We start from the raw sequence: 72,089 nt of genomic DNA on the forward strand, positions 1-72,089 counted from the left end.
CTGCAAAGCGGTCACCCAGTCTGCGTTTGGTCTCTCCAATGTAGAGGAAACCGCATTGGGAGCAGTGAATGCAGTAGGCTAAATTGAGGGAAGTGCAAGTGAAATGCTGCTTCACTTGAAAGGAGTGTTTGGGCCCTTGGATGGTGAGGAGAGGGGAAGTAAAGGGGCAGGTGTTGCACCTTCTGCGGTTGCATGGGAAGGTGCCGTGGGAAGGAGTTGAGGTGTTGGGGGTGATGGAGGAGTGGACCAGGGTGTCCCAGAGAGAACGGTCCCTACGAAATGCTGACGGGGGGGGGGGGAGTGGGGGGAGGTGTGATGGGAAGATGTGATCACTGAAGGGATCACTGACTTCAAAATACTGGGATGAAATTTCCTATCTGCTTGCTGGTGGGCTTGGGGGCTTAATGGGGGCAGGGGGTGCAAGGAGGGGAAGGGATGTGGGGAAAATAGATGGGAACCATGTCTGGATGGCTCCCTGAACCATCCCCGCTACTGGGGAAGTTTCCAATGGGCAGGTGGGAACTGGATCGCCAGATGGGCTGTCCACTCCATGGAGGCAGACAGCCAATTAAGCTGATTACAGACCCAGTTTTTCTTCTTAGGCAGTTCCTCAGGTTCGAGAGCGACTTGCTTCCATTCTGATTCAACGAGCTCTGAAATGCTGTTAAGTCCAATGTGCGATCTGCAGACTCTGCCACATGAGGGGCAGGTGATGCTTGAAGGGTTGGATAAATGGGCTGTTTGGAGATTTGTTCGCTCCCTTCACCTCTAAATGCTCCTGATGAAATCTCTCAATGTGCTCAGTGCCCTCCCAAATGGGCCTTCTCCATTTTGGTCAGTCACAAGCCAGGGGCTCCCATGAGTCAGTGGGGATTTTTGACCTCTGCAGGAATGCTTTGAGGACATCCCTAAAGTGTTTCCACTGTCCTCCTGGGAGTCTCCTGTCGTGGCCAAGCTCCGAGTAGAGCAATTGTTTCGGGAGTCTGGTGTCAGGCAGACGAACAATATTTCCTGCCTAGCAGAACTGGTTTTGCATGATTAGCACCTCTATACTGAGCATGTTGGCTTGGGATAGGATGTTGTTGTTGGACCACCTTCCTTGCCACTGTACTTGGAGGATCTTGTGAAAGCTGGTGGTATTTCTTCAGTACTTTGAGGTGTCTGCTGGAGGTTGTCCGAGTCTCTCAAGCATATAGAAGCAGAGGGATCACTGCTGCCTGGCAAACCATGACCTTAACCTACAGATTGAGATCCTGGTTTCTCAGTCAGCCAAAGTCTGAGCTGGCACATTGGAGGCGATGATGAATTTCATCATTTATGTCTGCCTTCGTCAAGAGGAGGCTCAGAAGATGTGGAAAATGGTCCACGTTTTCCAGGATCTCACCGTTGATCTTAAACAACAGGGGAAGGTGTTTTGCTGTGGGAACTGGTTGGAAGAGGACCTTAGTTTTCCAGGTGTTTAGTGAAAGGCCAATTTCCTCATGCACTTCAGAGAAGGAGTCAACAATGAGTTCGAGTTTCTGAGTATCTGCGTGAGTGCATACACAAGCGTCATCCGCACACTGAGGCTCTATGACTGAGGTTGAAGTGGTTTTGGGGCAGGTTGAACAGTTTCTCGTTTTCTGTAGATTATCCGTAAATTATGGACCCAATGAAGTGCAATTTTGCAGGCCCGCCAGCATTTTGCAACTGGTGGAATGATCCCTTTACTCCCCCAACGCCCACTGCGTGCTGAGATCATCATGTCCAAGAAGCCAATGGAGCTGCAGGTTCTATGCCCAGAAGAAGCAGCCACCAGCAGGAAAGGCTACACCTGGAAAGCTCTCCCATTTACTTTGAAGGACCTAACGGCTTTACCTCTAATAATTTTAACTTTAAATACATGCATCCAAGGGTGCCTCCATGTTAAAGCGACCTCTTGATCTCCGACCTGCCTCAGCAGCACCTACCTCTCTTGGTGGGGCTGCCAAGGCTCCAGAGCTGCCGGCCATCAGATTGGGCTGGAAGCAGGAAGCTTGCTAGGTATCCTTAATACGACAGTGAGCCTGGAGGCAGCCAATTAGAAAGTTGTCTAAAAGGAAGATTGCACCATTGGGCATGCTGCTGGTAAGTGTGGGCTCAGGATCCCCATTTCATACCGACATCAGGGTCCTGAAGCCTATGAGAAAATCCAGCCCAATGTGTAAGTTATATTGTGTTATGGATTCTTTAATGTATTAGTTGCATTTCATTTATTTGCTTTTTAAAATGTGACAATGCAAGATGACATCTTGTGTGCAATCAAACCCATTTGAATATGTTACTAATAGTGAAACAATTATTTGGGTTGAAATATGTGAGACTTCTAGGTCAAATATTCAGGGCCAAGCATTCCTGGTGGCATAATTGGTCAGTAAAAAACTGACGGGAGGGGTGGGTGATTGCACAAACCAAGGAGCCAGGATCAGTCGCTGGGTTGTGCTGAGTTAGCTGGCCTCAGCCAGAACCATAGTTTACTTGAGGGAAGAATACAGTGGGTATCAATTAAAGTATCAACACAAAACATACACTTTAACTTAAAAACAAAATAAAATGAAATGTGTTTCATGACAAAAGTCAATGAAATTTCAGATTATAATTCACACCCTGGTATCATTATCATCATCATCTAGCCATCGTCCCAAAGGACCATAGGCATCTCTTTCCATTACCGAGAGGCACTTTGACTACTTGTAGTGTGAGGGGTACCACTCCATAAGCTCAAGGCAAGGCGAGGAGGCAGGGCCTCCATGAGTTACCATAGTCGGTATGGGGATTGAACCCTATATATATATATATATGCCTATATGAATATATCACATATCTGCATACCAGTACTGTCAATACACTAATACATTCTCTCATCACCTTGAGGCTTGGCTTCTTCAACCGTCTCCTTGAGTAGTCATGACCTGGCTTAGTGGCAGCACTCTTGCCTCCAAGTCAGAAAGTTATGGGTTCAAGCCCTGCTCCAGAGGTTTGAGCATAAAATCTAGGTTGATACTCCACTGCAGTACTGAGCGATGCTGTCTTTCAGATGAGATGTTAAATCAAGGCCCTGTCTACCCTCTCAGGTAGATGTAAAGAATCCCTATTTTGAAGAAGAGCTCAGGAGATCACCTCAGCATCCTGGCTAATGTTTATCACTCAACCAACTTCAACGAAAACAGATGATCTGATCGTTAGCACATTGCTCTTTGTGGAACCTTGCTGCATTCAAACTCGCTGCTGTATGTGCTTCCTCCAGTACAACAGTGACTACGGCTGGGATTTCCTGACCCTGCTGTGTCGGGAGCCACCGTGGGAGATTCAGTGGCCCAGCCAAAAGTCCATTGACTTACGGTGGGACAGGATGATCCCGGCGGCGGGTGGGACCAGAAAATCGCACGCTACATTTCTAAAACACTTCACTGGCTGTAAAATGCTTGGGGATGTTCTGAGGGCATGAAAGGCACTATAAAAATGCAAGTTCTTTCTTCTTTGCAGGCCTCACGGGCTATATCCTTCACAAACATATAGTAGCATATGGAATCTTTGGCTTTATTAAGAGAGGAATAGGTTCTAAAGCAAGGAACTTAAGCCAAATCTTTATATGACACTGCATAGGCCTCAGCTGGAATATGGTGTTCAATTCTGGGCATGACATTTTAGGAAAGATGTCAAGGCTTTGGAGAGGATGCAGAAAGAAATTTACTAGAATGGTACCAGAGATGAGAAACTTCAGTCATGTGGGGAAATTGGAGAAGCTGGGGTTGTTCTCCTTAGAGCAGAAAAGATTAAGAGGAGGTTTAATAGACGTGTTCAAAATCATGAAGGCAGTGATGGAAGAATGATGAAGTAAATAAGGAGAAGCTGTGTGCAGTCATTGCGGGGTTGATAACCAGAGGACATAGATTAAAGGGGATTGGCAAAAGAACCAGAGGCGACATGAGGAAACACTTTTATTAACACAGCAAGCTGTCTGGAACACACTGCCCGAAAGAATGATGAAAGCAGATTCTACCGTAACTTTCAAAAGAGAATTGTATAAATTCTTGAAGGGGAAAAAATACAGGGCTATGGAGAAAGGGCAGTGAAGTGGCATTAATTGGATAGCTCTATCTTCTGTATTGTCTCATTCTATGATACTACAACCTATACCGAATGGTGCAAAGTAGCCATCCTTTCCATAATGCACTCACATCTATCCTTGCCAAGCTCCATTAGAGGGTCTTCATCCTGAACTTCTGATCCTGCTGATGTCAACCACAATATCATTCCAAGTCTCCAGGATGTTACCATCCCCGTAGAGACCAATAGCTTTTAAAAAGAGATTTGAATTCTCAGTGACCAACTCAAAGGATCACACAAGATTTCACATTTTAAGGCATTTACTGCAACTAACAAACTAAAACCAACAGAGACTAAACATTAATTATTATGCAACTGATACACTGAATACAGAAAAGATATCCTTCCTTTACTTCCTAAACATGGCCAAAAATCCCATGTGTGTTTATACATTACACTGCACTCTCTACAGAAATATAGATTTATAGGAACCATTCCAAAGTTACTGGCAGTTTCCAACAGGCTCGCTTCTCCCTATATTGCTGAGTTATTACATCGAGCGTCTGTCAGAAGTCATTTCCCCCAGTCTTCCGAGAATCCCAAACTGACTTCCAACAGCATGACCCCACTCCAATGACTCTTTCCCCCTGCCATGCCAGGGTGAATCTTCTAGTGCCGTTAAATCTCCACAGGTCCTATTTCTTTGACCAGAGAACGTGCTCCCACCAGCATCCTGCCTAGTGGCTGACAGGAAACATCATTTTCCCATGTTCTTTTCCTGTTTCTCCACCCCTGTTCTCCTTCCCTGTTCAGGGTCTCTGAATCAGTAAGTCTGGCAGCAGTAAGGCCAGCTGCTTTTTCCTTTGTTTCCAAGTGTTAAAAATTGGCACCTCACTTTCAATACAGCTTGACCTGCACCCCCTGACCGTATGGCAAACAGGTCACATGGGCTTATTGCCAGCAGAACTAGTAGGAGGTGACATGATCCTCTCCACTACCCCATTTTAACTTGAATTAAAGGAGACAGATTAAAACATGGCCAAATTTTAAAATCTGGCATTTGTAACAAGGAGAATGGGGGGGGAATGTAAAAAAATACTCAAAACTTTGCTGTCAAAGATTAATTGTTTCAATGCCAAAACTGCAATTTTTATTTTCAACGATACAAGTGAATTATTGCCAACTGAATTTCAGCAACAATTTTAGATTTTTTCCATTGAGTTTTTCGATCCAAATTCATCAATTGTATCATTTATCTTATAAGTACATATTGAGAATTGTTAAAGATGGGAGAGATTTGGAATTGAGTGTCTCTTTTGAAAAAAATTGTTTTAAATTTAACTTTTAGCATGTAAATGGAACTAAAAAAAACAAATCCTTCCAGTCCCCTGAAAAGAATATATTATGGTAGATTGATACTCCTCACTCATATATATTTGATTTTATTCTGAGGTAAAATGAGTTGAGAGGATGATATTACAGTGAAACATTAATGTATAGTCCGATGGCAGTGAGAGTTTCAGGTTAACTTGCCTCAACACGACCAGCAGCCACTTTATATTACAGCATTACTGCCACCTGCAGACTGACTTTAGCAGTTCTACAATCTAAGTGAGAAGCTACTGCTGTCACCTCACGTGCAAAGAGATATTACAGAAGTAACTAACCACTGGCAGCAAGTATAAATAGGATTTTCCTTACCCTGTAGACATTGACTTTCTGGTCTCCCCTCCCTCACTTCTATGATTGGCAGAGTTTCAATCAGCACACCACAGCATCCTGGATCAACATTCACAAAGGCCTCAGCCTCCTGAAAACCTACCTCTTTAACTAGGTCATCTCCCCTCAAACCCCCTCTATCTATAGAGTATGGTCCTTTTATTTTGAAAAGAGCTTTGTATATTTCTGGAGCGAAAAATCCCAAGTATCAAATTATTGTTATTGGCCCAACTGCAACATTCATATAACTGCACATTAGCAGCTTCTATACTGCTGCCAGTGTTGATGGAATCTGCCCTGCAATATAAATGGAGTGGCTTCTATTAAGAATGTTATTGCCCTGCACTCATCCAGGCAAGTAGAGAGTATTCCATTACACTTCTGACTTGTGGCTTGTAGATGGTGGACAGACTTTGGGAAGTCAGGAAAAAAGTTACTCACCACCGAATTCCCAGCTCTGACCTGCCCTTGTAGCCTCCTCCTCCGGCTAGTTTTTTAAAATGTCCACGACTTGATTTGACTTCATTTGGCAGAACCTTTACCTGATCTTTAGATTGCAGGAACTATCAAGTACAATCAAGTAGCACTTACTCAGCAATAACCTGCACCCCAATACTCAGTTTGGGTCCTCCAGGATCACTTGGCTTCAGACCTCATTACAGCCTTGATCCAAACATGGACAAAAGAGCTGAACTCAAGAGGTGAGGTGAGAGTGCCCTTGACATCAAGGCAGCATCTGACTGAGTGTGGCATCAAGGAGCCCTAGCAAAATTGAAGTCAGTGGGAATCAGGGAAAATTCTCTATTGGTTAGAGTCATACCTAGCACAAAGGCTGGTCCAGTTATATTTTTTGTGAATGGTGATCCCCAGGATGTTGATAGTAGGAAATTCAGTGATGGTAATGCCATTGATTGTCAAGGGGAAGTGGTTAGACTCTTTCTTGTTGGAGATGGTCATTGCCTGGTACTTGTGTGCTGTGAATGTTACTTGCCACTTATCAGCTCAAGCTCATATTGAGCTTACCCTCCATTGTGTTGTGTGGCACTGCCACCATGCTAAATGGGATAGATTTCAAACAGATCTAGCAACTAAAAACTGAGTATCCATGAGGCACCGTGGGACATCAGCAGCAGCAGAATTGTATTCAACCACAATCTGTAACCTTATAGCTCGGTATATCCCCCATTCTACCATTACCATCAAGCCGGGGATCACCCTGGTTTAATGAAGAGTGCAGGAGGGCATGCCAAGGGGACCGCCAGGACTAACTAAAAATGAGGTGTCAACCTGGTGAAGCTACAGCACAGGAGGACTTGCATGCCAAACAGCATAAGAAAAAAGTGATAGACGGAGCTAAGCGATCCCACAACAAAGGATCAGGTCTATGCTCTGCAGTCCTGCCATATCCAGTTGTGAATGGTGGTGGACAATTAAATAACTCACTGGAGGAGGAGGCTTCACAAATATCCCCATCCTCAATGATCCCAGCACATCAGTAGAAAAGATAAGGCTGAAGCATTTGCAACTATCTTCAGCCAGAAGTGCCGAGTGGATGATCCACCTTGGCTTCCTCTTGAGGGCCCCAACATCACAGATGCCAGTCTTCAGCTAATTCAATTCACTCCATGTGATAGTAAGAAACAGCTGAAGGTACTGGATACTACAAAGGCTACGGGCCCCGATAAGTTCAGAAGTGGGGATGTTAGTTGATGATTACACAATGTTCAGCACCATTTGTGACTCCTTAGATACTGAAGCAGCCTGTGTCCACATGCAGCAGGACCTGGACAACATTCAAACTTGGGCTGATAAGTGGCAAGTAACAATCACACCACACAAGCATCAAGTAATGACCATCTCCAACAAGAGAGAATCTAACCATCTCCCCTTGACGTTCAATGGCATTACCATCGCTGAATCCCCCACTATCAACATCCCAGGGGTTACCATTGACCAAAAACTGAACGGTCCACCAGTTACAAGGTACATGTCAGGAGTGATGGAATACTCTCCACTTTTCTGGGTGGGTCCAGCTCCAACAACAGTTAAGAAGCTTGACACCATCCAGGAAAAGGGGGCCCACTTGATTGGCACCCCATCCACCACTTTAAGCATTCACTCCTTCCAACACTAACACACAGTGGCAGCAGTGTGTACTATATAAGTTGCACTGCAGCAGCTCACCAAGGCTCCTTCAACAGTGCCTTCCAAACCTACAAACTCTACCACCTAGAAGGACAAGAGCAGCAGATGCATGGGAACACTACCAATTGCAAGTTCGCCTCCAAGCCACACACCATCCTGACTTGGAGGTGTTTCAGTTTTCCTTCATTATCGCTGGGTCAAAATCCTGGAACTCCCTTCCTAACAGGAAGAAATCTCTCTACTGGTTGCAGTTATACTGAGCACGAAGGAAGATGGTTGTGGTTGCGACAAGCCAATTAGCCCCAAGACATTGTTGCAGAAGTCCCTCAGTGTCCTAAGCCAAACCATCTTCAGCTGTTTCATCCATTACCTTCCCTCCATCATAAGGTCAGAAGTGGGCAAGCTCATTGATTGCACAGCGTTCAGTTCAATTCGCAATTCCTCAGATAATCAGTCCGTGTCCATATACAGCAAGGCCTGGGCAAATTCAGGCTTGGGCTGATAACTGGCAAGTAATATCTGTGCCACACAAGTGCCAGGCAATGACCATTTCCAACAAGAGAGAATCTAACCATCTCTCCTTGACATTCAATGGCATTAACATTGCTGAATTCCCCACCATCAACATCCTGAGCCTCACCATTGACCAGAAACATAACTAGACCAGCTACATATATACTGTGCAGGTGCTACATGAGCAGGTCACAGGCTGGGAATTCTGCAGTGGGTAACTCACCTCCTGACTCACTAAAGCCTTTCCACCATGTACAAGGCATTAATCAGTGTTGTAATGGACTACAACAACACTCAAGAAACTCGACAACATTCAGGACGAGGCAATATGCTTGATTGCACCGCATCCAACACCTTAAATATTCACTCCCCACACCAATGGTGTACTGGGGTTGTACTATATATCATCTACAAGATGCACTGCAGCAACTCTCCAAAACTTCTTTGACAGCACCTTCCAACCCTATGTCCTCTACCACCCAGAAGGATAAGGGCAGCAGGCCATGGGAAAACCACTACCTCCAAGTTCCCCTCCAAGTCACACACCATCCTGACTTGGAAGTATATAGCCATTTCTTCATGGTCACTGGGTCAAAGTCCTGGTTTTCCATACCTAACAGCACTGTAGGAGTACTTTCACCACAAAACTGCAGTAATTCAAGAAGGTGGTCATCACTAACCTCAAGGCCAATTAGGGGTGGGCAATAAATGCTGGCCTTGCTAGCATCACCCACATCCCAAGAACTAATAAATAATGGATATGGCATCTGAAGATGCATTCACTGACCTTGACCTCCCATGTGAGGTAATTGAACTCCTTGCAGAACTACATTCAGGGCTTTAATGCTTGACTCCCAGCATTGACCTTCATGGCTATCTGCTCCCACTGTCTTCTGGCTGTGTGTCTGGAGGTCCTCCTGGCCCCCTATGATACAGCACATCTCTCCACCTTTCCACATCCTCCACCAAAACCTCCAGTACAGTGTCTAAAGACCTTGGATCCCACTCTCTCCCAAGTTGTGCCATTCTTTACAGTTTTCCAGGTCTGATTCACTTTCTGCACAACTGTCAGCACCTACTCATGCCGCAATGCACCTCCCTTTTAAGAGCTGCAGACTAGTTTTAAACAGTGCAGGCTAGCTTTAAGTGGTGCTAGCCCACATAAGATATTGGTCCCTTGCTGATAGGTGCAGCCAATCAACAACACAGTTAGTGCTGGCTGGATGCTGAAATCACTGAAATGAGCAGCCAGCAAGAGGTTGGCACGCTGCCTACATCACAAATATACAGGCTTTGTTTTCAGTCGCTATTGAATTTAGCCCTCCATATAATTTCAACATTGTTTAAAAATTAAAAGTACACATTATCCAAATTTTATTTTAGAAATTTACTAGAAGTGATAAAAATAGTTTTCAATATACAAACGAGCTCTAGCTTGCCTCTAGTTGTGGGTCACTCTGGACATTCTGGTTTAGATTGCCCAGACACTCCATAATAGCTCCAGACACAGTCTTTGTCACTGTACACAGCTGAGTAGAATCATAGGGCTGAATTTTCCCCCCCTTGGAGGTGAAGTTGAAGGGCGGGCGCACACAGCCACGCTTCCAATTGGCGCCCACGATCAGGGGCGCAGTGCCATTTTACATGGGCGGGCCAATTAAGGCCCACCCAGCATGACGCCTGCACAGAAGCTCTATGCACTTCCTGTGCAGGCGGGGGGAATCCCAAAATCAAGAGTGCGCTCTTTCGTGCATGCGTACAAAAGAGCACACTCATCTCCCTGAGGCTAAGTGCAGCCTCAGGGAGATTGGCTCAAAATGTAAGAAACCTAAAAATAGAAAAGTAAAATTTCCAACATGTCCCCTCATGTGACAATGTCACCTGAGTTGGGAAATGTCCATAATTTTCACAAAAACTTTATTAAAATTTTTAAAAACCTACATGAAACCTCATCCCACCCACGGATGAGGTTTCATGCTTTTTATAATTTGCGCCGGGGCTCCTGGCCTGCCCACCAACCTTAAGGTTGGACGGGCAGGTCCTTTAATTACTTAATTGACTTTGTCAATGGCCTCAATTGGCCATTGACAGGTCGGCGGACGTGCAGCTGATTTCGCTGCGTCCCGGCCTACCTGAAAATTTAAAGGGGACGCGGTGATGTTGGGAGTTTCCCCTGACGTCACTGCGTGTCATTTTACACGTTGACGAGTGGGCCCTGCCCCCACTCGCCGATGCGTAAAATCCTGCCCATAGACTATTACAGCACAGGAGGTAATTCAGCCCATCAAATCTGTGTCAGCTCTTTCAAAGAGCAATCCACTTAGTCCCACTCCCTCGCTCTTTGTCCATTTTCCTGCAGTTTTTTCTCCTTTAAGCATCTATCCAATTCCCTTCTGAAGGCTATTATTGAATCTGTATCCACCACTCTGTCAGGTAGTACATTCCAAATCGTAACTACATGTCGCATAAAAAGGATTATCCTCATGCCACCTCTGGCTCTTTTGCCAAATCACATTCAGCCAACATTCTTCAATGCTGACCCTTGTCTAAATCCTTCACGATTCTCAACTCCTTACACCAGAGAAGGCTAAAAGAGTTTTACTAGTTTAAAGTCCTAATCACAGCCCTATTTATCCTTTCCATTAGAACACAGGCCCCACTTAAATTCAGATAGATAATAAAAGCAAAATACTGTAGATGCTGGAGATCTGAAATAAAATTCAGATTCAAATTCAAATTCAGATACAGCCCATCGCAGCAGTACAACTCCTACTTGGCCTAGTACTGTTGCTAATGTCCCATGATGTGAAACCCCTCTTTCCCACAGAACACTTTCAGCCATAAGGTCATATTCCTGTTGGCCTATCCCTCTGTCAATTAGCACGTATCTGGGTTAAGTAATCTCGAGATTACCACCCATAAGGTCCTTTTTTTAAAATTTAATTCCTAACTTTTGATATACCTTTAGTAGGGTTTCCTTATTTTTTGGATCACAAGGACTGGATCTTTCCCCTTTCTTTCAAAGTTCCTTTACAGTTACTCAGAAATACCATTTATTCTTTGCGCCAGGGAGGGGGAAAACACCCTTCTGGCACTCAAACACAACTGCAGAGGATGATATCTATCCTCCTAATTAGTGAATTCCTTATGACCTCAACCTTTCAATTCTGTTCCTCCTGAGCTTTGGATAGCCCTCTCCTCCAAGATGTCATGGTTTGCATTCTAGCTGTTCAGCCTGCAGCCTGCATCCTTATCCTCACAGGCACCAAGTACATTTACCTGTTGGATATGACCAGTGTTTGCAGGACCTCCTTCTCTGCTTCCCCTCAGTTGCCCCTACCCTGCTGACTAAAAGTCACACTCCCCATTTCTTGCAAAGAATCATAAAATGGTTACAGCACAGAAGGCCATTCAGCCCATCATGTCTGTGTTGGCCCTCTGAAGGAACAATTCACCTAGAGACACTCACCACCTTCTCCCCGTAACCCCATAATGCTTCTTTTTCAGATAGTAATCTAAATCCCTCTTGAAGGCCTCAATTGAATCTGCCTCCACCACACACTCAGGCAGTGCATTCCAGATTCTAACCACTCACTGTGTGAAAAAGTTTTTCCTCATGTCTCTATTGCTTCTTTTGACAATTACCCTGAATCTTGCCTTCTGGTCCTCGATCCTTCCACCAATGGGAACAGTTTCGCCCTATCTACTCTGCCCAGATCCCTCATGATTTTGAATACTTCTATCAAATCTCCCCTCAACCTTCTTTTCTCCAAGAAAAACAGGAAAACTCCACTTTCCTGTTTGTCCCCCATAACCCTTGACTCCCTTGTCAATCAAAAATCTGTTTAACTCAGCCTTGAATATATTCAATGACCCAGCTCCAATATTGAATAATTCAATTACCATTGCTCGCTGTGGAAGAGAATTTCAATGACTAACAACCTCCTGAAAGAAGAAATTCCTCCTTATCTCCATTTAAAATGGGTGACTCCTTATTTCGAAACTGTGTCTTCTGGTTCTAGATTCCCCCACAATAAGAAAGATCCTCTCCTGTCAAGACCCCTCAGAATCTTATATGTTTCAATAAGATCACCTCTCATTCTTCTAAACTCCAATAAGTACAGGCTCAACCTGCTCAACCTGTCCTCATAAGACAACCCCTTCATCCCAGGAATAAGCCTAGTGAACTTTCTCTGAACTGAACTGCTTCCAGTATAAATATATCCTTCCTTAAGTGAGGAGATCAAAAATGCACACAGTACTCTAGGTGTGGTCTCACCAATGCCCACACAGTTATAGCAAGACTTTTATACTCCATACCCTTGTAATAAAGGCCAACATTCCACTTGCCTTCCTAATTATTTGCTGTACCTGCATGCTGACTTTTGTAATTCATGAACGAGGACACCAGATCCCTCAGTACAACAGCATTCTGCAGTCTCTCTCCATTTAAATAATATTCTGCTTTTCTATTCTTCCTGCCAAAGTGGACAACCTCATATTTTCCCACATTATACTCCAATATATTCCAATTTTTTGCCCACAGATATAACCTATCTCTATCCCTTTACAGACTCTTTTATACTCCTTACAACTTGCTTTCCTACCTATCTTTGTACCATCAGGAACTTTGGTTACAATATAGTCTGTCCCTTCATCCAAGTCATTAATACAGATTGTAAATAGTTGAGGCGCCAGCACTAATCCCTGTGGCACTCCACACATTACAGTTTGCCAACATGAAAATGACCCATTTATCCCAACTCTGTTTCTTGTTAGTTAGCCAACCCTCTATCCATGCTAATATCCAACACCATGAGCTCTTATGTTGTGCAGTAACCTTTATGTGGCACCTTATTTGCTTTTTGGAAATCCAAATACACTACATCTACTGGTTCCCCTTTACCGATCCTGCTTGTTACATCCTCAAAGAACTCTAATAAATTTGTCAAACACGAATTTTCTCTTTCGAAAAACCATGTTGACTCTGCCTGATTGTATTATGATTTTTCAAATGTTCTGCTACTACTTTCTTAATAATGGATTCTAGCATTTTCACAATGACAGATATTAGACTAGTTGGCCAAAAGTTTCCTGCTTTCATTTTTGAGTAATGGTGTTACATTTGTGGCTTTCCAACCTGCTGGGACCTTTCCAGAATTTTGGGGATTTTGGAAGTTTATAACCAATGTATCCACTATCTCTGCAGTCACTTCCTTTAAGACCCTAGGATGCAGGCCATCAGGTCCAGGGAACCTGTCAGTCTTTAGTCCCATTTGTTTTCCTAGTACTTTTGCTCCAGTGATCGTGATTGTTTTAAGTTCCTCTCTCTCTCTTGCCCCCTGCTTTCCTACTATTCTTGGGATGCTTTTTGTGTCTTCTACTGTGAAGAGAGATACAAGATACATGCTCAAAGTCTCTGACATTCCTTTGTTTCTCATTATTAATTCCATAGTCTCAGTAGCATTGGACTTATCAGCCATCTCAGAACCCATCGAGCAGGAATGGAAACAAATTATCCTCAATCCCAAGGGACTGCCCAAGAAGAAAAACATGCTCCAGTCACCAAGGAGCGTGTTGCATACAGGGAAGCACCGAGACTGAAGGGTGGCTAGCAGATTTAGCTAATCACCAGACTGAACCTTCTTTCTCCAGTAACCAGGGCCACAACAGCACATGGGCCTGCGTGGCCCATGCCAATAAATCCCAGCCAAATATGGGGTCTGTACTTGAGGTACAGTGTACACTGCTCACCATAAACAAAACAATAATTCCTGCAGACTGCAGTCAATGAATGAGGAGGAGGTTACTTTTCAGACTGCAGGCGGCCTGCTTGTGGCTCCAGTGGCGGAAAACATGGTCGAGCAAACCTGTGAGCAGAGTGCGAAGAGAGTCTCATAGCAGGACAAGATGATGTGGTGGCAGAACTTATAGAAGCCTCTGCAGCTCTTCTCAAAGTTGGATATAATTAATATTCGGGAATTAGATAACATGTCTGTGTCTTAATGGATGAGGATTTGTGCAGAGGATGTTGGAATGTTCTTGGTGGCTGGGGCACTGTGAATTTTTAATTCGAGCACCTTCCGGTTTCAAACACAAACTACAGATCTCAGTCTGCAGTGTAAACAAGAATTGCTGTAGTTTGGGTCCCATGGGGTAAAGTGTAGTTGTAAGCAACAAGAAAAATATATACCAAGCACTTATCTCTCATGGGAACAAAATAACAAATAATTTTAAAGCAAAGAAAGTTCAACAAACTGTTTGATGTACTATCTCATTATGTTCCAACATCATTACTGAGCAATTCAACACAACAAAGTCAGGTTTCAGAGGTGTCAGTGGGAGCAGAGCCACCCACACAAGCTCCATTGATGAAGTATGAAAGTTAAGGATCTGCCCAGCTCTAAGAAAGCCTCACCCCATTGTTCTCTGGAATCAGGTTGGGCTCCGACTTTGATTTCAGACTGCTTTTACATTGTTAAAAGTTTTAAGCCGTTCACTTTGTCCTGTTGTGTCTCTTCTACTATCCACCACAAAATCGCTCCCTAATTGTCAATGCGCCATAAAAGATCTTGGAGATTCATTCATCAGACATTCACGCTAAGCGGTCTGACAATCGTAGCCGTGCCCTCTTGATGAAGGCATCCACACTTGACGAGGCAACTTTTTAAAGAACTTTGGTGTCAGGGATCTCGTCCTATCCCAACTTCAACAGGCAGCTTAGGGGAAAGTGATACAGTTTTTAAATGTGGTGTGAGTATGCTGTGAAGATTATAATGGCAGCTCTGTAGGCCTTGAGCTTGATGTATAGGTGATGCCTCTCTTGCCCCATGGAGTTTGCCAAAAGCCATTAGTTTGGCAATGCTGCAGAATGCTTCTGTATAAGTATAGACTTCCCTAGACAGATTGCTACCTGGGCAGATGAATCTGTCCACGGCTTGAAGCATGGAATCATGGATAGGGAGGGTTGGTGGAGGTTGATGGGGTGTAACCTTACATGGACCTAGTAGGAAGAGTATCACCATCTTCCAAAGGCAGTCATGCCATATTGCAGGCAAACGATTGCAGGGTGGTTTATGTTAGGCTGTAAGTGCAGCTGAAAACATATTTATATAGGTTACCCATGTGTCATTCCTAATTCTTCCAGCTATTCAGCTCCCTCAAATACTCCATACCTGAAATCCCAATTTTTCATAATGTGTTGAGCTAGGCGGGGATCTCCTGCGAGTTAAGGTTTGTACTTTGGTTCCTGTGTGTTTAAGGAATATATCAATCCTGGGACGATCTGGGGAAAGTTATAAATAACATAAAATGTCTCCAATTTGTAACTTTTGCTCTGCCGGCAGGTGCAAGCCCTTGTGTGTTTCCGTCTCCAGCAGCTCGGCGGCTGTTTCCAACCCCGAACCCCGCAAGGATGCCCGGGGCCACGAAAGGCGAGAGGGCGGCCGGGGCGGCGGCGGCCAAGTCTCCCCGGACCCCCAAGTGCTCCCGCTGCAGGAACCACGGCTTCGACGTCCGGCTGAAGGGGCACGGGGCGTGTAGCTGGCGGCGCTGCCAGTGCCCCAAGTGCTACCTGATCGCCGAGCGCCAGCGCATCATGGCAGCGCAGAAGGCGCTCCGCAAACAGCAGCAGCGGGAGGAGGAGGAGATGGGGCTGGCCGGCCCCTCGCTGGGGGCAGACGGCAGGAGCACCGGCGCCAGCCCGACCCCTGCCGCCGAGCAGGCAGCCGCCCCAGCCCCTGCCCCGGCCCCGGTCCCGGTCCCGGTCCCCAAGCCGGTCCCGGAGGGAGACGGCTCTCTCTCGGACAGGCGTGGCCCCTCACTGGGGGTGGAGGGCAGACAGAGCAGCGAGGAGAGGAAGGACAGCCCATCAGCCTACATGGTTCACAGCTCTACCTCCTTCGGTAAGAAACCTGGGACCAGTCAGTCCAGGATATTGTTCAGCAGTTACTTAGGCTGCAATGACTAACACCAGTTTTGGGAACGAAATAAATCGTTTATTTTAATTTGCACCACAAGGGAACTTTTTTAAAAAACTTTTAAGATAATCCTAATTATAAAAAACAACCATCAGAATCTGACAGTACGTGTATCTGACAGTACGTGTAGAAATGGGTCATACAATGATCTAAAAAGCCCCCTGGGATTTTCATGTTTCATGTTGAATAATTTAGTTGCATTTTGAGTGAAACACGTTTTTAAATGTCTGTCTTTAAAGAAGATTGATTTTAGTACTTCCAATTTCCCTCCCTGTTATTGGAGAGGCTTCGACCTCCTGTACCTGCTGGATTGATATTGAGGTCTTGCCTTTGAAACACTAGCTGATATCAACCAGAAGCGTTTCATTCTCCACATTTCCTCAGCGCCTTACTGTAACAGCTGCATTTTGCTGTTTTCATCTCCCAAGTATTAAGAGTTATTTGTCATTGTTGCTAATTACGGTCAGTTTTTCCCTGGTTATTTCGACCGCAGTAAATGTCCTGTTTTAATTAGACTGTTGGCTGGGAGTTTCAGGTTGATTAGTTTTAAGTTCTGGGTCGGTTGCCTCTGCACAATTTGTTCCAGACCGGGTGACGCTATCTTGTAGCAAAGGTTTCATCAACTCTCATCTGCAATAAAAAGGTGGCACTTAAATAGAGGGGAAAGACTGGAGCTTTAGAAAAAAAGTTCTGAAGAAATTGCAATATTTGTGTCCTTTTTCCAAACTAATATAACGGTCAAAAAGTTGATCAACATTCAACAATTAATTGGTGGCAGGTAGCACGATTCTCAAAGTCGCAAATGTTCAGGCGCATTGTATATCTTTGAAGGTTTTGCCCAACACTGGGACACAATGACGCAAGCTTTTTCCCTCAGTCCCCCTGAAGGCATTGCTGGGGTACGGTGCCATGGGTTCTCTCTGATGTTTCACTCAAGTAAGCTCTGAGCCTGCACCTCATCACAGGGACTGCATCTTGACCTGGTGGGAAGATTTACAAATTCCTATGATCCCGAGAGCTATACTGGGGAGACCATAACTCTAGGTCGAACCACCCAACCCAAACAAGTCAGACTAAAAATCTTCTTGGTAAGGGATTGTGGGCCAGGCTAACAGCTTGTTGGGGTAAAAATGTCTATGATTATGAAAGCAATCCAGAGACAAGATTAGTTATTTAAAAAAAACACAGCCCTGCAAATGTATTTATCAACTGTGGAAAACATGAACTGCTGGATTTAAGGTAAGATGATAGATATTCAGAAGGAGTCAAACATCTTGCTCTGGACTGGTTAACTTGTGTGCTACAAAGAGATTCTAGAATGTTTTAGGGATAATCTCTTAGATTAGCACAATTTGAGCCAACCAGGGAGCAGGCTACACTGGACCTGCTATTGTGCAATGAGATAGGATTAATTAATAACCTCATAGTGAAGGCGCCCCCAGATAGCAGTGAGCATAATATGATTGAATTTTACATCTGTTTGAGGGAGAGAAGACTTGGTCTAACACCAGTATTTTAAACTTAAATAAGGGCAATTATGAGGGCATGAAAGCAGAACTAGCGAAAGTGAACTGTCAATTTAGGTTAAGGGATAGATCCAATGGCAGACATTTAAGGAGATATTTCAGAATAGATATATTCCAACAAGAAAAATTCCAAGGGGAGGATCCATCATCCAAAAAAGCTAAAGACAGTATCAAACTTAAAGAAAAAGCATATAATTGTGCAAAGATTGGTGGTAGGTCAGAAGATTGGACAGAATATAAAAAATACAGCAAAGAATAACTAAAAGATTAAGAAGGAGGGAAAATTAGAGTATGAGAGAAAACTAGCTAGAAATATAAAGACAGATAGTAAGTTTCTATAGATATTTTTAAAATAAAAGAGTTAACAAAGTGAGCATTAGTCCCATAGAAAGTAAGTCTGGGGAATTAATAATGGAAAATAAGAAGATGGCAGATCAATTGAATAGGTATTTTGCGTCGGTCTTCACTATAGCGGATACAAGTAACATCTCAGAAATAGCTGTAAATCAGTAATTGGAAGGGAGGGAGGAACTCAGGAAAATTACAATCACCAGGGAAGTGGTGCTTAGCAAATGCGAGTTGACAAGTCCCTGGGTCCCGATGGATTTCATCCTAAGGTGTTAAAAGAAATGGCTAGTGAGATAGTTGATGCATTAGTTTTGATTCCCCAAAATTCACTAAATTCTGGGTAGGTTCCATTAGATTGGAAAATAGCTAATGTAGCTCCTTTATTCAAAAAGGGAGGGGGACAGAAATCAGGAAACTATAGGCCAGTTAGCTTAACATGTGTCATAGGGAAGATATTAGAAGCTATCATTATAGACGTTATAACAGGGCATTTAGATACATCCAAGGTAATCAGGCAGAGTCAACGTGGTTTTGTGAAAGGGAAATCAAGTTTAACCAATTTATTGGAGCTCTTTGAAGAAGTAATAGGTACTGCAGATAAAGGGGAACTGGTGGATGTCCTGTACTTAGATTTTCAGAAGGCATTTGATAAGGTGCCTCATCAAAGGTTATTGCTGAAAATAAAAGCCCATGGTGTAGGGGTTAACATATTGGCATGGTTAGAAGATTGGCTAACTAACAGGAAACAGAGAGTAGGCAAAAATGGATCATTTTCTGGTTGGCAGGATGTGACGAGTGGTGTGCCATAGGGATCAGTGCTGGGCCATAGGGATCAGTGCTGGGGCCTCAACTGTACAATTTATATATAAATGATTGTGATGAAGGGACCGATGATAGGGTTGCTAAATTTGCTGATGACACAAAGGTAGGTAGGAAAGTAAGTTGTGAAGAGGATGTAAGGAGGCTACAAAAGGATATAGATAGGTGAGTGGGCAAAGATCTGACAAATGGAGTATAATGTAGGAAAATATGAAGTTGTCCATTTTGGCAGGATGAATAAAAAAGAGGCATATTATCTAAACAGCGAGAGATTGCAGAGCTCTGAGATGCAGAGGGATCTGGGTGTCCTAACAAAAGATTAGTATGCAGGTGCAGCAAGTAATTGGCAAAGCTAATAGAATGTTATTGTTTATTGCAAGGGAATTGAATACAAGAGTAGGGAGATTATGCTTCAGTTATACAGGGTATTGGTGAGACCACATCTGGAGTACTGTGTACACTATTGGTCACCTTATTTAAGGAAAGATGTAAGTGTATTAGTAGCAGTTCAGAGAAGGTTTACTAGATTAATACCTGGAATGGGCGGGTTATCTTATGAGGAAAGGTTGGATAGACTAGGCTTGTATCCTCTGGAGTTTAGAAGAGTAAGAGACTTGATTGAAACATATAAGATCCTGAGGGCATTTGACAGGGTGAATGTGGAAAGGATATTTCCTCTTGTGGGAGAATATAGAACTCAGGGTCACTGTTTCAAAATAAGGGGATGCCCAGTTCAGAAGGAGAGGAACATTTTTTTCTCTCAGAGGGTTGTGAGACTTTGGAATTCTCTTTCTCAAAAAGTGGTTGATGCAGAGTCTTTGAATATCTTTCAGCAGAGGTAAATAGATTCTTGATAAGCAAGGAGGGGAAAGGTTATCATGAGAAGGCAGGAATGTGGGGTTAAAATCTGATCAGCAATGACCTTATTGAATGGCGGAGCAGGCTTGAGGGGCTGAGTGGTTTATTCCTGCTCTAATTTGTATGTTCGTAACTTGTTGCATCTATCTCTATTATCACTAACAAAGCTGCACTGTATCAAAGGTGCCATTTCATCCCAAAGATAATTTCCTTCCACAGCAACCATGCCAATTACATCCCAGAACCTCAGTTGTTCTGATGCATTTTATGTTAGTCGAACTAGAATCCTTTAGGTTTGAAAACAACTTGCATCTATACAGTGCCTTTAATGTAGAAATAAACATCCCAAGTGCTGTCATCAGACAGAATGGATATCTAGCCAAAGTTGGAGATATTCAGAGGAATAGCCAAAAGGTTGACCAAAGAGATGACTTTTAAGAACGTTTTAAAGGGAGCTGGTGAAACGAGAGCTTAGGGTGGGAATTCCCACGTATGTAGCCTAAGTGGCTGAAGATAAGGCTGGCAGTTGCGGGGGCGGGGGGGAGGAGGGGGCAGGAAGGCTGCATAAGAAGCCAGAGTCATATCAGCAGAGAGTTTGGGGGAGTGCAGGCAGCAGGTTAAGAGATATGGAATGGGAGGCTATGAAGGGATTTAGGGAGTAACTTGGAGAAGGAAACTAAAGCCTTTTATTACAGGACTAACATTAAACATTGGCACAGTATTTCCTTGAATCATCTCTTTCTGCACCCATCTCCATTAGCCTTCACTTGTACCTGGGCACAGCTGCATCCTGCTGAAGTAGCCATTTTTCACGTGCCCTCCTTGACAGGAAGCTTCAGCAGGCTGCTCAAACATGACAGGAAAACTTCCTCTTGTTTTCTCTGATGTCAATTTATGTAACTTCCATTAGAAATCACTGAGAAGGGACAACGCTGCCTGATTTTGCCCCCAATTTAGCCAGCATCATTGCAACTGAGATGGCTGTACACTGATCCAACAGTGCTTCCTGCCTTTTAGTTTTACAGTTTGGTTTCTTGGCCTTGTAGTGACTATAATAATAATGTGTTGGAATGGTTTATTGAGGGTACTTTTTTCTACATTTAGATCATCCTGCTTTATACCAGGAGGTTGCCACCAACAATAAAGAGCAAGCAGAGAGGAATTCAATGAGCGGTGGCTTTTACCGGAATATCTTGCCACCAAAGCTGTATACAGGATATTGCAGCAGCGTGTATAGTTATCACCCCTTCTCCATGGGGTTTCCAATGAATCAACCAGGCTATAAGGGAGCTCCCATGCCAACTGGGATGTGCGCCTCAAGAGGCAGCTTCAGGCCTGTCCAAGGAAGCCTTGGAGCATTCCATCCAAACCCCATGTTGGTAAGACACTAAATAAATAAGTAAAATGTTTAATTTATGATGCTTCTTTCAGCCAAATGGTGGAATTTGATTCAAATTTCTAAATATGGAAAATGGGAAAAGCGTTTAAATTTTAGGATTTAATATTGAGCATTCTTTTTAAATAATTTCCTGAGGGTATGAAATGCAGTTGTACTTTACTTCTCCACCTACTGGTCCTACCCAAAGCTTAGAGTTTTACAGGAGCGACGGGGGTAAAATTGTGCTTGTGCTGGCTCTTTGAAAAAGCTATCCTAATTAGTCCCATTCCCCTGCCCATTCTCCATAGACCTATATTTTTTTCCTTTTCAAGTATTTATCCAATTCCGTTTTAAAAACTATATTGAATCGACTTCCACCTCCCTTTCAGGCACTACATTCCAGATCACAACAATTCGCTGCATTAAAACTTCTTCTCATCTTGCCTCTGGTTCTTTTGTCGATTACCTTAAGGTTGTGTCCTCTGGTTACTTACTCTTCTGCAACCAGAAACATTTACTTAATGAGAACCCTTCAAAATTTTGAACACCTCTACTAAATCTCCCCTTAAACCTCTCTACTCTAAGGAGAATAATCCCACCCTCTCTAGTCTCTTAATGTAACAGATATCATGTGTTCCTGGTACCATTCTAGTAAATCTCCTTTGCACCCTTTTCTAAGGCCTTGACATCCTTCCTAAAGTGTGATGCACAAAATTGGCCACAATACTCCAGCTGGGGCTTAACCAGTGATTTATAAAGGCTTGAAAACATCCTTGCTTGTTTACTCTGTACCTATATTTTTAGAGCCAAGGATCCCATAAACTAAAACAGCTTTTCTCAACTTCTCCTGATACCTTCAAAGATTTGTGTATGTGCGCCATCAGGTCTCTCTGTTCCTGCATCCCTTTAAAATTTAGTTTATATTTGCTTCTCCTATTCCTCCTGCCAATGAAATATAAAACCAAGGGTGGAAAGTAGGATTTTAGACTACGGATTGAATTAAACCTGTATTCCCTGATCGATTGATTCTTTCCCTTTGTAACTACACCTGGGGGAGGATTTTTCCCTTGTCGGGCGGACTCGGTGGGACCAAGCTGGAGCGATCGTGAAACCGACGGTCGCTCGCGATTGGGGCCAAACCGCAGTTTCACGTTTGCGGGCCAATTAAGGCCCACCCAGCATGAAACGTGTGCTGCAGCGCTCAGCGCTGCGCCTGTGGCGGGAAGTTGTGGAGGAGGGCAAGCGCAAGATTTGCGGGTGCGCGCTGGAAAAGCTCCCAGAGGCACAGAGCTGCCTCAGGGAGACGAACATTTTTCTAAATAAAAAATAAATATTTCTGAAATGTTATAAAACATTTTGAACAGGGACATGTTGTAAATGAAATGTAAAAAATTTTTGTTTTATTTTTGTTTGCTGTTGGAAACCTCATCCCGCCCGTGGATGGGGTTTCCTAAAAAATCCAACGGCCATTTGGTCTTTTCGCCTGCCCGCCAACCATAAGGCTGGACAGGCAGTGAAAAATTTCTTTCAATTACCTTTTTAATGACTTTGATAGGCCTTTTAATTGTCGGTGGGCGTGCTGCTGACTCCAGCGCGCGCCCTCCGAACGAAATATCGCGTGAGTGCGCGATGACATTGGGACGCTCGCCCGACATCTTCGCGTGTCATTTTACGCTCGGTTGGGTTGGTGCACGCCCACCTGACAAGCTAAAAATTCTCCTCCTGAAGATTCCCACGTGCAAGTCCACAGAAGATCATCAACAGAAAATCAGCTGATACATTGTTAAAAACCTTGTGTATGCCCAAACTTCCTTTCCAAGTTCATGCTGTCACAATTATTAATCACACCTTTATGACAACATTTAACATTGAAACAACCAATATAGATAATTAGAATGGAGATCCTTAAAAATCATAATAGCCTGTAACAGTGTAGTTGCAAACTGTGGCCAGTTGATGACACTGCAGAGAAAGATTCTGAACTCCCAACTGTTGCAATCTTATAGACAAAAATCGTACGTCCATGAACAGATCGTAGGTAACACAATGGGCAATTATCTCGTATTTGTATACTCTCAGTGAGTCTTTTAGGTTTAAATCTTTGCCATTGAGGATACCGCAAGGAAAGGGCAAGCACACCTAAACAAAAAGGACAAAAATACTCTAGAGCCAAGCGTTATATTTTAAATGGCTTGTTCATCTGTTTTATGCAAGCTGGAATAACCAATCCTCCTTGTTCCAGTCCATTAGTTTCTTTGACTTTGTCATAGGGAAAAAAATAGAAATAATAGCACTGAGCCGCTGCTTAGTCAACACCCCACGTGTAACTGAAAACTCAAGCAAAAGAAGCAGAGAGCCGAAGGGCCTCAGGTGAATAGGAGATGGGCTGTAAATGCTCCTTTGGCAATGCAATATTAACACATTTAAAACTGTGGCTTTAATGGAGCCATTTCACACTGAATAGTACTGAATCCCAACTCTAGCAACAGTCCACATCAATGCAGTTTGTTACAGCATTCTCGAGAAAAGCTGAGTGGGGTTGTAAGCACCAACAAAAAGTTGGCGAATAAAATTTGTGGCAATTTATGAATATTTTGTGGGGAAAATCATCATATCTTAGAATTCTGTCAGAAACGCTCAGTCACTGCATTTTCTTTGCCATCATCAACTGCCCTACATCTAACCAGTTGTTCATTATGTGGTGTTGAGTTTAAAGCTCTCTCCATTTAGATTTCCATGTGCAATGGTGCATTTCTATAGGTGCATTGGCAAACTTATGCTTGAAATGAACCACAATGGGACCTTATGCACAAGCTAATCCCACATTGACCAATGCATTCTCTCAAACTCCACTTCAGAATATGACAGTGCAGGGCAGTTCTGCGCTGTTGGACATGCCATCCTTCAGTTGAGACATTGAACTGAGGCCAGTTATAAGTGGACATAACACTATTTGGATAGCTGCATAGAATTTTTCCATTGTCCTGGCCAACAATCCTCCTCAACCAACACCACCAAAAGCAGATTAACTGGTCATCTAATTTCCTGTTTATGGTACCTTGCAATGATAAATTATCTGTCGTATTTGCCTAGATAATAATAACTGCACTTCAAAAAGAAGTGTAATTCACTGAGATATTCTAGGAATGTCTGAGCTATGTAAATATAGGGTTATTTTTATATTACTGGTGAACTCACTAAACCTGCCAACTTGCATTCTAATTCTTTTCGATAAAAATATACACAACGCTGACAAACCATGCTTCCTGGGTTATAAACTATGAATCAGCTTTATTAATTAGAAAACCAGCTATAGCAGCTATAATCAGCAGAAAGATAAATCATGGCAGTTAGTTATCTAAGAAGATCTCTTTTAAAAATAACAAAATGCCTCAAGCCTTCAGAAATTGCTCTTAACTTTGAATATATACATTGAGGTAAAGCTTATATGTGCACTCAGAAATTCAGAGTGGTTCACTAGCTGCAATTAAACAGCTTGGCAATTCGAAGTGGACTACAGGGCTTAGTTATGAAGTTATGCCCACTCGTTTACTTTGACAAAATAAGACAAAGGAATAAAGGTGTATTTCACCATTGAGTGCAACTATCATACACATTTGGGTTCTCAGGAACCATATTTCCCCATCCTTAAGGACAAGGCCAAGATTTGAGATCTTGCTTACAGAACCCTGTGATTGGACAAAAACGAAATCGCAAATGACTAGTCTTATCTGCTGCAGCCAGGTAAACAAGTAATTCGGTCACCTAAGAATAATATAGCTCTGAGGAGGTGATTCTCCTCTACCCATCTCTGAAGTGATAGTAACACATTAGATAAAGCCAGTATTTTTCCAATGAACAGAAAGCAATTTAAAGTGACTGTAGCCACAGCTATCAAGAGAATAATGAAAATAGGGCTTCTGTGAAGTTATATAAGACAGATTACAAATTCATCCCAAAACACCACTTTTGTATGTGTCACTGCAAGCTAACCTCAATATGCTTCTTTTTCCAACCACTTTAGATATGGTTATGGCCATATTTGAAACCTATGGTATAATTTACATAGTATCTCGGAAAACATAAAAATCAAGAATGAGTTACGCTTTTTATTCATGCTGATCAAATGAAGGATGCAGGTACTAGGGAGCAGCACTTTTGGGACCTAGTATCAACATTGAACAAGATCAAATTAACTACAGCACCAGGTTAGATGCACATTAAAGCTTCCTATACAGTGCCCTGAGAATGCAAATCTCAACATCAGACAAGCACCCTGTACTATGCCAGTGTAATACTTTCCAGTTCTCACACCAGAAATCTCTGAATAATATTGGCAATTGAGTGCCAAATTATGGGCAGTCTTGTACTGTGCTGGATTTGAACTCATTCCAGATGTGAAAAAAATATTTTGCTAATCCTTTGTCCCATGCGCTCCCTATTTAGGATCAAAGAGGGGAAGAAAGATTTGTATTTAATAGCAGTTACAGAAATAATGGGCAGAATTTAGCCCTTGTTGGGCGGGGGTGGTCGGGAAGCGATCGGGGCCAGATGGCGATTTCATGCTGGCAGGCCAATTAAGGCCCGCCCAGCGTGAAAAGCAAGTGGCAGCGCTCAGCACTGCCTTTGCGGGCGGGAGGGGGAGCGCGAGTGCAAATTTTGCGACTGCGCATTTGCAAATCTCCCTGGGGCACAGAGCTGCCTCAAGGAGATGAACATTTTTCCACATATAAAATAAAGATTTCAAAAATGTAATAAAACATGTCTCCTCATGTGACTCTGTCACACGAGCAGGGACATGTTATAAATGAAATGCAAAATGTTTAATTTTATTTGCTGTTGGAAACCTCCTCCTGCCCGTGGATGAGGTTTCCCAAAAAGTGCAAAGACCACTTGACCTCTTCGCCTGCCTGCCAACCGTAAGGTTGGACGGGCAGCGAAAAATTTCTTTTAATTACCTTGTTAATGGCCTTAATAGGCCTTTTAATTGTCGGCAGGCACACTGCCGACTCCGACAGTGCACCCGCCGACCGAAATATCGCGCGACTGCGCGTTGATGTCAGGATGCTCGCCCAACGCGCGTCATTTTACACTCGAGCGGGTTGTGCACGTGCCGACCCGCCAAGGTAAAAAATTTGCCCAATATTGCAATTATAGTTTATGCAGAATGAGCCCCACTTCCTATTCATTCAATTGGCTTTTCCACAAGGAGCTGATTTTATTAACACAAATATTTTTGCCTTTCTGACAGATGCGGGATAATGGTTGTGGACTGCACTCATCTTATTACTCACCACCTCCATTTCTTGGTTCAAGATTGTTTTCAGGGCCGCCTTATATTCCCCCACTCATGGCACCAAGAGCCAGTGAAACTGCTGGTGAAATGGAGGTAACTGCAGGTAGGAATGTGAGAAATATAAATCAGCAATCTAAGAAACGTACAAAGCATGTCAGCTTTTGTTTCTGTCATGTTTCTTTCCCCCCCATTTTCTCTATGGATGTTGAGGCATTGGTTCTGCTGGGTTACAATTACATGGATGCCAGTTGCCTAAGTGGCCTTGATTCATGTGTGAACCTAGGCTGGGGGCATCGGCTGGGTATTTGACCACAAGGAAGGGAAATAAGCCGAATTCAATCCCCCTCTCACCTGGCTCCCATGTACAGAAACTCCCAACTGGACAGTGGACAGGAACCTTGGCTAATTTTCCTACTGCTGATCAAGAGGTACTACGACCAATTGTATAACTACCCACCACCATCTTGGGGTGGGGCATGGAAGGGGAATGTGGGTAGAGAGTGACACAAGGAAGTGATCAGACATGGTCTTATCTGTGATTGAGACGATGGGAGTAGTGAGACCACCTGAGTTGGCAAGGTGAAGGGGGTGGCTGTGAATATGGCAGGCAAGTTTATATGGAGGGAGTGATTTAGGGAAGATAAGAGGGCAGTGAACTCAGAGGAGAGAACGTATGATGAGTTGAGATGGAGATTAAAATCATCAAGGATGAGAAGTCATTTGGTGAAGGGACTGAAGGAGGAAAGCCGTGAAGATACCTTGGTGAGAAAATTTTTACCATACTTGAGTGGGGATGTTAGAGAATGAGGATTTTGAATGAGAAGGTGAGAAGGGTAGAACAAGGTGAGTTGCTCAAAACAACAACTTGTAACATTCTATATGTTCAGCACGTAATAGAATGTTTTACATAGACAACAGCTTCCATTTATAAAGTGCTTTTAACTTAGCAAAATGTACCATGGCACTTGGGAAATATATTGCCATTTCTTCACTGTTGCTGGGTCAAAATCCTGGAACTCCCTCCCTAGCAGCACTGTGGTTGTCCCAACACCACATGGACTGCAGTGGTTCCAGAAGGCAGCTCACCACCACCTTAAGGGCAGTTAGGGATGGGCAATAAATGCTGGCCTAACCAGCGACACCCACATCCCATGAATGAATTTTAAAAAACTTAACAAAAATGAGGTGAAGTTGGGTTTGGCATGGAGGGAGGGGTGAGGTAGACACTGAGCAGGTGAACAAGTGTTAGGAAAAGATGACTAATGACAGTTGAAGCGGTAGATTTCAAGGACCCTCAAAGGAGAAATGTAGCAAAGCTGAAGAGGTTGAGTGATGGAGTTCCAGAGTTTAGGGGTTGAAGGCCAAAGATTCTGCTGTCAATGATAGAACAGAGGGAGGGAGTGCACAACATACCAGAGATGGAAGAATGGAGAATGTGAGTGGGTGCACAGGACTGGACTAGAAAGTCACACATTTCAAAAGTTAATAACGTTTCAGAGCATTAAAGTCAGGGACTCTGTGGAGAAAAGAAAATGTTTGCATTTTCATTTAATAGTAGGCTGTTCTATAGATCTTTATGAAGTGACTGTTTTAAACAAAAATTAAACAGCTCCTGTGGAGAAATAATTCTTCTTGCATTTTTTTCACCTACCTAAAGTCAAGGCAGCTCATACACAAAAAGATAAAGTCTGTTTGCTAGTGACCTATAGAAACAATGAATTTCCCGAGTATGAAAACCTAATGAGATTTATGTGAGAAATAAATGTGATGTCAGCCTGTATTGATGGTATGTTTCTGTCAAGCATGCCCTGATTTTGAAAGGTTTGTTAAATCAGGCAGTGTATAAAATCAGGTATATAAAGTTCAAGGTCAGCCATAGACGAGATTATTAAAAAAAATCTAAGGAGTTAGAGAAAGATCAACAGTGTGATTGGAGAAAGCTTCTTTTTATTTGAACATTGCTGAGATCAAGTGTCAGACTGCTTGACTGATCTTTGTTCCTGACAGTTAGATCACAAGTTTGTTGCATAAAACTGTGCTATTTCTGTTAGAAAGAAAGGATTTGCATTCTCTTGTTCTCCCCTTTTCTCCTGAAGGCACCTCTTAATTGGGTATAGCTCTGACTGAGTTTTGATACTATGCTCAATTGACCACTGAGCAGTGCATTTTGACAGGATGGTAAACGCTTATCATAAGATAAGCAAATGGTTGCAGTATGGAAAGAGGCCGTCAACCCATCTTGACCGTGCCGCTCCCTGGAAGAGCAACACAGCTAGTCCCATTCCTCCACCCTTTCTCCATAGCCTGGCAATTTTTTTTCTCTTCAGGTGCTTATCCAATTCCCTTTTGAAAGCCATGATTGAATCATAAGAACATAAGAAATAGGAGCAGGAGTAGACCATTCAGCCCCTCAAGCCTGCCCCGTCGTTCAACAAGATCATGGCTGATCTGCCCTAGGCCTCAACTCCTCTTTCGTGCTAGTTCCTCATAGTCCTCAACTCCCTGATATTTCAAAAATCTATCTATCTCCTCTTTAAATACTTTCAGTGATCTAGCCCCCACAACTCACTGGGGTAGAGAATTCCAGACATTCACTACCCTCTGAGAGAAGACATTCATTCGCATCTCAGTTTTAAATGAGTGTCCCCTTATTCTGTAACTATGCCCCCTAGTTTGAGATTCCCCCACTGGTGGAAACATCTTCTCAACATCTACCCTGTCAAGCCCCCTCAGAATCTTGTGCGTTTCAATACGATCACTTCTCATTCTTCTAAATTCTAATGAATAAAGGCCTAACCTGTTTAACCGTTCTTGATAAGTCGACCCCTTCATCCCAGGAATCAGCCTAGTGAATCTCTTTTGAATTGCCTCCAATGCCAGTATATCCTTTCTTAAATACTGGGACCAAACTCTACACAGTACTCCAGGTGCAGCCTCACCAACACCCCGTACAGTTGTAACAAGACTTCCCTATTTTTAAACTCCAACCCCCTAGCAATACTGGCCAAAATTCCATTTGCCTTCTTAGTTACTTGCTGCACCTGCATGCTAACCTTTTGTGTTTCATGCACAAGAACATCCAGATCCCTCTGTGCAGAACTCTTTTGGAGTCTCTCTCCATTTAAATAATAGTCTGCGTTTTGATTCTTCCTACCAAAGTGTATGACCTCACACTTTCCTACATTGAACTCCATCTGCCAAGTTTTTGCCTACTCACTCAACCTATTTATATCCCCTTGCAGATTCCTTATGTCCTCATCACGAAATGTCTTCCCACCTATTTTTGTATCATCAGCAAATTTGGATACACTGCACTCTGTCCCTTCTTCCAAGTCATTAATAGAAATAGTAAATAATTGAGGCCCTAGGACTGATCCTTGTGGCATTCTACTAGTTATGTCTTTCCAACCTGAAAAAGACCCATTAATCCCGACTCTCTGTCTTCTGTGTGTTAACCAATTTTCAATCCATGCTAATACATTACCCCCAATACCGTGAGCTCCTATCTTATGCAATAATCTTTTATGTGGCACCTTATCGAATGCTTTCTGGAAATCTAAACACACTACATCTACTGGTTCCCCTTTATCAACTCTGTTTGTTATATCCTCAAAGAACCCTAGCAAATTTGTCAAATGTGATTTCCCTTTCACAAAACCATGTCGACTCTGTTTGATTGAGTTAAGCTTTTCTAAATGTCCTGCTATTTGTTCTTTAATAATGGACTCCAGCATTTTCTCAACAACAGATGTTAGGCTGACTGGCCTACAGTTTCCTACTTTTTGTCTCCCTTCTTTAATAGAGGCGTCACATTAGCGGTTTTCCAATCTGCTGGGACCCTCCTGGAATCCAATGAGTTCTGGAATATTTCGACCAATGCCTCCATTATCTTTGCAGCCACTTCCTTTAAAATCCTTGGATGCAGACCATCAGGTCCTGGTGACTTGTCTGCCTTTAGTCCCGTTAGGTTGTCAAATACTTTGTCCCTCATGATAGAGACTGTTACAAGATCTTTCCTCCTATTAGCTCCTTGCTTATTTGATATCTTTGGGATGTCTATAGTGTCCTTCACCGTGAAGACCGATGCAAAATATTGGTTCAAATTATCTGCCATTTCCCTATTCCCCGTTATTAATTCTCCAGTCACATCCTCCAAGGGTCCCATGTTCAATTTAGCCATTCTTTTTACATACACGTAGAAGCTCTTTCAGTTTGTTTTTATATTTTTTGCCAATTTACTTTCATAATTTTTTTCCCTCTTTATTAGCTTTTTAGTCACCCGCTACTGATTCCTAAAAAGTTCCCAATCCCTTGGCCTACCATTAATTTTCGCCACTTTGTATGTCTTAGTTTTTGATTGGATACTCTCCTTTACCACCTTTGTTAACCACGGATGGTTCATCCTTCTCATCGAGTCCTTCTTTTTGATTGGGACAAATTTTTGCTAAGCGTTATGAAATATCTGCTTAAATGTCTACTACTGCTCATCCACTGACCTTCCCATTAGTCTATTTTCCTAGCCCACTTTAGACAACTCTTTCTTCATACCTCTGTAATTGCCATTATTTAAGTTGAGGTCACTGGTTTGAGACCCAAGTTGCTCACCCTCAAACGGAATTTGAAATTCTACCATGTTGTGATTGCTCCCCCTAGAGGATCCTTAATTACAATATCTCTCATTAACCCGGCCTCATTACACATTACTAGATCTAAAATAGCCTGTTCCAGATAGGTTCTGCAACATATTGCTCTAAGAAGCAATCTCTGATGCACTCTACAAATTCGTCTTCCATGTTACCCCTGCCAATCTGATTTGTCCAGTCAATATGCAGATTAAAATCACCCATGACAATTGTAGCACCCTCCTTATATGTCTCCGTTATTTCCCGATTTATACTTTGTCCTACAGTGAGGCAACTCTTCGGGGGCCTATAGACGACTCCCACTGCTATTCCTTATTTCCGCCCTAACTGATTCTACATCATGATCTATTGCGCCTATATCACTACTCACCACCACACTGATACCTTCCTTTACTAACAAAGCTACCCCACCTCCTTTTCCTTTTTGCCTAGTTGTCTGGAACGTCAAATACCCTTGAATATTGAGTTCCCAGTTTTGGTCACCCTGCAACTACATCTCTGTAATAGCTATCAAGTCATATTCATTTATTTCTATTTGTGCCGTCAACTCAACTATCTTGTTACAAATGCTGCGTGAGTTCAGATAAAGAGTCTTCAGCTTTGACTTTTTAACCATTATTGCTCATTCTGGTTCTGATTTTGGCTGCACTCTTCTGCTTATATTGTCTGCCCCTTCCCGTCACACTTTGATTATCGTTTGCCTCTTCACTACACTGCACCTCTACTCTTTTGTTTCTTTTTGATTTTTTAAACTTCCCTTCAATTGAACCCTCCATCCCCACTAACTAGTTTAAAGTCCTAGCTACAACCCTATACAATTCGCCAGGACACTGGCCCCAGCATAGTTCAAATGAAGCCTGTCCCAGTGGAACAGCTCTCTCCTTCCCCAGTACTGGTGCCAGTGGCCCATGAATCATAACCCATTTCTCCCACACCAATCTTTGAGCCACACATTTACCTCTCTAATCTTTTTTACCCTACGTCAATTTGCACGTGGCTCAGGTTGTAATCTGGAAATTATTATCTTTGTGGTTCTGCTTTTTAATCTAGCCCTGAGCTGCTCGTGGTCCCTTAGCAGAACCTCTTTCCTCATCCTACCTATGTCGTTGGTACCTATGTGGACCACGACAACTGGATCCTTCCCCTCCCACTCTAAGATCCTCTCCAGCCCAGAAGAGATGTCCTTGGCCTTCGCACCAGGTGGGCAACACAGCCTTCGGGACTCTCTGTCTTTGCTGCAGAGAACAGTATCTACTCCCCTAACTATGCTATCCCCTGTTACTACTATATTCGTCTTTTCTCCTCCTCACTTGAATGGCACTCTGTACCACGGTGCTGTGGCCAGTTTGCTCATCCTCCCTGCAGTCTGTGATCTCGTCCACACCGGGAGCAAGAACCTCGTGCCTGTTGGACAAGGGCACTGGCTGAGGCTCCTCCAAAGCTAAATTTGGATCCCCATACCTGCTTCATTCGCAGTCACACGCCCCTGTCCCTGACCACGGTCCTAATTTGATGTAATTAATCTAAGGGGTGTGACTGTCTCCTGAAACACAGTGCCCAGGTAACTTTTCCCCTCCCTGATGTGTCGCAGCGTCTGCAGCTCAGACTCCAGCTCATCAAACCTGAGTCGAAGTTCCTCGAGCAGCCAACACTTGTTGCAGATGTGGTTACCGTGGATCTCACGGGGTGTCCACCAGCTCGCACATACTACAGCTGCAACACATCGCTTGCCCAGCCATCTCTCTTCTATTTAATTAATTAATCTGGATGTTAAATATTTTAAAAGTGAATTTCTTAATTATACTCTTCAACTGTAATAACGTCGCCTGATTTAAACCACTTGGCCAAGCAAAAGAGACACGGAAGAAATACTCACCAATCACCAACTGTTTTCTGCCTCTGCCACACTCTCAGATAGTGTATTTCAGATCCTAATCACTAGCTGTGTTAGAAAGACTTTCCTTGTGTTGCTGTTGCTTCTTTTACCAGTCACCTTAAATTTGTGTCCTCTGCTTCTTGACCCTTCCGCCATTGGAAGCAGTTTATTTCTATCGGTTCTTGTCTAGAGCCCTAATAATTTTGAGCACCTCGATCAAATCTCTTCTCAATCTTCTCTTCTCAGAGGAGAAAACCTCAACTTCTTCAGTCTGTCCTGTAACTGAAGTCCCTCAACCATGGAACCATTTTCATAAATCTTTTCAGCACTCTCTCTAAAACTTTCACATTATTCCATTGCGGTTCCCAGAATTAGTCACAATATTCCAGTTGAGGCCAAACCAGTGTTTTATACAGGCTCATCATAACTTCCTTGTTTTTGTACCCTATGCATCTATTTATAAAGCCCACCCTTTTTAACCACTTTCTCAACCTGCCCTGCCATCTTTAACAATCAGGGCACATAAACTCCCAGATGCCTCTGTTCCTCTATTCTCATTAGAATTGCACCCTTTATTTTATATTGCCTTTCCTACAAAAATATATCGTTTCACACTTCTCAGTATTAAATTTAATCTGCCACATGTTCACCCATTCCACCAGCCTGTCCATGTCCTCTTAAAGTTTATCACTAACCTTCTCACAGCTCACAATACTTCTGAGTTTTGTGTCATCTGCATTCTTTGAAATTGTGCTTGTACACGTAAGTCCAGGTTATTAATATATATCAATAAAAGAGTGGTCCTAGTGCCAACCCTTGGGGAGCCCCACCATATACCTTCCTCCAATCCGAAAAATCACTGTTCACCACTACTCTATGTTGCCTGTCACTCAGCTAAGTTCATACCCATGCTGCCACTGTCCGTTTTATTCCATGGGCTTCAACTTTACTGCCATACCTGTTATGTGGCACTTTATTAAATGCCTTTTGGAAGTCCATGTACACGACATCAGCAGCATTACCTCGTTAGTCCTCTCTGATCTCAACAAAAAATTCAATCAAGTTAGTTAATCATGAGTTGCTTTCAACAAATGCATGCTGGCTTTCCTTAATTAATCCATACATTTCCAAGTGACTGTTTATTTTGTCCTGTACTATCGCTTCTAGAAGCTTTCCACCATGAGGTTAAACTGACTGGCCTGATGATGCTGGGGTGCCGGGGTGAATTACAGCTGACCCTGATCCCCTTTCAGCCACATATGCATGGATGCATTTTCCAGATTAATCCAGTTGATAGTAACCATGAGTGGGACCCCTAGCTGATATTTGTCCAACCCAACTCAATTGTGCCAGCCCCACATCAATAAAATCAGCACAGTACAGAACCACGGGGCCCTGTTTCCCAAAATAATTAGTTTAGGAACTCTAAAAATGTTCAACTGTGTCACTGATAGTCTAAAGCTTTATGTATACCTGATAATTATACTTTCAGATATAAGTAAGTAGTTAGCCTTTCAGGTGCTGAATTTCCTTTGCATCTTCCAAGCCATAAATTCTTAGTAAGTAGATAATGTTAGACCAATCTTAGCTGACACATTTACTTGAGGCAGAGGTTCCGATGAAAGGTCATCGACCTGCAATCTTAACTCGGACTCTCTCCACAGATGCTGCTTGACCTGCTATGTATTTTCAGCATTTTGTGTTTTTATTTCAAATTTCCAGCATCCGCAGTATTTGTTTTTTTCTGACTCAATTAAATGTTCAGATTGCTTTTGTTTCCCATCTATATGCTGCTCTCTGTGCTGAGATTAGACTAACTTTGCGCAGCTGGGAAATGTAACCCACTCCCTCCCCCGCTATGCATTTGTCCCTTCAACAGGGACAGCAGGGAATCCACAATTAGAGCAGCAACAAAGGAAAAGATCAGGAGAAATTTTGGAATCGGAGGTTGGAGGTAATTGTGAATATGGATGCGTGTCAAACAGTTTGAATACTTATCCATTTCTCGAGCCAGGGTGAAGAACTAAGCGCGAGCTAGTTTCCTAAACTGGTTTTGCTGCTCAAAAGCTCCAGTGCTATACAATTACTATGCTGTAGGACATTCTTATTGTGCATGCAAAGTTGAACAACAACTAGCCTTCCATCCAGTTAAACAAGTAGAGGATACCACAGTGGGGTGTTGAAGAATGCATGTACATATGAGGACAAGGACATGACCAGTCAAAGCCATAATATATACCAGTCAACTATCTTGCTGCAGCTTGGGCAGGGTACTGAATACTACTCACCATCAACAATGGCTTGCTGGACCCTTTCTTTGCCATGTTTTGTGCTCTCAATCAAATACATTGGCCTGGATTTTGCCGTCAGTGACAAAGCAAGGACACTCCCTGCTGACCTCGAAGAAAGCTGCGCTGAGAGATTTAGTGATCTCTTTGGAGAGAACTTTACCTCTGTCAATGGGCAGCGTAGTTTAAAAGGATTCCCAGTGTCAAGCTGCAGTGATGTCATTAAATTGTCCAGCTAGCCAATCACATTAAAGAATTCCCACAACCAGCCAATTGGGAAACAAACTAATAATCATATCACTTTGTAAAAAATTTAGAGAGCAAAATAAAGCTTGAGGCATGTATAGTATGTATGTATATGTAAGGTGGAAGCTGAAATATCATGAACAAACTTTTAAAAAACAATTAAATACTTTCAGAAAGCTAGTTTTAAAAGTCTAGTAATCACTCATAATGGAAACATTTAACAACAAATATAAAAATTTGTTTCCGGGGTCAGATCAATTGTTTAGCAGTAGTTATTACTCAGATCACCTCACTGAACAAGGCTTAACTTTTTAATGGGGCTTTCTAACAACAATGAGAGCAGAAAAGGGGAGTTTCTCACCAATCAACTGATTTCACGGAGTGCTGGCTCAGATTTGGGGGTCCATAATGCAGACGTGATGAAACAATGAATGACAGACCACAACTGCAGAATCTCTATGTTAATCTGCGCGAGCGCTAAATGCTAAAGTGCGGTGATGATGGTGAATGCCGACAGTTAACCATCAAAGACCCTGCAAATTCCAGGCCATCAAAATAAATAACTTTGATGAAAGAAAAAGTAAGACTAGCATTTATATAGCGCCTTTCATGGCCACAGGACATCCCAAAGCACTTTACAGCCAATTAAATACTTTTGCAGTCAGGTCGCCGTTGTATTGAGCAGATGATCCATTTCAGTCTCCCATGTTCCCCGCTTTCACAGATGCCAGTCTTCAGCTAAACTCACTCCTTATGATATCAAGAAACAGCTGAGCGCACTGGACGCAGCAAAGATTATGGGCCCAGCTATAGCGCTGAAGAGCCATGTGCTGAAGCTAGCCACTCTAGCCAAATTGTTCCAGTACAACTACAACACTGGTATTTACCCAACAGAGAAGAAAATTGGTCAGTTATATCCTGTCTACAAAAAGCAGGACAAGTTCAATGGAACCAATTACCGCCCCATCAGACGATTCTCAAATACCAAAGTGAAGTAAGGTGTCATCGATGGAGCTATCAAGCTGCACTTAATTACTCACCAAAACCTGTTCACTGATGCTCAGTTTGGGTTCTGCCAGGACCAGTCAGCTCCAGCCTTCATTACAGCCCTTGGTCCAAACATGAGCAAAAGAGCTGAATTTGAGAGGCGAGGTGAGAGTAACTATCTTTAACATCAAGGTAACATCTGACTGAATATGGCACAAAGAAACCCAAGTAGAAGTAAAATCAATGGGGATGAGGGGAAAACTCTCCACTGGCATACCAAGCACAATGGAGGATGCTTTTCGGATGCCAATCATCTCAGCCTCAGGCCATTGCTGCAGGAGTCCTTCAAGGCAGTGTCCTAGGCTTAGCTATCTTCAACTTCTTCATCAGTGTCCTTTCCTCCATTATAAGGTTAGACGTGGGACACTCTGTGATTGTTGCACAATGTTCAGTTCCATTCACAGCTCCTCGGATAATGAAGCAGTCAGTGCCTGCATGCAGCAAGACCTGGACAACATCTAGACTTGGGCTGGCAAGTGGCAAATAACATTCACACCACAAGTGCCAGGCAATGACCATCTACAACAACAGAGAATCTAACCACCTCTCCTTGATATTCAGTAGTGCTTCCAATGTTGAATCCCTCATCATCAGGGTCCTGGGGCCTCACCATTGACCAGCAACTTAACTGGACCTACCACATAAATGCAACAGCAGGCCAGAGGCTGGGTATTCGGAGCAAGTGACTGACCTGAATCCCCAAAATCTATGGAATGCTCTCCACATGCCTGGATAAGTGCAGCTGCAACAATACGCAACAAGTTCAGCTCCATCCAGTGCACAGCAGTCTATCCACTCCCTCAAACATTCACTCCCTCCAGTGTATATCAGTTACACGATGCACTGCAGCAAGTTGCCCAGGCTTCTTTGACAGCGTCTCTCAATTCCACAACCTCTATCACCCAGAAGGACAAGAGGAGCAGGTGCCTGGGAATACCACCACCTCTAGGTTCCCCTACAAGTCACACACCATTTTGACTTGGATATACATTGTAATTCCATCATCATGGCCGAGTCAAAATCCTGAAACTTGCTACCTAACAGCTCTGTCGAAGCACATTCACCACACAGATTGCAGTTCAGAATGTGGCTCACTATTACCTTCTCAAGGATAACTCGGAATGGGCAAAAATGCCAGCCTTGTCAGTGATGGCCACATCCCATAAATTAATAAAGAATAAAAAACGGGGGTCAAGAAGCACTGCAATTAAATAATGAAAAATCTGTGGCCAGAATTCTCCCAGCCCCCTGTAGCGGGTCTTGTGGCGGGAGCGGAGAATCCAGCAGCAGGCAAAAAGTCGCAATTCTCTGGACAGTGCGTTCATGGCGGGTCGGTTATCCCGCTGACTAGTGGCATGAACGCCATTTGCATTCATTAGCTTGTCATGAACTCTCATTAAAACTGCTCGCTGGAATCTTGCCACGCCTTCCAATCTTCCGTCATGCCAATGGGAAATTACGTTGGCCACAAACCCGTTTGAAAAGGGGTGGCGGGCACAAGTCAGACCTCAGTTCGCTGGTAACTTCGAGGTGAGTGGAACATACCTGCCATAGCGCTGCGCTGGTCTTGTTGTGATGGACACCACTCTGTTGAGGCTGAAGGGTTGGACTGCTCTTCGTTTTTATTGTCTCTAGGCACACCACTGTGCTGTGGTACTCATGCAGGCCTCCACTTTCAGAGACTAGCATTTCAGCCGGGGGAGGGTTGTGAGGCGAGGGTTGGGTTGATGAACACAATGGGGGCAACGGACAGGGTAGGCGGTGGAATGCCAGTGAGAGGGAAGGGAAAACACTATGGGGGCCTTTCTAGGGTCACCCCCTAACCTCTTGTTGCTGCAGGAGCGAGCAGGAGTCTGCTTAGAAAGAAAAGGAGGAATACGTCCTTGAGATGAAAGCCACTTAAAGCCAATGGCTTCATTAGCACTTAAAGGGCTACTCAGGACTCAGTGACTTCACATCACAGTCGCTGCATCTCAAGATTAACAGATAGGAATGTAGAATTTGGGAATGCAGGCAATTGTGAAGGAAGCACAGCTGCATCATATAGGATATTCCATCAATGAAGGCCTGTCACATGTTAACCAGATGTGACACTCATAATGGGCTAAAGGGCATCCACTCATTGACCATGAGCGACTGATTAGTCATTAATATGCCACATCAGAGGTTGGAGCACAGAGCTAGGTTGGCTCACTCATCTCACTTAAACTTTAGCATCCCACGCAGGGCTCAAGATGTTACATATCTGCAATGCCATCTTGGTCACCTAGATGTGTGTGCTAGTGCCTCAGGGACAAGGCAGCATCAGGCACTATGCAAGAAGGGCAGGAAAAACTATGGACCCTTACAGTTTGCAAACATGTCATCTTCCAAGCTTCACTTTCTTGCCCGTCGAATCATTAATGTCTTCAATGTTTCCTTTCAGAGAGAAGGCAAAAACACATATGGATCCAGGGCTCAATGCTGCCTTTGTCAGGGTCCTAATGCAATGGAGGAGGTGAAGGAGGGAGAGGTGACTCCGCGTGCAGCTCCAGCAGGAGAGACATGGTCAAGCGGAGCCAGATAATGAACAGGAGGGTCAAGAGGACAGACCCAGACAATGGGGGCGACTCGCCAGATCTCGGCTTTATCGTAGAAGAGTCTCCTATTTACAAATCAGTGAGAGACAATGCTGTACATGTCTTCACTTGTCCCGAGCTCTGGTACATCACATATGCCACATTCTTCGTGAAGACCTGACGCTACGTGGAGTTGGAGGGTATCCCCTGCCAGTGGCTTTGAAGGTGACCACTGCACTCAATTTCTTGGCCTCCGCTTCTTTCCAAGGATCAAAAGGTGACCTGTGCGGCATCTCTCAGTCCACAACGATGCATAAAGGAGATCACAGATGCCCTTTACAGGAAGGCATATAGTTATTTCAGGTTTGCTCTGGGTGAAGATAGCCAGGCTGCAAGATTCACCGGCTTCACCGCCATCTCAGGCTTCCCAAGAGTGCAGGGTGCAATAGAACTGCACTCATATAGCAATATGGGCTCTATGGCAGCAGGCCATAAGACCATAAGACATAGGAGCAGAAATTAGGCCAATCGGCCCATCGAGTCTGCTCCGCCATTCAATCATGGCTGATAAGTTTCTCAACCCCATTCTCCCGCCTTCTCCCCGTAACCTTTGATCCCTTTACCAATCAAGAACCTATCTATCTCGGTCTTAAATACACTCAATGACCTGGCCTCCACAGCCCTCTGTGGCAATGAATTCCATAGATTCACCACTCTCTGGCTAAAGAAGTTTCTCCTCATCTCTGTTCTAAAAGGTCTTCCCTTTACTCTGAGGCTGTGCCCTCAGGTCCTAGTCTCTCTTACTAATGGAAACATCTTCCCCACATCCACTCTATCCAGGCCTTTCAGTATTCTGTAAGTTTCAATCAGATACCCCCCTCATCCTTCTAAACTCCATCGAGTATAGACCCAGAGTCCTCAAACGTTCCTCATATGTTAAGCCTTTCATTCCTGGGATCATTCTCGTGAACCTCCTCTGGACCCTCTCCAGGGCCAGCACATCCTTCCTGAGATACGGGGCCCAAAATTGCTCACAATATTCTAAATGTGGTCTGACCAGAGCCTTATAAAGCCTCAGCAGCACATCCCTGCTTTTATATTCTAGTCCTCTCAAAATAAATGCCAACATTGCATTTGCTTTCCTAACTACCGACTCAACCTGCAAGTTAACCTTAAGAGAATCTAGACTAGGACTCCCAAATCCCTTTGCACTCCAGATTTCTGAATTCTCTCCCCATTTAGAAAATAGTCTATGCCTCTATTCTTCCTACCAAAGTGCATGACCTCACACTTCCCCACGTTGTATTCCATCTGCCACTTCTTTGTCCATTCTCCTAACCTGTCCAAATCCTTCTGCAGCCTCCCCGCCTCCTCAATACTACCTGTCCCTCCACCTATCTTTGTATCATCTGCAAACTTAGCCAGGATGCCCTCAGTTCCTTCATCTAGATCATTAATGTATAAAGTGAAAAGTTGTGGTCCCAACACTGACCCCTGCGGAATTCCACTAGTCACCAGCCGCCATCCTGAGAAGGACCCCCTTATCCCCACTCTCTGCCTCCTGCCAGACAGCCAATCTTCTATCCATGCTAATACCTTGCCTCTAATGCCATGGGCTCTTATCTTACTGAGCAGCCTCCTGTGCGGCACCTTGTCAAAGGCATTCTGGAAGTCCAAGTAGATAACATCCATTGGCTCTCCTTTGTCTAACCTATTTGTTACCTCCTCAAAGAATTCTAACAGATTTGTCAGGCATGACCTCCCCTTGATGAAACCATGCTGACTTTGCCCGATTTTACCATGCACCTCCAAGTATTCTGAAATCTCATCCTTAATAATGGACTCTAAAATCTTACTAACGACTGAGGTCAGGCTAATCGGCCTGTAATTTCCCGTCTTTTGCCTCACTCCCTTCTTACACAGGCGGGGTTACATTAGCGATTTTCCAGTCCTCTGGGACCCTCCCTGACTCCAGTGATTCCACTAGTGCCTCCACTATCTCTTCAGCTATCTCCTTCAGAACTCTGGGGTGTAATCCATCTGGTCCAGGTGATTTATCCACCTTCAGACCTTTCAGTTTTCCTAGCACCTTCTCCTTGGTAATGGCCACCATACTCACCTCTGCCCCCCGACTCTCTTGAACTTTGGGGATGTCACTCGTGTCTTCCACTGTGAAGACTGACGCAAAGTACCTATTCAGTTCCTCCGCTATTTCTTTGTCCCCCACTACTACTTCTCCAGCGTCATTTTCCAGCGGCCCAATGTCCACTTTTGCCTCTCTCTTACCCTTTATATATCTAAAAAAACTCTTGCAATCTTCTTTTATATTACTGGCTAGTTTACCCTCATATTTAATCTTCTCCCTCCTTATTTCTTTTTTAGTTGTCCTCTGTTGGTCTTTGTAGGCTTCCCCATTCCCTGGTTTCACACTGCTCTTCGCCGCATTGTATGCTTTCTCTTTTATGCTGACCCTGACTTCCCTTGTCAGCCATGGTTGCCTCATCCTCCCTTTAGTATGCTTCTTCTTCCTAGGGATGAATTTTTGCTGTGTCTCCCAAATTACTCCCAAAAACTCCTGCCATTGCTGTTCCACTGTCTTTCCTGATAGGCTCATCTCCCAGTCAATTCTGGCCAGCTCCTCCCTCATACCTCTGTAGTTGCCTTTATTCAACTGTAATACTGTTACATCTGATTCCAGCTTTTTCCTCTCAAATTGCAGGGTAAATTCTATCTTATATGGTCACTTCCTCCTAAGGGTCCCTTCACCTTAAGCTCCCTTATCAAATCTGCCTCATTACACATCACTAAATCTAGAATTGCCTGTTCCCTAGTGGGCTCCACCACAAGCTGCTCCAAAAAGCCATCTCGTAGACATTCCACAAATTCCTTTTCTTGGGATCCACTACCAACCTGATTTTCCCAGTCTACCTGCATATTGAAATCCCCCATGATCACTGTAACAAAGGCCCTAATGTTTATAAACTGCGAGGGCTACTATTCTATCAATATACAAATCGTATGTGATCACCAGAAGTACTTACTGCATGCTTATGCACGGTACCCTGGGAGTTGCCATGACTCCTACTTCCTGAGTCACTCCCAGCTGCCTGAGATTTTCGAGGGGCCATTACGTCTGCAGGAATGGCTGCTTGGGGATAAGGGGTACCCACTGAAATGCTAGCTGATGACACCAGTGCGCCACCCTCAGTGTCCGTCTGAGGAGAGGTAAAGCACTGCTCACAGCTCCACACACTCCCTTATAGAGCAGACCATCAGGCTTCTGAAAATGTGCTTCAGATGCTTGGACCGCTCAGGAATCTCACTCCAATACACTCCCGACAGGGTTTCCGCATCATCACAGTGTGTTGTGCCCTTCACAATCTGGCTATGCAAAGAGATGACCCCTGCCAGAGGATGACTTGGAGGAGGATGAGAGCTCATCGGAGGATGAAGATCCGGAGGCCCAAGAACCTCAAATGGCTGCTGAAGATCAGTATGAGCATGATCACACCATGGAGAAAGGAAGACGTACCCGTGATACATTAATTACTGACAGGTTCCAGGAATAGCCAATTCAAGTGAGGGAATATGGCCACATCTCTCCTAGCCCTCAGTGCCATTTTCTTTCAACTCAGGGGCTGTCCACCCACTTGCAGCGAGAACGAGTCCCACATTCACACTTGCCTCATGAATCACCAGGCCACGATCTTTGCTTTGGTCCATGGGACCCTGTGATCGAGCTCAGTCTGGGAACCGAGAGTCCACTGAGGAACGACAGCGATGTGAGAGAAGACTTGAAGCCTTCGCCACCATCTAATGATGCCAACACTGCTGCGACTGAGATGTGGACATGTCTAGGGATCTCCTCCTCCCGTGCATGTCTTTTCTTCTGCCACTTCCACTGAGGAGACACAAATGCTGCTAGAATATCAATGCTGATGAGCTGCCCTCACTCAATGGTGTTCTTTGGGGATGAAGGGTTAGAAACGCTTACATCACACACTTCAAATAAAGATTTAAAGCTGACATCACACAAGGGTGCGGAGACTAATTCAACTGAGGTTGACATTACAGGAATCTGAATTTCACAGTGGGACATTATCACTGAGTGGGAGGGAAGCTAAACCTCGAAATAAGAGGATTCCAAAGTACAAAATCATAACACCTTCAGTTGACAGGAACATTCACATAACCATCACATGTATTCGCAAAAGTGCAATTTCTTTACACGTTAGCACACCTGTGACCCAAAAGTGAATCGATTTTTCTTAACTTTCCTAACTCTACCGCTATGCCTGTGTGCAGCCCCGACATCTGCAGCAGAGGTGGAGGCAGCCTGCTGACCACTACGTCCTGATGTCTGCGATGACCTGGTGGGCGTCCTCTGGTGGCCCGAGGTCTGGAGGGCCCCAGCCTGATAAGGGTCACCTGTTCAGGGGCAGAAGCGCCCACGGTGGCCTGAGAAGCTGGAGTGGAAGGAGTCACAGACAGAGGGGGCTGTAAGTGGCTGCACACCCTTGGATTGTCCTGAGAGGAGGCTCCCGGGGTATCTGGCTGATGCTCATCTCCATGTGGGTGCCTGAGGGTCCTGCCCTGACTCCTGCAGGAGATGGCGCACCTGGAGGGAGGTCAAGGTGCCTCACCCCCATGGTCGCCTACATCCTGATGATGCCCACCAAGGTCTGTGGCCATGGAGTGCAGGGCCGAGCGCAAATCCGGCAAGACCCACTGGACCAAGGTCTCCATGGTGGTTGCCAGCCTTCCCATGGTGACTGAGGAGCTCGCATGTCGGAGCCACGACATCAGACAGAACGTGGATGGACTCCTCCATCGTTCGCTCTAGTCTGCTGAGTGACTCTCGAGTCTCTGGTGATGTTCTGCCGCCTGTCATTGCATCTCCGGCATAGATTTGGTGGCTGCTTCCAGAGGCTCATCAGCTGACTCGGATTGAGCAGGTGGCTGTTCTCCAGCGGCCCTCTGAGTGCCGGAGACCTGGGCTGTCCCCGCCTCTGACGGCCGCAGGGACATGTCAGTGAGGTGTTCCCCAGAAAGTGAGGCTGAGCCTAATCTACATCTGTGCCCCACCGACGCGTGTGTCTCTGAGCTGGTGGAGAGTGCGTGTGAGTGCTGTGACGCTTCTTCCAGAGCTTCCTCTTCAGACGTGGTCTGGGGGCTCGCACTGGCAGGGCTGGACTGGCTTGTGGGCCTCGATCTGCTGGTGCCTAGAAAATGGAGTTTCAGTTAATGAGCATGAGCTAGGTAAGACTGCATATGACTCACTGTGAATGTCAGGATTTGATGGTGATGAAGCTGTGCTTCATACCGGGCTGGTGGGAGAGGCCGATCTCCCCTTCCCCACAGGAGTGATCCCTGCCCTCCCCAGCCAGCTTGGCTGCAGCCTCCTCGAACTCAGTGAGGGCGATGATATTGCCCGTCTCCCCCCCCTGGTCTGCACTCTCCCGCCCCTGTTGTGTGCCAGCTTGGCCTGTGTGAAGAAGAAAGAAAGGCATGTGGTGAGAAGGGATGGAGCAGAGGTTGGGTGCGATGCATGTTCCCTGTGTGTGTGGTGAGCCCTCCCCACAAGGGCCAGAGGATGGAGTGTGAGCAACATGATAGATGGGATGGTGGTGATGTGAAAGTCTCGGTGAGAGAATGAGTGTTGATATGTGTCCCCCGCTAATGGTTGTGTGAATCCCTGAAGAGAGGAGCTGTTTGAGTGCATGATGCCATGATGAGAGTTTGACATTGGAGGGAGTTGAAGGATGACTTACCCTGGTGGAGCGGATGAGATCATTCATCCTCTTCCTGCACTAGGTGGCATTTCGGGCACGAGTGCCAGCCTCACTGACCTGCTTCGTGATGGCCTCCAAGGCCAGAGAAGTGAGATTGCAGCCATCCCTGGGATAGAGCGCATACCTGTGCGCCTGCACCTCTCTGATCAAGGCCTGGAGGGCTTGGTATGTGAAGCGGGGTGCTGCATTGTTCCTGAGGCTCTTGGCCTTCCTTTTCTGGCTGCCAGATATCTCTGGTGGGCTGGAGAGAGTGAGATTGTGTGTTGGGCTGGCCTGTAAAAATGGTGCCCGGAGCTACGAACCAGCCAGCTGATGGCAGCTGCATGAATCAGCTGCCGGCCTATCAAGTGATTCGGACCGATATGCACCTTTGCATAATTAATGAGGCTCCAAGCGCAGAATCGGGCGCGAGTTGCCAACATTCCGGTCAGTGGGGTGGGCGCTGCCAAGACCACCCACCACCAAAACTTAGCCTCATTCATGGGAACTTCTGTCCTGTGAAACTGTCAGCTCATTATTTGGCTGCAGTAATTCAAATTAGGTATCAGATTGCATTAGCAGAGGGAAATGATCTAAATCAGAAGAAAACAAATACTGTTCCTGTATAAGACATATCCTAGGGGTTTAATTTTCTCTGGATGCACTGATTTTGCCTTAGGTGACAGTTCTTCTCTAAGCTCAGGCACCAAAGTGTGAAAAAGCCTCCTTTATTGTTGAGGCCTTTCAAATTATTGTGATAGCGAGAGGAGATGATACCCACACCTTTATGGGTCAGAAGGTAACCCACCACTAAAAAGGGTTTCACGAGGCATATGAGGTAACCATTGGGAAGTTAATATAGGCCGGGATTTTCCGTGCTTGCTGGCGTCAGGCATGTTTTGGTGGCGTGAATGGACGATATGGCGCAATCGGTTTCACAACGGCATGAAACCAGGTCACGATTGTCCGCTCAGCCCGCCAATGGCGGAGAATGCAGCCCACCATCGGACGTCGGCCGCCCTCAGACATCGGGAACCTCACTGTAATACATCAGCACATCATTATTAGGCCTGCCTACCAGAATCGTGTTCCCGTCCCACACCACCACCCCCACCCCGCTGGATCGTCTGCCCACGTTGGCAGGAAAACACATCGGTGTAGAAAACACCTTGACAACTGTGACGTGCAAAAGTCGGGACTTACCATCCGACTTTGCTCACATCGCGGACATCCAAGGAGCAGAAGATGCTGGAGCCCGACACCAACAAGCCCTGGAGGAATGTCCATGCTGGGTAGATTCTCATGGACATGGCTTTGCTGCAAAGCAGCTCACAGAAGTTGGAAAGTCACCATTGATGCTCACAATGGATGATGGTCGAGGGGTGGGGAAGAGGTGATGGGGTGGGGGGGTGGGGGGGGTGAATGAATGTGTCAGGATGGGGTGAGGTTGGGAGGGGGAATGAAGCTGTCGGGGGAGGGAGGAGAATGGGAGGGTGAGGGGTTAACGGGTGAGAATATGGCAACTGGGGAGATACGTGTAAGGGGGATGGAAGATGCAAGAGAAGGAGTGCAGTGAGGGGAGGGTGTCCAGGAGGAGGGGTTGCAGAGAGGGGAGGGAGTCCAGATGGAGTAAGAAGTAAGAGTGGAGGAAGGAGTCAGGAAGGGGGTAGAGTAAGGCTGGAGGAAGGAGTTGGGGCGGTGAGGGACTAAGCGGGGTGGGAGGGCTGAGGGGGAGGGATTCTGGGGGGAAGGGGTGTGGAGGAGGGGATGTGCAGATGAACATGCACAGGAGAGGTCGGATAGGTCCACGTCTGCCTCTTGGGATGTGGACTGAGGGTGGGCGTGGTGTGGAGGAAGGGTGAGAATGACCGAGTGCAAAGTGAGGCGGTAGGGGGGTGAGGGTTTGACGGTAGTGATAGAAGGGATGGCGAGGGTGGTTGGTGGTGACCCAGAGGCAGACACGGACCTTGGGGGTGGGAAGGAGGAGGTCAGGGAGGTGAATGTGGATGAGGGTGGGATTTTCAGGAAGGAAGGGAATGCGCACGTTCACCTGGTCATCCCCGAAGGAAAGGGTTGTGGCTGGTAGGTCACGGAGGGGATGTGGAATTTGATGCCTGGGGGTGGAGGGGTGTAGAGAAAATGGAATAGATGGGGTAGAGGAAATGGGTGACTGGGGGAGGGTAAAAGATGGGAGAGTGCACAATGCAGTGAAACCAGACCATGCTTGCTAAATCGAAAGTGAAACGAGAGTTGTGGTGGGCGAGATTATGTGCTGCGTGGGAATTTGATCAGTGGGTGGGCGGAGATGCAGGTCAGATCAGATGGACAACTGAAAGAGAATCCCAGCAGGCAGCATTCAAAATGCTCAGGACATTGAGATGAGTGTGAAACGTGAAGGATCGGCGTGCGTGGGAGAGTGCTTGCACAAGGCTCTGAAAGGCCCTGTCACACACACGCTTTTCCCTCCAGAATCACTTGTGTACTGCTGCTCCCTCTGTGGGGTCTTCCAGGCTGCTTATTTCTACCTCGTCACTGGAGGAGGAGTCCTCTTGGCTGCAGATGAGGATGTGGATGGAGCTGAGGGGCTGGCTGGCTGAGGGTGTTGGTCCCCTGGCAGGGCTCTCTATGAACTAAAGTAGAGATAAGTAGTGCATGGCAGCAGAGTCAAAAGCAGGAGAGAGAGTACTCACAGTTGCGTTGAGGGAGGGATGATGTGGTCCAGGATCCTCAGGTGGGTGTTCACCACCGACCTCACCGTCACCTCAGGCACAGTCCACATCCTCACCAGTCAATATGTTGGCACACTCCTCAAAATGAGTGAGAGGCCTAACATGGGCCAGTCCACCCCTGGTCTGGGACCTCTCCATGCTGATGTGAGCCAGCTTCTCCTGCATGAAAACAGATGGAGAGAGTGTGAGCAGGACACATGGCGCTCTGTAGAACGTTTGTGTGGTGAGCGGAGCTATGGACAGGATGAGGATGCGAGTTCTCTGAGGATATTTGCCTGATGGAGATGTGAGGGTGTGTGTGTGAGAGTTAGTCGTGTTGTCCCTTGAGGTGTGAGATCCCTGTGGATGTGTGATGGGTTTGTGAGTGTGTGAGTTGAGAGTGATGAGAAAAATGAGTTACCCTGGCAGAACTAATGAGACCATTCATCCTGTAGTGGCACTGGGTGGCTGTTCTCTTCTGCAGGGCATTGGCGCTGACCACCGCTGCCATTGCCTCCCAAGACTGGTTGGTAACACTGCTGCCCATCCTGCAACCAGAGCAGGGGTAGAGGACATTGTGACGGGCCTCCATAGCATCCAAAAGGCGTTCCAGTGATGTATCATTAAATCTGGGGCCTGCAGTCTTCTTGCCTCTCGTGGACATCTTGTGGGCTGGAAGCTCTGAGATATGGCGCCCGGCATGATGAAGCGTCAAGGTGATGGCGGGCGGGCAAATGAGAGCCCACCTGCTATTGGAAGCGGCATGTTTCCCGGGAATGCATAAATAATATGGCGGGATTGGGACGATACGGTGTGAAAACCCACCATCACGGCCGGCAGGTAAATGTCGTTTTACCCGCTGGCTACCACACTTAGTGCAATTCTGCACGATTCAGTCCATAGTCTCAAAATCCACCATGCCAGGAGAGACGTGTGAACAAAGTATCTGATTTGTGCCAAGTTAAGCAATGAAGATCGCTATCAATGATCTCACATGGCTATATATGGATGTGGACAGTAATAATTTTATATTACTAAATTTGGGTAACATTCAATTACCATACACTGGAAGGAATATCTCTTCAGGGAGATTGGAAAAGTCAGCAACATTTTCCTCAGTAGTTTCACCTTTGAGTATTGTTAACCTGAGTTTAGGTAACACCTTACACAAAAGGTTATGAGAGCATTTCTGAATTGTTGCAACAGGCTAGAAAGGACTTAAGTGCTGATTAGCTGAAAAAGGTTGTTCACTATCTTGCATAGAGATACTTTTCTTCAACCAGCAAATTATTCAATTTTTCACCCTAATCAGCATGGAAGTATATACGTCACATACAGCTTGCTTCTCACCACAAAATTTACATTTCAAGTAATGCGTATATTCTTTTCTTTGTAGGTGAAGATAATCTTGAAAATGGCCTTCAAAAACTACTACTATGGTGAAACCAACAGTGGCATACAATAGATAAAAGCTACAAGCATGTCATAGTCCACTCCAGGCTGAGAGGTCCCATAGGTTCTGGGGGTCACTGAAGTTTATGGCAGTGACAGTGCGCTCCTTTCTGATGTGCAATGATATTTACATATCTTCACCCGATCAAATTTAAAGCAAAGTTTGTGCTCAAGCACAAAAGTGTCGTTCCAGAGTAAACATGTGGGCACGATCGTAATAACTTTTTTCAATCAACCACTTACAAATCTCAAAAGGAGCAAGCCACTGCTGTGGGATTGCAGCATTTCACTTAAAACAGACACCAGACCAGGCAGACTTAAATGTATTCATGAGTTTGACAAAGCAATGCAAGAGGAGTGACTGATCAGAAGAGGGTGAAGGAGGGCTAGTTGTCATGCTGAGTTACGGCATCACCCGGTTAGTCACTTTCTGATTCCAACTTCACAGCTATTGGTGATGAAGTAAAGGATCCTTTACTAAGTAGTGAGATAGTCACTTGCCTCAATGCACAAGGTGGAAACAGTGACAGATTCTACCACCATTGAGTCTAATGTAGCAAGAGTCTTGTTCAGTCTTCCATTTTGCATTATACAACATTAGTAGCATTACAAGTGATCAGCAGAGCTACAAGCAAGTCCTCACAATACCTCTCAGGAATTCCTCAAACCTTTCATTGGATTATCACCTAGGAGTAGTACCTGAGGGAGAACATGGCACATATGTTCAGGAAGCACTAAGGGGCAGAATAGCCATGCATCATGTTCCACATACTGCACATTTTTATTAATGAAAGCAAACATTGAACATCAAGTTTTCAGTTAATACTTTTAAAGTGTCAAATGATTGTAAAACAAATTGTCGGCATATAATATAAAATAAACACTTAGTGTTAGTACCTGCCTTCCCCGACAAAAACGAAACCGTTTTAATTGAAATGTGCTGAGAGCATTCTGCATCCTACCTGTTGTACCTGGAAGGCATTGTCTCTACAGTACACCAGCCATTCATAATACCTCTCACTCTTCTTCCTGCAACCTGCCTTACAGGTATTGGTGCTCTTTTGCAAGAACATGTAGCTCTCTTTCAAAACAATATTTTGCAACTTGGTAGAATAATTGTAATATTTCGCAGGTCCAAGTGAATCATTCTGGAATCATACTGCAGGCAAAGCAACCCAAACAAACATTAGAAATATATTCGAGAGCTAATGATCCCTCCTATTACATTTTTGCTTCACAGGTCTGTGTTGGCATCGGCCCTTACTTGCAGGATCCCAGTATTCTATAGATGTGACAGCCAAGTTTGGAATGGGTTAATCCATGGCCAGGATTTTTTGGTTAGCAGAGTTTTCCTTCCTGCTATCCAAGGAGTTGGTGGCAAAGACATTGCCACCAATACTGGCTGCCCTGCAGCCATTTAACACTCCAACGAACGTTAATTGCCTGGGGATGGGAATTTACCCTGCCCCCCTTCACTTGAGAACAAGTCCCAACTCAGAGCTGCCAGCCAATCTGATTGGCGGTAGCTCTCTAGTCCCAGCAGCGCCAGAAACTGCAGTAAACAGGACTAGGACTGCAAGCAGTCCCCAGAGTCCAGGAAAGTATCGGGGTCTCAGGAGGGGAGTGAGACCCACAGGTGGGCAGAGATGGGTGGGGGTGTTGGTGGAGAGGTCAGAGTGGGGAGGGAACACCTGCATGGGCCAGACCTTTTGGACCCAATGTTGAAAGGAGGCTGATGATGCCCCCCCCACCTCCCCCCCAGTTCCCAACCCCCCCATCCCGGGGCCTGAGCAGGGTCACTTTTCAGGTTTCTCCACTGCCTCTGAACACCTCCCGCCAGCCTGAAAATGGAGGCTGGGCAAGAAATTACCCTTAAATGGTCATTAATTGGTCACTTAAGGGTCTCAATTGGGGCAAGGGCGGCGGGGCCAGTCTAGGTCTCGCCCGTCCTGCCGTAAATTTGGGAAGAGGTCAGGGCAAGCGAGAGCACAATGGGAAGGCTATCCAAACCCACCAGCGGGGGGAACATAAAATATGTCTCATGTCTCCCTGGATCCAATCTTTTTATTAATTTACGTTGCTGGCTAGGCCAGCATTTATTGCCTATCCTTAATTGCCCTTGAGAAGGTGGTGGTGAGCTGCCTTATTGAACCTTCGCAGACCCTGTCTTCTCCCTCAAACTGTTGTGCCACACACAGCTTCCTTCAAAATGGGTGCATCAGGGGCATTCCCTGGAGAACAAACATTAACTTGCTTTCTTTTTTTGCCAGTGGCCATGTACCATCTGAACATTGAGGGAGCAGTAACCCCACACCACCTCCTCCTGCCCCCCTAACCCATTGGCTAAAGGAATGAAGCCATCTGCAGGTGGATGAGGAGTCAGTGATGCCTTGCATTCAGGGAATGCTGCACAGCTGATAAGGTTGGGTAGGCCTTTCCAGTTGCTGCTGCTGAACGTGGTGCATATTGAGGCACGGTGGAAGAGACAGGCTGTCACTTAGGTGATGAATTCTCTGTTGATCAAAGTGATGTCTCCTGGAAGCCCCCAATGCTGTGGACTTTTGAGCATGGTGGCAATTTTATATCCTGTTAGAAAAGATGTCTGGTTTTAGGAACTAACATAAGACCAAGACTGCACCCTTGTTGAGGTGCAGCTTCCTTCCTTGGTGAGGATCGGGAGTAAGTAGCAACTCAGTATGTATTTGGGCTACATCTTGAAGAACCTTGTCTCATACATGGCCTCCTGGTGTTGCCCAACAGTTTCTCAACTCCAAAATACCTAGCATTTGATGCACCCCTCATATTGCAGTTCTCACTGTAATATTTCACACAGTATGAGTGTAGCACTACACTAATGTCTCCACTGAAATTAAGGCAAAGAAAGAATGAAGTAAATTCTGAACTTTGTGCATTAATGTCTGCGTGCCAACCAATAGCAACAAACCCATTAAGGCTCAGCTGGATTCATTTTAAAATATATTTGCTCTTGAAAAATTACTCTGGGGTGCACTGCACCTACCGCAATCACACAGCAGACATGGAAGAGTATTCCCACCTTGGATATTAGTTAGCTGGCAATACACAGTGAAACATGCTGATTGGAATACTTCTGGGAAAAAACAAACTGTGTCCTTGATCCGCTAATTTCTATCGAGAAAATATTGTAGGGAGTATAGAGAATCAATCTAGTGGCTAAACAAATTTGCTGTGTAAACGAGAGCTCTCCTAAACAAGGTATCCATTGAAGTGTGCACTCCATAGAACAGAGACGGGATATCCTTCCAGAATTAGCATTACAAAAGGAGCCAACACAAAAACTAAACAAACACATAGGAAAGCGTTGGCTGAAACATTTCATGTGCAAATGGGGCTAGAATTTGTGAAATGGTGTGGAAATAAGACTAGAGTGCTTGCCACATAACTTACAATTCTGTGTTTTTATTGCAGAGTCGGCAGCTGACAGCCAGGACTCGGGGCTGATCTGTCTTGGGAGTCAAAGTTCTTCCCAGGAAAGCAATTGATTCCCAGCAAATAAGTAAATCGGGAAACAAATCTCCCTTCCGGTTTGACTCCAGATTTCCTGTTATGTAGGCATGTTAAAAATATTAATTTGTTGAGGTATTTTCTGCCCCTACAATGAATGCCTTAAAGCTGCTGTGTTTTATCCCCCAAATGATTCTCAGAAAGTTTATTAAAGAATATTGTCATGTAAAACATAAAGTCACAAGACATGCAATCTGTTGAATATTTTGGAGCGCTGGAGTTTTGTAGATGTACAACAGTTAAAGCCTGACCAGGGTTTTCCCCTATAAAATCCTATCCCAAAGTTCTGCTTTAAAGTTCTTCACTGATAACTTTGTGTTTGTGTGGAATCTTGTTATTACTCAAAAGTAACCCTTCATATAACAACGAAACCGCCTGCACCATCCGATTGCTTTTGTCAAAAGAACAAAATGATTGCGGCCCCTAATCAATAATTTGGTCATCACTCATGGTGAAGCCAAACCTAGCAATTTCACACTTGGCTGACTTTTACCGAACTTATGTAGCCTTGTAGTATTACAGTTATGATGTATTGTTTTATACAAAGAATCCTGGATGATCTAAATGGGTATATCAAAGATATTTACAACCAGTTTCTCTACACCAACACGCAGTTCGTCAAGTACAGACTGAATTGAATTTTCCACAGGATTGATTTTATTTCTTTCTGGTTCACTCTGCAGTTTGCTTGGAACGAATCTAGTGGTTGTGATTTGTGGCATATTGTGGCATAATCAGTAATTAATATGTCAATAAACAGTAAGTGTTTTGAAACGCTTGACCAGTGACTGACACAAGCTCTGGGAGTAGCCAAGAAAATTGCATTATTCTATCTTAATGTGAAAAATGTTTCCGTCCAACATTAGCACCAATCCCTGTAACATGGGCTCCTTTATTATTTCTCTGCAGTAATATCAGCTATTTATCACAGAAAGGAACAAAACCAAATGTTATTCCTTCAAATATTTGAACTTTTAATAATAGCCTTGTCTTTTGGGGTCTGAGCACTGCGTGAACACTTATGATTTAAAAGGCAAAAATGTCTTAATGTTCCTATTTTTTTTCTTGGAAGAAAATAAATAAATCACAGCTTCAAACCTTCACTGATCTATAGTGATTCTGTGGAACTGCTCTATAGATTTGAACTGTTGGTTATGAACAATGACCCTACAGTGAAACTCCCGAGGTCCAGTATGAGAAAGTCAGTACACAAGTCAATAATAAAAACAGAAAATACTAGAGACACACAGCAAGCCCATCAGCCTGAGAAAGCGAAAGGATAGGTTAATGCTTTGGCTTTTGTTCAACAGGGAAGGCCTTTATAGAGCTGATCAAATTAGGGTGGGGCAGGCAAAAGGAAAGGTCAAGAGTATAGATATGGCATGACAATTATTCCAACATGGAGGCAGCTACTGTATTCAATAGCTTGCACACAAATTTTAAGATGCTATGGAGGTTCAGTGGTTCTGCACTGGACTAGGAACCCAGATGTCTCAACTAAAGATCCAGAGACATGGGCCCAGATTTTTCCTCTCTGGATAGTCAGAGACCCAACGTATCTCCCCAGGTGCGTTGCGGGACCCCTTGAAAGTCTCAATGCAAAGACTCTGGGAATTGCCCAGAAAATCTGAATTTCTGATTGGCAATTGCTGTGCTTGCCAGGGTGCTCCGAAAAAGTCTCCAACTCTGAGTTAGAGTCGGAGACTCGGTGGTTCCAACTTACTTACCTGAATAGTTACCCAGGAAATGATAGACAGAAAAATCATAACCTAACTCCTGGGTAACTATATAACTGACCCTCTAATCTCTCATGCTGAACCCCCCAACTACTCCCTCGACCCCCCAACTCCCCGCAACCCAATCAGATCAGCCTCCACTGCCCAACTACCACCAACCCTCCAACTGCCCCCCCCCTCCACCACCAACATGACTCCCACCACCTGACTACCCTGACCCCCCCGACTGAAAAGCCCCCATTACCCAACTCCCCCAACCCGACCTGACTAGCCCCACCACCCAACTACCCGCCCCGGAACTCACCCACCCTACCCCCTCACCCACCCTTCCTCTTCACATATTTACCATACTCAACTTGCCCCATCACCCACTTACCTTACCCACACTACCCCCTTATTTACTCTGCAGCTTTTCAAAGGAGCTTTGGGACATTTGAATCCTGCTTACCAGAATATCAGTTAGTGCCATAAAAAGGGATGCCGTAAAAAGGGATGTGACTTCTGTGCAGATTCCCTTCACTGATGTCTCTGAGGTTTCCTGTGCTGAGTCAGTTTGGAAGGATCCTCCATCAGAAGGTTGCCCAGTAAAATTGGAGGAAGGCAAGTGTGTATTTTTTTCGCCTGATCAGGGTCAGAAATAGGGGTTCCAACCCCAAACGGAAGATTTGGGCTATGCTTTCAGATCCCACAATGGTAGCTGGGGAATATAATATTAAATAAATCTGGAATTTAAAAACTAGTATCAATAATAGTTACCACAAAACTTTAGGATCGTTGCAAAAACCAATCTGGTTCACTAAGGCCTTTAAGGAAGGAAGTCTGCCAGTCTTACTCAGTCTGGCCTCTATGTGACTCTTTACTGCCCTCTGAAATGGCTAAGCAAGCCAATTGGTTGTATTCAAGAAGGTGGCTTACTGCCTCCCTCTTAAGGGGAATTAGGAATGGCCAATAATTCTGTAAATGAATAAGTGCTGGTTGGGTTGTACCAAATTAGGTGATGTACAAATGTCATCTTAGACTAAAAGGCATTATAAAGACTTAAAATAGAGTAATGGAGCTGCAAAATGAAAGGGAATCCAATAGAATTAGAGATTCAAGCAGAAAACTATCGGGGTTTGATGTTGGCACAGTCAATGCTGAAGAGTCTAAGGAGAAGACAATATACTGTTCATGAATTTAGCTTGGTTGGAACAATATAGGAGGAAATGGATAGAAAAATAAGGATAGAGGGGTTGAAGTAGCAAGCAGACTATGCTAGCAGATAAAAGTAGAAATTTAGCAGTCCTATAGTGATAGCCTTATACAATTGCTTTATATAACTGTCATGCACAAGAACTGCAGTAGCAACTATTAATTCACTCCAAAGCCATATGGTAAAGTTGGAAACCAGACACCAATCATTTTACTTAATACTAGATTTATTTACAGAATGAATGAAACTTAACATATGTCTGCCTCCTCCCTAACCAACACCCAGTGTCCCAGCACTCTTTCTTTATATATGCTCAAGGTGTTTAAGCAATTAATGCCCTTCACCTGTGTATTCTTAACCTTGATAATACATTAACAGGTTCCCCTCTTTAAATTAAATTTTTATTACACATGACAATTTCAAAACAGGCCAAAGAAAAAATGATTTTCCATATTCCGTATATTACATTATAGAAGATGTCCCTCTTCTAGACCTCTAATAATTTGTAAAGCAATCCGACAATGGTGACTTGCATTGACCCAGTTTATCTTGGAGATCTCTTTTCTTTCTAGCATCTCTTTTATACTAGCAAGGGCAATTCTTAACATTTCCTCAGTCACACTCTTTAACAAATGTACTGTGTCCCACGGGGAACAGTTATCTATATTGCTGAAAAAAATAGACTTTTTGTTGAAGCCTTTTGTCTTGCACTCATCAGGACAATTTGCAAGAAAATACCAATGTATTTGGTATTTTCCAGTACCAATGTATTTGGTAAATACAAAAAGCTTTGACAAAAAAAATCTCTTTTTTCAGCAATATTCAAGTTCTGCACTACCAGAACTATTCTCAGAATGCCCCTAATGTATGATTTCCTTTAAAATATCTGATACTTGATACTATTGCATCTAATAGCGCCAGTGTTTTTGCAGCTAACATACCTTTTACCACCCTTTTAATTTTCTTAGTTTTCCAGGCCAAGGGACAACATTTTCCATTTTCACCCATCAAAAATATTATAAACCCAGCTGTACTTCAGTACCTGTCCAGAACATTGGCCTGGGAAGCGTCACTAAAAAGTACTAATTTCAGGTCCTTTATGTCATCCAAGGCTGGAAGTTTGAGTACTCATTTCACGATATTTAGTTTATTTAATGTTTTATTTGTCCTTAAAACATCCTCAATTGTAGCGTGTTTCAATATCGTACTTAGTTCCAATACATCAAAACTGGCATCAGGTGTTGTCTGATTACATAAACAATTTAACTGTCCAATCACGCTTCTTAACTGCTCTGTTTCTGCTTTAATTGTAAATCATCTTTCTGTGGTGACCTGGCATGATTTATCAGTTACAAGTAACACTTCCTAGATAAAATTGTTGATTCAAGATTACCCCAGACATAGTCTGCTCAATGTCTAAGAAGGCCCCTGAAGCCTGACTTCCAATCTTAAATTCCCCTTTAATCTTATTTATAACAAATTGCTCAAATTCCACAGTATCTCCCCATAGAAAATCATAGACGGGCATCATAAAGATGCTGAAAGTTTTCCTTAGAACATTGCCGAATCTGCTGCCAGTTGAGTACAACCTACTTTCAACATGACAGACCTAACCAAGAAATACCATGCCCTTGATGCATCATTCAATCCATAAACACATATGTTAAATTTCCACAGCTTCCCTTCTACATCGCTTGCCTCTTTAAGCGGTTTCAAAATCACTTTTCTCTGAAACTTTTCACCCTGAAAAAATTTGGTTTTTATATTGATCAACCTACATCCCTATGAATATGTATAAGAAAATTTTCAGGATTACTTTTCCCACTGTGGGGGAGCCCACTCCAGCATTTTGATCTCTAGGTCTCTCTTCGAAACCCTGAGCCGCTAATCTCACTTTAGCCTTTATGTCCCATCTGGGAGGACTTTTTCCGTACATATCCATTTGTGTGATAAGGCCAGCTGTCCCTATCTGGTACTTCAGAGTAGACACCAAATTCATTCCAACTATGCAACTCTTTTTGTTTTGCCCCTCTTGTTAATTTATCTTCTAATTTGTTGGCAGCAACCAAAATGTCACAGTCATAAAGGCTTCTACTTCTAGTAGTGTGCCTAGATTGTTCTGTAGTCCTTGTTCTATTGCATAATGTAGTCAAGCTACATCATCGACTTGCCCTCCTGTATCTTTCTGCACTACTGCTACAGGATCTCCCTCCCATGATCAGAAGTTTCATTGCCAGTACATAATTGTTTCGTAGTGCAAGCGTCACTCCCAAATCCACTATCAGAACTCGCACTGCATTTTGTTGCTTTCCGCTGTTCACCCATTTTGCCCATCCATAGACCTTACCTCTGGTCCATCATCTTGGACATATGGCCAATGTTAGAACTTGCTTTCCCTGCTCTCCCTACAATAGTTGCATCTCACCATTCACTGAATCCTTCTGGTATGTACGTGTGCCTAATACTGACTCTAGGCAGTTGTCCTCTGAATAATGTAGCCCTGTTCTGTGTGTTGGTATCATTCTGCTTATCACCATTTGGTTCCTTATCTACCATATTCTGTTCTTCATTTACCGTATTCTATTCCTCATAACTGTCAGACATATGCGTATGTGAAGTACAGGGTACCTCATTGCTTTCTCCTAATCCTCAGATTCTGAAAACTTATAATCAATTCCAATTAATCAAGATGAATGGACCTTGGACCCTAATAGTTTGACTACACGTTGGCGCGCCACTATCTTCCCATCACATCTTATCACCTTACTGGCACCTATCCACTCTTTCTGACCTCTTTTTTTTTAGAATACTAAATCCCCAGGATAAAAGTTTATTTCAGATGGTCTTATATGATGCCGTAGGATTCTCTGAATTTTTTCCAAGGCTTCTGCCTTGATGAATGCCCTTCTCTCTGCATGTAAAGCATTCAAGTGGGCAGAAACAATGGAACTAATTGTAGACCCTTCTAGGGCCAGGGTCTATGACACAGCACAGAAGGTAAGAAGGTATTTTGGGATTCCTCATGTAGACCAATTGATAAGGGCTATAACCCCCAAGCATTTGAAGCAAATTATTTGCATGAACTGCCCATGCTAGCTAGGGTTTCTGCTAGCTTAGTTAGTTTGGTTGATTGCTAAGATCATATGAAACATCACTGCATGATTGCTTTCACCGAGCCCATTGCCATTCAGCTGCGGTGATCATAACCACAATATTCAGATTTTTGCACATGTCTCTAAACTCATCATTGGAAAATTACACCCCCTCCCCCACCTCCCATTGCCAGTTAGAAATTTAACTGGTGCTGCCAGTCCAGGTTCTATCCATTTTTCTATGATTTCATCTACAATAACTCTTTTCTCCTTAGCATGTATTACTGTAGAAAGACTTAACCTGGTTGCCATGTCTATAAAATGTAAAATTTAATGTTCCTTTCCTTGTCCCACACCTTTAAATCCATGGCTACTATTTCATTAAAGTTTCGCACCAATTAGGAGACTTACAATAGGCCATGTCAGTGTCCCCCAATACTTCGTACATCTATCACATTTTTTGCTAATCTCTTCAATGAGCCTTGTGTACTCATCACCCCTGTATCCATTAGTAGGATTTTTAATCTGTGGCAAGAACTTGCAACTTTATGACAATCTCTATGTAACTTTAAGACAATTTTCATTTTTTCCCCTCTCAATTTCTTTTCACCTGACGCCATTAACACATCTTTAACATTCTGATTAGAAATGCCAGGTTTTGTTAAGGGAATGCAATAATGCCTTGATTGGGTAAACTACAGATTGTGATTTTTCCAAAAATAATTACTTTATCATGTTCCATGTCCAGTTTCATTTGTGCCTTTTTCATGGAAGGCTTCCTCAGCATCAAGGGTATTTTACCAGAGACTAAATTTGTACTAATAAAGTGAGTTATTCCAGCTGGTTTGCACGGAATCACTTCTCTTTTCAGTGACCTTAATGTGTCGTCATCCCCGAGCCTGAAACAAGTAGAACTTTAATACTCCCTGACCTTATTTCAATCCTTACTACTGAGTGAATCCAAATAACATTTTAATCAATCTGTTCCGCACACAGTCATGATGCAACCACTATCCAACATGGCACAATTAAATGAATCCGCCACTTGTACACTCATTACTGGATTAAAGCTTCATGTGACTCGTGCAATTCGCTCAGCCTGATCATTATCATCATCTTCAACTTCTAAATTCACTGTGTCATGCTTCATTTTGCAAACCTTGCTGTTCCGCTTTGGACAGTTAATTGCATTATGCTATTTTGAGTCACATCTGAAGCACCTGTTAACAGTTTCCTGGGCATTCCTGGGGTTCATTCGTCTGTTATTACTACTCCAATCTTCTCATCTGCTAGCTCTGCTAAAAATGTTTTCATCCTCATTCCCTTTGGGGTTTCTAACTCTTCTGTTGCACTGGTACCTGTGCCCCGTATCTGAAGATCTCAAAAGGCCTCAGTCATTTGAGTTCTCCATCCTTTGTGACACCGCAGAATGTCCCGTTTGTGCCGTCAACACTGCTGCAAGTGATTGCTTACCCAGGAATTTTTTGTTAATTAGAAGACATTTGATCCAAAAAGCCGACTTTTTCTGAGGATAGAACACCAGTTAAGACCAGGAGCTTATCCACGTGTGGCACTTCAGCATAAATCAGCAATTTAAATGCGAGCATCGAGTAAGGAAGCTCAAGATTGAATTCTTAAATCTTTTATACAGTTTGTTAAAGTCGTGCTATATTCCTTCCTGGAATGACTATCTGCCTCTCAAAATCCTTCAAAGTCTGACCATGCCTCAAAGGCATCTAATAGATCATCTTTCTTGTAAATTTCATCCATGAAGTTTAATAGAAGACCCAAACCTTCCTCAATACCCAACTGACAGGCATCACAACTCACAAAATATTTGACTTCTATTCTTATTTTTATTGGGAAACAACAATGCCAAGGCCATACCTTGTTTTCCCTTCAGTAAGGACGTAACTCATGTCCACATATCCAATTAATTTTTCCACTGGTCATAAGGTTCGGATTCAGAGAACATCAATGGGTAATTGTAGCCTGGCAATTTACACATGCTTTCAGGCATTCTTCACAAAGTAACACAGATTACAATCTTCTGTCTTAAAAAAAGAATCTTAGTTTCCAATCTTCACCTTTATGCAACTATTCTCTTCTACTATGTTAGTTACTCCAAAGCCAGATGATGAAGTAGGAAACCAGACACCAATCTTTTTACTTAACATTACATTTATTTACTTAATACAATATTACAAATGCCTCCCTTCTCCCTAACCAACACCCAGTATCCAAACAGTCTTTCTTTAGATGTGCTCAAGGTACTTAATCAATCAATGCTCTTCATCTATGTATCCTTAACTTTGATAATACAATTAACATAGCATTAACAGCAGCGATGCACATTATACAGTACCTGCCATCTCTCTCTTGAGGCCATATATAAACGGCCCCAACCTTATACTTTCCATACTTCATTACAAAATATGGTGCGGTAGAGTTACAGGACCTCGAATAGCTAGATTCCACAAGGATCATGAATTTTTGTCCTTAATACAGCTTTAGGTATGCTACCACACTGCGAAGTTTAGAATTAAATTAAAATGTTGAAAAATGAATTGTTACATATTAATTACAGACCTCACCATTGTTTTGGTACACAAGAACATACGATTTTATTTTTAGGACCAAGGAGAAAAAACATCAAACCCATCAGGCCGAATGCTTTCAAATAGATCTCAACCCCACCTTTTCTTCCTATCCTGCAGCTCCTAATTCTTTCTCCAAAAACACATCAAATTGTCCCTTTATAGTCTCATCTGCAATGGATTTCTTTTTGGCAACATATTCTCAAATCAAATACTTTTTCTATTTTATTCTTTTCTCCTAAAACACAGGCTGATGATGTTGAACAGGTGCCAACTGTCCTCCCAAATGTAAGTCTAGATAGTAATACCACTGGGGCTTAGCAATCAAGCCCCATCCTGTTCCTACCAAACGTTCACATGCTCACACTTCAGCAGAAGTCATAAGAACAGTTGGTAGCCATTTAGTCCATTCAGCCTGGTCCACCATTCAATTAGATCATAGGGCTTAGATGCAGGGGCAGGCCACTCGGCCCTTTGAACTTGCTCCATCATTCAGTAAGATCATGGCTGATCTATTTGTGGTCTCAATTCCACTTTCTTGTCTGTCCTGCCCCCGCCCATCCCATAACCTTTGACTCCCTTTGTCTATTAAAAATCTATCTTACTCTGCCTCGAATAAATTCAACGAGCCATCCTCCACTGCTTTCTGGGGGAGAGAATTCCACATTCTAGTGACCCTCTTAGAGAAAATGGTTTTCATCTCCGTCTTAAAAGGGAGACCTCTTATTCTTAAACTGCGCCCCTTAGTTCTAATCTCCCCATCAAGCATGATCTGTATCTTAATATCATTGACCTTCCTTTGTTCTGTAACCCTTAATGCCAGTTTTTAAATATTCAATTGATCTGGCCATTTTTATTCTTTCATGGGATGTGGGTGTCGCTGGCTGGACCAGAATTTGTTGCCCACCCCTAATTGCCCTTCAGAAGGTGGTGGTGAGCTGCCTTCTTAAACCACTGCAGTCCATGTGATGTGGGTACACATGCTGTGGGAAAGGGAGCTCCAGGATGTTGATCCTGGGACAGTGAAGGATGATGTGTGGTTTGGAGGGGAACTTGCAGGTGGTGGTGTTCCCATGTGTCTTCTGCCCTTTGACCTTCTAGGTTTTAAAGTTTGCAGGTTTAGAAGGTGCTGTCAAAGGAGCCTTTGATAAGTCGCTGTCGTAGTGGAAATCTTTCCCTCAAAAAGCTATTGAGACTACTGAGGGAAGGAACAACAGAAGTAATGGTATATACTGATAATTTTAAATTTCTAAAAATATAAGTTTTATTATTACTGTAACAAAAATACTGATTTGTGGCAACATCATTTTATTTTAAAATGCATTTTTAAAGTGGCAGCCCAAAAAATACAGAATTCTTCATCTCAGGGAAAAAAGAATGTTCTGTTTCCCGGTCCTAACATCCCTCACCTTCTGATCAATAAAAAAAAAATCATGAAAAGATAAACTTGGCACAGCAGAATGTACAGACCTCTCCTGCCTATAAGCTTTGCACACTAAAATAACATTATATATATATATCAAAGTTGCTCTGGTTTCAAATTTAGGAAGCTATTTAAACTTTGGAATTGCATTTTTTTAATTTGAAACAAAACTGCAAAATTCTGAAATATTTCATGAACCTAGTAAATCGAAATCCCCAAAAAATCTGATGTGAACAAAGTTTGTATGTCAAGCAAGTGATTAGAAATCCATTTCTGTAGAGATAAAACAAATACTTACAATTAAAAAAACAATGAATAATTAGTATGGCTGATGCAACCAGGTAAATAGCTGGTGGTATATATCTTGTGCAGATTATCCATCAGCAAACTCTGACTAATCGAACTGAGTTCATACTAACCTTGAATAATACCTGGGCCCGACTAAGTGGGGTGGCGGTCGGCGGTCTGTAAAATGGTAGGCTAGATTGTGGAACTGGTTTCAAAGTTGGTTCCTTAACTCCTTCACATAATAGGCAGTATTGTATCAAGTAAGGAACTTAAATTACTGCAGAGTTTAAAATGCATGCCAAAGCTACAAAACTGGATTTTTTTTTTCAGGTGATTGAAAAGGGATAAAAACCTTATGGTTGAAAAAAAAGGCTTTGTGAAACAACAGACTGCTTTAAAGAGAACTGCAGAATTGTGGAGGCATTTTCACACGTCTGTCTCTTCAAACATTTTAAGTGCATGAGGGCAGGATCTTGGACTGCTCTTAACACAAGTAAACGGTTACTTTTCTCAGCTAGTTGGCTGTCCCTCGCTTATTGACTAGATTGCAGAGGACTCTGTCCACTCTAGGGTCTATCCAGGGCAGTTGTCAATCTAGTTGACTCCCTTAGTGTCTGCTGCCCCTCAGTTTTCTGTGCGCATTCATCATTGTAAAACCCGCAGTGGGGATTTATATACAGCTGTCGAAAAATAATGCAAATTAGCTGAAGGTCAACCGTCCTCTCAAACTCGCCACTCCGTTAGCATGGGGAAAATTAAGGCAAAGTCCAGGTTCTTCATTTGCAATCGCTACTTCAGCCGTTCAAAGAGATCAGCTTACTGAACAGGTTTGCAGAATGCTGCGGATGCTGGAGATCTGAAATAAAAACAGAAAATGCTGGAAATACTCAGCGAGTCTGGCAACCTCTGTGGAGAGAGAAGCAGGGTTAATGATGTTTCAGGTCGGTGACCTCTCCTCAGAGCTCGGACCCAGGATTTACCAGCTCTAAAGAAACGGGTTCGCTCTCGCCTCAGATACTACCGGTCATGCTGAGTATTTCCAGCATTTTCGGTTTATATCTTAGTTAAAAATCTGGTGTAGTTTGTGTGCATTCAGTTGGAAGTGAAGTGACGGATTTTATTTTCTGTTTCGACAGTGTGTTAAGTGGTAACTAGTCTCCTTAACCCGCACACCAAAAGACAAGCAGTTCTCGGGTACCTGGTCAAATACAATACTCCCTGGACCAGATACATCCTGATGGTCCGCATGTGTATCAAGATTACTGAGCAACCAGTCCATCTAATGAATACTCCATTTTCACGTTTTATATTTGAAGTCAAATTATCTGGGCCAATATGAAAGCTTAAATAATCTTAATAACAAAGTGTAATATTCGCCTTGATTACTGACTACTTCACCCAAAATTGAACGTCCAAATTCTGATTCTAAACCGTTATGCTTCTTTCAATTGAAACCTTTAAGGGGAACTTGGGTTGTCCCAGTGTCGACAGAAAGATGCGCCCTTTGCAGAGGGACTCAACCAATATACACCCAAATGAAAAGAGAAAGGAAATGTGTCAAATTAAATATTATTTTCTGTATCGACTCCAGTTTCAATGATTTGACCCGTTACGATGTTTAAAACAACTGACCACGTTTATCCCTATGCCAAAGTCCAGTGAAAATGTCACTTTAAAAAGTGGCAGCTCGTGACCGTAAGAAAGGCTGTGTCTGATGGTCAGAGGCGGTTGTTGGTGGCTGTATAACGATTTTATTGAGGAAAATCTCCAGTATGGACCGTGGACCTGCCGCATTCCAAATAGACGTTTTATTTTGCTTCAAATTATTAAAATTAATAAGTTCATTTAAATTAAGAACCCACAGCGAAAGACCCAAAGTAAGACAACCAAGGTTGAAAAGAATAATTGACACTAAACTGGGTTTTTTAACCTGAAGACTGCAGGTGGGGTAAAGCGAGGAGTTTTACAGTTTTGCCACACTGAGGTAGAACGAGTTGAAGTAAGCAGTACAATGAGCCCTGATTTCAACAGTGAGGATGAAGGGGGGAGGTAAAGGGTACAGGGGGACAATGTCAGAGCTGAGTAAAAACCCAAGGAGCAAAGACCGAAGTAACAGGACAAGTAAAGTTGCCAGGGAGAGAGGTTTGAGGCTGGAAGAGTGGGGATTGCCTATCAGACATGCTCTTCCTCATCCCCAAACACTCCACCTCGTTTCCTATGTACCACTGCTTAATGCACTTTTATCAATAATGCTTTCAAACCTCATCCATATGCCCCCGGATAGAATAAAATTTCATTTGGTTTAGATAGACTTAAATCACAGACGATGGCTTGTTTCCCAGCGGAGCACTTTCTCACGGGTTTCAGGTGTGTTGTTTCCATGAATGTGAAATCATGCGGCATAAATTCTGCCATTTCAAATCAGCGTTGTTTCCTATGTATTAACTAAATGTTGCAGAAGGAGGTGATTGCATGTAATGTCCAGTGCAGCGACTGCCCGGATAGTATTGATGTAAGGTACCGTAGCATAAAAGCCAAAGGAAATGTATACCCTGTCCGCTCCATGCAGAAATGTAACAGTGCGATGTTAGCCCTCGACTCCATTTGAATATGAAACAATTAGCCCCTTGCTACCTATAAAGTTTCAAATTATATTTCTAGCTTTAGAATATAAAAATTAAATTACTTCGTGCAAAATAGATTTAATTTAGTGTAGAATGGGAATCAACCCCTCATATCGTTAATCCCAGTTATATGATATACGGATATATGAAGTTGACAATGGACAATTGACATAATGTATTTGAAAATTTAACGCAGCCTGTTCTCTTAAAATGGGGTACATCCCTTCTATTAAAACTGGGAAGAAGTCTAATTGTGAAAGGGGATCTGTATGAAGTGATCCATTAGCTCTATTACCTAAGCTTCCAGCTCTCTCGTTTGCTTTTAATCCCTTTTGAATGGAGCGAGCCCCGCCCTTTCTCTGCACCTATATCTCCTCCTCCAACCACCCGAACCCATTGAGAATTGTTTGATTGTGGAGTTGCTTTCAACTCTTCTCAAAGAATGAAGGGGGAGAGGTTTGCGGGGGAAAAATGATTTTCGATCCTTTCATACAAATCGTTTCACTTGAGTGACTTGAAATAACTGCTTATAAACATCGAGGCAGTGCAGCTGGGATATACATGAATCGCGCTCTTGCTCTTGAAATCAGGTTTGCGCTTGTTCCAGTGCTGCACTATTTGCCTCAATATAATTCTCATCTTCCAAAAAAAGGAACTGGGGAAGAATCGGCCCTTGGTGTTGCAAAAACACGAAACTCCCAACTTTAAAGTGATTACCATGAATAGCTATGGTCCTCCGTATCTGTATGTACCCACGGCGTCTTCCCGAGGACCATCTCAGAGAACTCCCAAGTGCGCTCGGTGTCGGAACCACGGGGTGTTGTCCTGGCTGAAAGGGCACAAACGGTACTGTCGCTTCAAGGATTGCACTTGCGACAAGTGCATCCTTATCCTAGAAAGGCAGCGGGTCATGGCCGCGCAGGTGGCTCTCAGGAGGCAACAAAGCAACGAGAATCCTTGCAATCTGGTCCTTCCCGAGAATTACCGAGCCATGTATTCAGCCCCTGAGAGAGTCGAGGACTCCGCGCTTTCCGATAGCCTGTACTCAGCAGGTAGAGGCAGCAACAGAGCAGAGGAGATGACACCTGCGGACTCTCTACTTTGTCAGCAACCGGGTAAGAACATTCAGCAGAGATTAGAAACGCCTCAAGGGTTTAAACAGCTCTGTGTATTTGAACAGCCTGAAATTACAAGCAAGAAAAGCTCACATAATGTTCCTTTGACAGTAATACATATTTTGCCTATAAACTACTACAATAGTGCAGTGGCCCAATATTAAACGCCAGTCGGGTTTTTCTTTAACTCCTCGTGTGAGGCGCTCCACAACTTCTGTGGTTCCCACTCTGAATTTAAACAGTGGATATTTTCTTGTTGCTTTCGTTGGCAAAGTAACTAAGACATTCTTTCATTAAAGTCTTTTCAACTATCACCTCCCTAATAAAGGCAAAAAAAAAAGCTAAACATTGATACAGCGCATTCAGGCCTCAGAATGTTCCAAAGGTCTCACACCCCATGAGAAATATTTTTAAAATGCAATTACCGTCAGGTAGGCAAGGAACTACTTAATACAATTGATATTTATGCTCTCCAGCTTGTTGTATCTATTCCGAGAATGGGCGTTTACTATATTCTCTGTCCCCTGCTTGTTGTACCCATTCCAACAATTGGCAGGTTGCTGCATTGTTATCCTGCGACTGGGATCGGTTCCAAGAATGGGAGACTACAAAATGGGATAATTTTGTTTCTCTGTGGGGGCATTTGTAAGGGAGACGTTGCCAAAATCTGCGCCTGGGTGCATTGGATCGGAAAATCGGGCGGGTTTCCTTTACACTTTCCAATCGGACTAATTTCCCGATGTGCATGGTGCCCAGGCAATCCGGTTCATCTGGGCGCAAGCTTCGGCAAATGACCGCTGGGTTTGTTCAGCGTAATTCAAAAACCAAACCGCCGTAACGGCGGACGCCGAAATGTTGGGTTTATTTAATAAGCATCTTAATATTTTTGCCGCCAAAAATGCCAACTTTTATGGGAAATCAATCACATTCAGGGCTTAGCAGCCACCCCGTTAGGTCTCTTCACCTTCATCAAGTCGAAGGTGATTTGACAGGAGACTAACTTTGTTCAACTTACCAAGGTTAGCTATCACAAAAATACTTGAAAACGATTTCATGGCTACGTGAGCATGAATTACCTGTGTCCAATAAGCGGTAGGAACACACATTTCAGTTTAATGAGCGGAGAGAAGGAGCGGCACAATATGCATCGACTGCAGCAATCTGGAAGCTATTTTAACTGAACAATCACTGGCAAAGCAAGCCACACTTGTTATCCCCTTTTCTACGAACACTTAAGCGTCTGATTATTCTTACTGCAAATTGGCTTCCTGCTTGTTTTTCCATGTTAATTCTTAACATAACAAATCAAAGAGCCGGATAGTTCAAAGCCATAAGACTCTGGTTATGATAATTGTGCAGGGGTGAAAAGGGGGATTGATCTGTTTGGATGACCCGCGTTTACCGTTTCAGCCCCAGGGACGTGATTAATCACTGCAGAGCACAGGGATTAAGGGATCAAATTGCCTGGTTACAAGTGAAACAAAGAGAGACCTGCTGCTGGGATAATTTCGAGGTATTTCTTAAAAGGGAAAAAAAAACAACCGGCACTTTTATGGACTTCTGTTATTCCAATTAAACCGTACATGACTACTTCAGTGACACTTTATCACATCGTGCCATTTACAGAATTAAAATATAAAGAGAAACTGATCCTTATTGGCATTTTGTAAAGATTTTCTAACGACGCCTGCTTAATTTATTTAAGATATTTTAAACTCCGCATTCAGAACGTTGCTGTGCTATGTTTGGGAGCTGATGGACGGTTTTTTATTTTCCGAGTTAATAATTAAACATTTGGCTAGGGAGAATTTGTGGTAGCTCTAAAAGGATGACAAGTGAAGCTCTCGGAATAAGTTATGATGCTGTGGTTGTATTAACAATGGGAAACGGACTCCTTTGTAAGACCCATCAGGTTGTAACCTGTTTTAGGATGTCAAAGATTTATTTATACTTTCACTCATTGCTCCAGTCAATGCGATTTACATTTGAATGTAAATAATTACATTTCCATAATTCACAAAATATTAAACTTTGAAAACAAATGGAAGTTAATCCTCATTGGGATCTCCGAGTTACAATGGAAAAAAAAAACTGTCGTGTAAATATCGAGTTATTTTATCCTTAAACTTCAACTAAATTGCCGGGTGATTTTTTTAAGACAAATCCAAGGTCGTTCTTTCGGTGGGATTCGGAGCTAAGTTCTGTTTAAAGTTGAAACTCAAAGTAAGACTTATGTTAGTGTCCTTACACCTGCAACAGAGTTTTTTAAAAACCTCCTATTAGGAGCGCAGATTTTCCTTAAATAAACTCCATTTTTCTTATTTCAAATATAAGATGTTATCTAAGTTTTAAAAATAACCAGGCATTCCAACTGCAAAAACTTGCGGCGGGTCTGTTTCTGTGACAATAGGTTGTGAAATATTTGACTCCAGATCTTTTACTTTTTGTATGAACTTTAAATGGATGTGAATTAACATGTACTGGAATCTGACAATCTTTAAAATAAGTTCTTAAAGTCACGAGAAGTACATTGTTTTGGTAGATTGAGCGGATAGATATCGGATGTAACTGAGTGCGGCGAAATTGGAATTGTCACACTTGAGGGTGGGAGAATAGAGAGGACATATGCAAAGTTATAAAACTTTGAAAATAATACAGGTGCAGATAAACTTCGAGGTTCAAATGTACAAAAGTGGAATGACAACCTGATAACGCAGTGAAAATGTATATGGAAACCTAGGTTTTATACAGGGGAATATAGTACAAAAGCAAAGTAATGCTAAACTTGTACAAATCGTATCAGAGCTCTTACAGGTACCATGGACTGAATAACCTCATTGTGTGCCGTAAAATCCTGATATGTTTTGAAAATTATAGCGTGCACATACAAAAATAAAGAGGCGAATAGTCTTAAGGATATATTGGGGAGTTTATGTACAGGTTTTAAAGTCATTTTGTTTCGTTACCCAAGACCAATGCGTACAGCACATTACGTTGATTGAACGGGAACATTGTTCGAAGCACTAATTCAGTGGACCCACCCACCTCGCCATATATCTGCCTTCTCCATTTCATGGAGGGATATAAGGTGTGAACGTGAATGCTTCAAGAGTTCAGCACCCAAGTTTAAAGTTGACCTAGGTCTACACTTGGAGAAAAGTAATTCCCCCCAAAAAATATTTTGAGAAACATATTCCTGTATGTTAGTATGCTCAACGATGCAAATCATTCATTCACTACAAAGCTCTAATTAAAGTATTATACCTATTTATTGTCAGATGAATATGAAGCTGTCGAGGAGAAGGCTGATGAGAAGAACCAAATGAAGATTACGGAAAGTGAGGTAGAAGAGGCCGTTTCATCCACAGATACCCAAAACAGCGATTTACCGTTGCCCCTCCTAGAGTCCAGCAATGACATAGAGCGGAGGAAGGAAAACAAACAGGTTAAAGGTGCCGCCAGAGATCATTTCAATGACATCAGGAAGTTCTTGAAGTCCGAAGATGTGCTGAAGGACGTGGCTCCTTCAGGAAAATCTAAAACGCCCCCGATAGAGGTTCTGGCCAAGGTATTTCCGAATCAGAAACTGTCTGTGCTGGAGTTGGTGCTGAAAGGTTGCAGCAATGATTTGGTTTCAGCTATTGAAACCTTACTGACCAGTACCACTAGGCGATCTGAGAGTTCGAAGAGTTCCAGTAAACCACAGACCTCCAAGGACATAGCTGACTACAACACTGGTCACTATCCTTTATCCTCGACAGCTTGGTCTCTGAGTTCTGCTTTTAGGTCCCCATCCGATCCCTTCCAGGTATCCCCAAACAGCCATAGTGTTGTGGCAAGCTTGCCCAATGTCAATCAGACAATTCCACAACCCAGTCACTACCCAGTGCCAACCCTTTTCAGACCAACATTGTCTGGATCTCATCCCTTTGTTTCCAGTGAGTTTGCCCTGTGGAGCACCATGACCTTCCAGCACCCTAGCCTAAGGCAACAGTTTACTTCCCTGGCTCATTCTACTAGTGCCCTGTTGGGCAGCACCACAATGATCCTACCTGCCCCAAATGAGACTTCCCAAAAATCATCTGTCTGTGATGGGAAACTGGCAGAAAAATCTTTGAAAGCTCTGGAAGAAAGGCAAGAAGGTAAAAATTAGCAACATGGATTTCAAGCAGATTCTCTGGGCCTGCTCTGTTAAACTTTCAGAATTAATGTTGGGACTGGATTTAAAAAAAACACACTTACAAAGGAAATCCTGAAATGGACATTGTATGATAGATGTCCATTCTAAGTACCTGTAACAACCTCTCCCTGTAATAGTCAATGTGAGAAATGTTCATTTTGTTTAGAAATTGATCTCATTAAAACAAAACTAGATTATGTTAGCTCAGAAGTGATTCTTGAACTTAATGATCATAAGACAACTTCACTATAATTTGTTTCAGATTAAATCAAGTAAAAGGGAAATAAAGTGCACCTTTTTTAAACTAATCAACAGTTTGGTATATCGAACACAAATTCCATTCATTTATTGGATTTAAAACATAGCACTAAGATATACCAGAATTTAAATGCAAAATTATTGTATAAGTGCCATTGATGTTGTGATATTCAAACTAGTTTACTGAGAATTATTGATCAAAAACACAGGACATACTGAGCTGTGAGAGATTTTACTTTTGTTTCCTAGTTTCCAGTCTATTTCCAAGTTACTCCATTCAACTCCTCACCTTTTGCATATTTGACACGTGCGCCATAGCATGGGTAAAAATCTTGCATTGTTCCTGCACCCTCATTATATGCTGTTGCTGAATGTTCCACATTGCCTCCATCAGACACAAATTTTTTACCCTAAAATGATTTTAGTTAGCTATAGTGACCAATTTATTTTTCTAAATAAATAAAAATTATTAAATTATCTTTTGACAGCAAACTCTAGCAAGAGCAATGATATAATTTATATCTCTTCAGGTCATTAAAATGTGCACTGTACATTTTAGTCACATTATATATTGAGTTAAGCATTCAATGTTCAATGCTTTGGCTGCCACTGACTAAGCAACTTACTTTAGTGAGCCCTCTCCCTTGGGCTGCAAACAGATTTGCTCACCAGGCACTTCACTGTCGTAAAAGGCAGCCAGAAAAATACATTAATTGTTCTGGTCACTGCTCTGTGTTGCCATCAACTTTAATGTTTTGTCTCCTAAATCAACTTTTTAGAAATTGTTTCAAATTGGCTGAAAA

General features: G+C 43.5%; 1 protein-coding gene and 1 long non-coding RNA gene across 2 annotated transcripts; both read left to right on the forward strand.

Moving 5' to 3' along the window:
* The first annotated feature begins 21,083 nt into the window (after window positions 1-21,083).
* Window positions 21,084-53,856, forward strand: LOC144692783 (uncharacterized). The gene is made up of 3 exons (XR_013579392.1): window positions 21,084-21,354; window positions 26,605-26,752; window positions 52,686-53,856. It is a non-coding gene; the product is annotated as an uncharacterized LOC144692783 (long non-coding RNA).
* A 12,394-nt stretch (window positions 53,857-66,250) lies between these two features.
* On the forward strand, window positions 66,251-71,100 carry LOC144692784 (doublesex and mab-3 related transcription factor 3, truncated-like). The gene is made up of 2 exons (XM_078561865.1): window positions 66,251-66,848; window positions 70,127-71,100. The coding sequence occupies exons 1-2, from the start codon at window positions 66,452-66,454 to the stop codon at window positions 70,999-71,001; spliced, it is 1,272 nt and encodes a 423-aa protein (XP_078417991.1). The 5' UTR covers window positions 66,251-66,451; the 3' UTR covers window positions 71,002-71,100.
* Window positions 71,101-72,089: the final 989 nt, after the last annotated feature.

Source organism: Cetorhinus maximus, chromosome 17 (genome assembly GCF_964194155.1).
Source record: "Cetorhinus maximus chromosome 17, sCetMax3.hap1.1, whole genome shotgun sequence".
Taxonomy (NCBI): Eukaryota; Metazoa; Chordata; class Chondrichthyes; order Lamniformes; family Cetorhinidae; genus Cetorhinus; species Cetorhinus maximus.

Coding starts and splice junctions, on each gene's coding strand:
- LOC144692784 (XM_078561865.1), top strand. CDS start 66,452: ATGAATAGCTATGGTCCTCCGTATCTGTATGTACCCACGGCGTCTTCC. Junction 66,849..70,126: donor TCTACTTTGTCAGCAACCGG/GTAAGAACATTC, acceptor ATTTATTGTCAG/ATGAATATGAAGCTGTCGAG.